The sequence below is a fragment of the Bidens hawaiensis genome, unplaced genomic scaffold (assembly GCF_021521415.1).
Source record: "Bidens hawaiensis isolate Kalapana, Puna unplaced genomic scaffold, B.hawaiensis_p1.1 tig00019661_1, whole genome shotgun sequence".
Classification (NCBI taxonomy): domain Eukaryota; kingdom Viridiplantae; phylum Streptophyta; class Magnoliopsida; order Asterales; family Asteraceae; genus Bidens; species Bidens hawaiensis.
This window is the reverse complement of record NW_027492983.1, coordinates 305332-376864: the sequence shown is the minus strand read 5'-3', so window position 1 is coordinate 376864 and position 71533 is coordinate 305332. Positions and strand designations below refer to the sequence as shown.

At 35.5% G+C, this 71533-nt stretch overlaps 6 protein-coding genes, 1 non-coding gene and 1 pseudogene across 7 annotated transcripts; 5 read left to right on the top strand and 3 right to left on the bottom strand.

Moving 5' to 3' along the window:
• Nucleotides 1–17292: 17292 nt before the first annotated feature.
• Nucleotides 17293–17391, bottom strand: LOC143558879 (small nucleolar RNA Z107/R87). Its single transcript, XR_013139824.1, has one exon. It is a non-coding gene; the product is annotated as a small nucleolar RNA Z107/R87 (small nucleolar RNA).
• Nucleotides 17392–18953: 1562 nt separating this feature from the next.
• On the bottom strand, nucleotides 18954–24159 carry LOC143558866 (uncharacterized). The gene is made up of 8 exons (XM_077047620.1): nucleotides 23854–24159; nucleotides 22475–22614; nucleotides 22231–22330; nucleotides 22046–22144; nucleotides 21085–21432; nucleotides 20341–20433; nucleotides 20061–20267; nucleotides 18954–19233 (listed from the first exon to the last, which is right to left on the bottom strand). The coding sequence occupies exons 1-8, from the start codon at nucleotides 24157–24159 to the stop codon at nucleotides 18973–18975; spliced, it is 1554 nt and encodes a 517-aa protein (XP_076903735.1). The 3' UTR covers nucleotides 18954–18972.
• A 7423-nt stretch (nucleotides 24160–31582) lies between these two features.
• On the top strand, nucleotides 31583–35907 carry LOC143558849 (polyadenylate-binding protein 1-like). Its single transcript, XM_077047606.1, has 6 exons — nucleotides 31583–31716; nucleotides 31838–31940; nucleotides 34353–34423; nucleotides 34571–34762; nucleotides 34857–34987; nucleotides 35646–35907. Exons 1-6 carry the CDS (start codon nucleotides 31600–31602, stop codon nucleotides 35689–35691), a joined length of 660 nt encoding a protein of 219 aa, XP_076903721.1. The 5' UTR covers nucleotides 31583–31599; the 3' UTR covers nucleotides 35692–35907.
• A 6326-nt stretch (nucleotides 35908–42233) lies between these two features.
• LOC143558848 (metacaspase-1-like) lies at nucleotides 42234–45376 on the top strand. Its single transcript, XM_077047605.1, has 5 exons — nucleotides 42234–42683; nucleotides 43611–43941; nucleotides 44019–44139; nucleotides 44926–45132; nucleotides 45271–45376. The coding sequence occupies exons 1-5, from the start codon at nucleotides 42299–42301 to the stop codon at nucleotides 45328–45330; spliced, it is 1104 nt and encodes a 367-aa protein (XP_076903720.1). The 5' UTR covers nucleotides 42234–42298; the 3' UTR covers nucleotides 45331–45376.
• A 1179-nt stretch (nucleotides 45377–46555) lies between these two features.
• LOC143558847 (F-box/FBD/LRR-repeat protein At4g26340-like) lies at nucleotides 46556–48029 on the bottom strand (annotated as a pseudogene).
• A 4692-nt stretch (nucleotides 48030–52721) lies between these two features.
• LOC143558846 (uncharacterized) lies at nucleotides 52722–58368 on the top strand. The gene is made up of 15 exons (XM_077047603.1): nucleotides 52722–52864; nucleotides 52943–53077; nucleotides 53853–53939; nucleotides 54361–54432; nucleotides 54599–54807; nucleotides 54961–55093; nucleotides 55184–55552; nucleotides 55634–55768; nucleotides 55844–55963; nucleotides 56064–56219; nucleotides 56633–56851; nucleotides 57101–57267; nucleotides 57370–57484; nucleotides 57551–57631; nucleotides 58183–58368. The coding sequence occupies exons 1-15, from the start codon at nucleotides 52730–52732 to the stop codon at nucleotides 58336–58338; spliced, it is 2289 nt and encodes a 762-aa protein (XP_076903718.1). The 5' UTR covers nucleotides 52722–52729; the 3' UTR covers nucleotides 58339–58368.
• Nucleotides 58369–59803: 1435 nt separating this feature from the next.
• Nucleotides 59804–62249, top strand: LOC143558865 (F-box/FBD/LRR-repeat protein At4g26340-like). Its single transcript, XM_077047619.1, has 4 exons — nucleotides 59804–59833; nucleotides 60279–61130; nucleotides 61212–61355; nucleotides 61941–62249. The coding sequence occupies exons 1-4, from the start codon at nucleotides 59804–59806 to the stop codon at nucleotides 62247–62249; spliced, it is 1335 nt and encodes a 444-aa protein (XP_076903734.1).
• Nucleotides 62250–63535: 1286 nt separating this feature from the next.
• Nucleotides 63536–66971, top strand: LOC143558845 (F-box/FBD/LRR-repeat protein At4g26340-like). Its single transcript, XM_077047602.1, has 4 exons — nucleotides 63536–63554; nucleotides 64309–65163; nucleotides 65240–65383; nucleotides 66559–66971. Exons 2-4 carry the CDS (start codon nucleotides 64351–64353, stop codon nucleotides 66865–66867), a joined length of 1266 nt encoding a protein of 421 aa, XP_076903717.1. The 5' UTR covers nucleotides 63536–63554; nucleotides 64309–64350; the 3' UTR covers nucleotides 66868–66971.
• The last annotated feature ends 4562 nt before the right edge of the window (nucleotides 66972–71533 follow it).

The window sequence follows — 71533 nt, the reverse complement described above, 5'->3', positions numbered from 1 at the left end:
ACTCACTCCTTTAAAAAAAACTCTTAAGGAAGCGACTTCACCACACGAAACTACTCAAATGATCGAACCTGCTCTATAACCACTTGTTACATAATCGTCCTACAAATGCTCGATGGTGTCCTTGAGTCCGTAAGGACCAACCATTCCATCACGCTTATGATTGACGTTCTCTGGTTTCATTATGTATTGGGCTCATTGGGAAGTGACTTCACTATCGATTAATAGGGAGTCGAGAAGTGTAAGCGGATATGTCAGAAAGATCTTTCTAATAAGAACACGTTTAAGCACTTCACCGACTATTTGGCACATCATTTTAAGCGTTTCCCAACAATAAACCAAATGACTCTTTATCATGCTTCAAGGGTTCGAATTACATTAGTGGTATAGTTTTTAAAATTAGTTATGATATTAATAAATTGATTAGATGAGTTTTTCTCTCTCGCATTCTTGCAAACATATACCAATTCTTGATCCCGAGCCGGACCAAATTTCACCGCCTTGAAATACATACTTGTATGGTTTTCAAAGCCGAATTTCACTTTCGAAATGAATGAATCACATTTCTTGCATCAAGTTCTTTTTTTACCCCTAAACATTTCATACAAATCGAGATGCTGGCAAATCACAACAACACAACCACCGTTAAGTTGGTTGACGAAGATCCAACACCAACAGAAGATTGTGATTGACCTTATACATAATATCATACATGTTCAAGCGTATATGTAAAATGTTACTTTAGATTTAATTAATAGAGTCATTATATTTCAAAACTAAGGTTTATGTTAAATAGCATTAAAAAGAACAAGACAAGTTAATTATAAAACTTTAAAATTACCTTAACACTTACACAATACAGTCTTAACTTAATATCAATTTATGATGATAAAACAAAGACTTAATACATATCTAACAAATATATAAAATCCCAAACACCCCTATAGTCTCAAGTGTAACAATTAGTAACATTAGGAAAATATTGTGTTCTATATATACTTGTATAATTTATGAAGAAAAAACTCTAGAAAAACAAACTTAAATATATAACATAACATAGGATGATGATCCTGCCTATATATATATTGACCATCATCAAATCACACATATAAGCATAATCACAAACACACTTACACACCATACTACATAGCATGACACACATAGGTTATTGCAAAGACACTCATACCTTGTTATGGAACCATCAATTTATTACAACTATAAAACCATACATAGATTTCTTTATAACAACTCCAACCACTTTACACATGGATTTCGGGTCCGTTCCCATCATGACTGCCACCGCCACTACCACCAAATCCGTGCCCGCCGCCATGAGCGCCACCACCACCAGACCCATACCCAAAACCAGACCCACTCCCACTCCCACCCCTAGTCCCAGAACCATAGCCAAACCCATAACCCTTACCAAAACCATATGGGGACCGGCCCGAGCCCAACCCATAACCCCACCCACTCCCAGGGCTCGAGCCGTATCCCCAGCTATAGTCCCAGTTCGGACCATGCGCTGCGCCAGTAGCCCCGGTTTGACTTGATGTAGACATTTGGTTCACAAGGGTCTTTCTATCACCTTTAGCAGTAGAAATAGAGAGAAATAATAATAATACAACAAGCACAACAATTTGGTAGGTTTTCAAATGCATTATGTTGGGATCTTGTTTGATTTGATCAAAGTACTTTCGTAGTCATTTTTAGTGGTTATTATGTTATATATATAGTAATGATGTTGGTCATGACTATGATGAATGAAGGGTGTTTATGTCATTTCACATGTGAAATCCATAAGTACCCGTGAATGGTGGTAATATCCCTAGTGTACACATGTTGAAATCTTGAAGGTTGATATGAGATATGGGTGGTCATTTGCCACTTTTGTGGTAATAAAGTAACTTCATTCGTTTGAAATGTTATTATTTTTGGTTTTCTCACGTTCGAAGCTGTGGAGCTACTTACCTGTGTTCAGCGGGTCATGCATAGTAATGTTATGACTCTAAGATCAGCAAATATAGTTTTTAAAATATTGGGTGTTGCGATTCAAAAAGAGGCAGCGACGCAGCTTGTTGCCCGCTTGCCTTCTGTTTTGATGTAATCTATTTGAATTTGAATAAAACAACTAAATCTTTTAGATGACTAGTTTTGTTAAAATGGTTGAAAAATGAGATTACATTACACGTATTGAATTCAAACCAATCGATTATTGTTAAGTTAATGGATGTAGAGATTTGATATTTTGGTTATTAAATTGACATCCATTATGAGGGTTGAGGCCATGCGCATATGGTCGGCTTATTGATGTTTAATTCCACTAGTAAGGTAAGTTACATATGCATTTTCTAATGTATATAAAGGTTTGACACATGTTTCAAAGATATATGTGATTCATGTATACATGCCTTGTAGCTTGTCTTTAGATTATTATTTAAATTAGATGAGAGCACGACCGATCCAGCGGGATGCACACACAAATCCAGCATCTAGCACATACCTCAAGTGTCAACACGTGCGAAACCTTGAAACGGTACATGCATAACCCAACGATGGTATGCACACAACGTGACAACGGGCGTGTACGGTATCGGTAAGTGCGTCACACAACGCTTTTGCACATGTAATATGGTGTTGGTGTGCATGTAACGTGTCATCATACGTGTAACAGATGCCGGTACACTGTTTTAACCTGAAACCTGTTCTGACCTGATTCGATCCGAACCCGTATTAACTTAAACCGAACAAAATTAACCATTTTTTGTATCAACCCGTTCCAAACCTAATATGGTCTGTCTCATGACCCAAGCTCGCCTGACCTACCCCGTTGCCCGTAGTTGACACGTAAATTTTTAAAATTTTATAAAGTATAGTAATAACATACTCATTTTAATCATTTTAATGAGGATAAGATGCTCGTTTTTTATGGTGTAATTATTTTGGAAAACTATAAACGTGTGAAAAACATTATGGTCGTTAAAAAGTCGTGGGGATAGTTGGTTTAGAATAAGTGTAACACCCCAACTCGGAACGGGCTGGCGTGTTACTATTATAGATATCAAATCAATGTCACAATCCAAAATACATCAAAAATCAATGCAACCTATGTCATATTATTAAACAAAAATGAATTAACTTTTAAAAAGCTTGAACTTCATTATTCTCTCTCATCACTGATCTCCCCGATTTCCCGAACTACCTGTTAGCAAATAAGACAGACACAAACAAGAAAATACGGCTGAGCCAAAAATTGCCCAGTAACGGAGAGAACAATAGTACAGGTAAAGGCATACATAAGACAAAACACATACTGAAATAAAACTGAAACTATTGCGGATATAAAACCACGTTTTAGACCGAACTAGAATTAGATGCGAAACATAATCCGATACACGATCGGGACGTAATCTGAATATACTCAAATTTAACCAAATGCGTATACACATATCAAAACGGACCAGAATACAGCGAAACAAAATATAATTACTAAAATACACGACGATGACGTTAAAATAAATAGGTCGTGTAATACGGAAGCACCCAGAGCCTAAACAGAGGGGCACACAGCTAGCTAGTCCATACACCAAGGAGACGGTGTGGGTGGCGTGCACACATTGTTCCATCTCAACAGAAGTCAGGAGTCGGAGCTAAGATCGATCTATACGCCTCTAAGTGGCCAAGGTACTACATGAGTACTTTCAGAGACGCCGTGAACTTTGATTACGCACTGTCACGATAAGTGCCATGTCGTTGACGCCCCAACGACAAGTCAGAAATGCTCGGGTAACAGAGTACTGAACTAAAGTCGTATAACTAAAAGATATTTAAACAGGAACATGCAATAATGAATTCAAAATATATATAACCTATTGCATGCTATAAAATTAATATAACCATATCATACGAATAAACCGAACTAGATAACAAAAATCCGCACTACGAAGTGACGGGCATCGAATATAAAATGGACTAGAACCAATACTATGAGTGAAGAAAAACAGAATCCGTACCTTAGTAGTCAATAAGTAAGCACGCAAAGTCGAGCCACGTTAAGTTGTACTAACACCTACATTTTTATAGTTTGAATTAAATTTACAAAACTTAATTTAATTTTGCTGGTATCTTTTGCTCCGGCGACATATGCGTTTAAAATCTTTACTTTGTCATGATGGTCGAAAGTTTCAAAATTTATTTCATCTTTACATTAAGTACCACTAATAAAGTACGTTGAGTTTATTTTATCAACTAATGTAAATATGATTTTATAATTTGATATCATATGGTTGGAAACCCAAAATACACAAGTGACACAACTCCATGTCTCCATCCACACACACAACCCAACACTTTTAAACACAATTCAATCACACACCATGCACACACAGTATACATGCACTCATGCAAACACACACGTCAGTCATCAGCATTCTCAATTCTAAAGCAAATGTCATACAACGCTTTGTTATCAAGAACCATACACTCACGCCATACACACACAATAAACAAATATGACATACACATGCTTCACACACCGCACCCATCTACAACACACATATTCTTCGCGGAACCAAAACTAAACGAACCGCGGTCGCCGGAACAAATCGAAACGATACCAAAATTTATATCTTTAAATTCAAATGAGACTAAGGTTTTGATTCGGTACCTCAATATATAGCCGAACACAAACTGAACGTATCAAAGAGCGAGAGCGGTGGAAGTACACGAGCGTGTGATGGTTATGAATCCGGTTATAACATAATGTTAGTTGCGCGGCGTCGGCGACGACTCTCTTCGTCACTTAATTACAACAGAAGGTGATGGTGGAGAATGCGGTAGAGATAAACAGAGGTTTGGGATGGGTGGCCAGAAAACACATAACCGAGATGAAGCTTTGGCGGCAACGCAACGGAACCGGAGAAGGATGGCGAGCAGTGACGTCGCATGGAAGCCCTAGAATGGTTATGTTTTAAGAGTTGAGGATTTGAGAGAATTTAAATTGACAAAAGGAAACTTGATCAACAAGAGATTCATTCCAAAGAATTTGTAGGTTGTTAGTTGTAGCTTACGTAAATAAGTTGGAAGGGATAAGGGTCATTCAAAATATATACATCTAGCAAAAATAGGATTAAGCTTGGTTCCAAGGATTTGGATAATTATTCATACATATATTTTTTTATTCATAAATCAAATATCACATTACGTTCAAATACTAGCTATTGACAATATGCACAAATTAAAATTTATTATTACTACTATTATATGAAAAATATATGTTCAGATTAACAAATTTTCAGTTACTCATCATTTATTAAGTTTTTTTTTTCTATTTGATCACTCCAAAATTCCGTATATTACAATTCTACCACCCTTAAAAAAATTTCGTCCTCGAAATTGCTAAGTGCAGGCAAAGCAGGAAAATTTATTATTATTATTATTATTATTATTATTATTATTATTATTATTTTGCTACGTGAGATTACCTTAAACTTCTCAAATAAGATATGTGAAACTTTAAACATGAAAAATACAAGTGTCTTGATATAAGAGATAGAAAGGAAAACTAATTTTTAGTGTTTCGGAAAATGACGTCTAACTCTAGACTATTAACTAATAGGCATATAACTATGCGATAAAACGTAACTTAAAAATATTACTTTATTATAGCCATAGTGATGTTGAATGAAACTAGTAACGCATTTGGTAAACTAAAACATGTAACTGATAAAACTTGGTCTTTTTACCTGAAAACATAAAATTTTATCTGAATACATAATCATATAATCGATGACTAGTAAATAAAAACGAAAATAACTGAAGACACCTGACAGAAACGTTTAGTTAATATTAGAAGCGAAAAATAAATAATTGATACATGTGACTTATAAATAACCAATCAGACACTTCAAAAATCCAAGACTTGAATGTATATATAAATTCAAATAACACATTTTAAATGTTACTATACATTTCTTAACTCGTGTATTATTATTTAAACAAATAACAAAAGACACATAACAATAGTATGGAATAGTGAAAACTTATGATGTCATATCTGAATATTAAAGAAACCTTAATATGCATAGTGGATTTTTTTTTAGTAGCACACATACGTACCTGTAAATTCACGATTACGTTCGCGACCATAATCGTCAATTTACCTTACGACTGTGTCCTAACTGTCCTTCCATTATGCACCTTAAAGACACGACTTAGCTTATAACAAAAAAAAAATGACGTGACGACAGGCTAATTAAGAAATGATGTTTATTCAAATGTATAATTATTTCGGAAAACGTCGAGAGGCGTGCATGGTAGCAAAGTCTGAATCGAGCATAGAGGGCTATGTCAAAGTCGTGATCCTTTTAGTTGTGTCAAACGTTGTCTTCAAAAGTCATTTCCATATTTGTATAGTGTAAGCATGAACAATTTATTCAACTAAATGAAATCCGGAAAGTCAGAGATTGACGTAGGTGCCTAGAAAGGACTCTAAAAATAGACCGAAAATCACAAAATGATCGGCACGAAGATTGATATGAAATATTAATCCTAACCCAACGTCTACCCATTATCTCACAAGTCTGATTTTAAGGTTTAAGTTTTCTACAGGAAAGAGCCTTAGCTCTGATACCATAACTGTAACACCCCAACTCGGAACGGGCTGGCGTGTTACTATTATAGATATCAAATCAATGTCACAATCCAAAATACAACAAAAATCAATGCAACCTATGTCATATTATTAAACAAAAATGAATTAACTTTTAAAAAGCTTGAACTTCATTATTCTCTCTCATCACTGATCTCCCCGATATCCCGAACTACCTGTTAGCAAATAAGACAGACACAAACAAGAAAATACGGCTGAGCCAAAAATTGCCCAGTAACGGAGAGAACAATAGTACAGGTAAAGGCATACATAAGACAAAACACATACTGAAATAAAACTGAAACTATTGCGGATATAAAACCACGTTTTAGACCGAACTATAATTAGATGCGAAACATAATCCGATACACGATCGGGACGTAATCTTAATATACTCAAATTTAACCAAATGCGTATACACATATCAAAACGGACCAGAATATAGCGAAACAAAATATAATTACTAAAATACACGACGATGACGTTAAAATAAATAGGTCGTGTAATACGGAAGCACCCAGAGCCTAAACAGAGGGGTACACAGCTAGCTAGTCCATGCACCAAGGAGACGGTGTGGGTGGCGTGCACACATTGTTCCATCTCAACAGAAGTCAGGAGTCAGGAGTCGGAGCTAAGATCGATCTATACGCCTCTAAGTGGCCAAGGTACTACATGAGTACTTTCAGAGACGCCGTGAACTTTGATTACGCACTGTCACGATAAGTGCCATGTCGTTGACGCCCCAACGACAAGTCAGAAATGCTCGGGTAACAGAGTACTGAGCTAAAGTCGTATAACTAAAAGATATTTAAACAGGAACATGCAATAATGAATTCAAAATATATATAACCTATTGCATGCTATAAAATTAATATAACCATATCATACGAATAAACCGAACTAGATAACAAAAATCCGCACTACGAAGTGACGGACATCGAATATAAAATGGACTAGAACCAATACTATGAGTGAAGAAAAACAGAATCCGTACCTTAGTAGTCAATAAGTAAGCACGCAAAGTCGAGCCACGTTAAGTTGTACTAACACCTACATTTTTATAGTTTGAATTAAATTTACAAAACTTAATTTAATTTTGCTGGTATCTTTTGCTCCGACGACATATGCGTTTAAAATCTTTACTTTGTCATGATGGTCGAAAGTTTCAAAATTTATTTCATCTTTACATTAAGTACCACTAATAAAGTATGTTGAGTTTATTTTATCAACTAATGTGAATATGATTTTATAATTTGATATCATATGGTTGGAAACCCAAAATACACAAGTGACACAACTCCATGTCTCCATCCACACACACAACCCAACACTTTTAAACACAATTCAATCACACACCATGCACACACAGTATACATGCACTCATGCAAACACACACGTCAGTCATCAGCATTCTCAATTCTAAAGCAAATGTCATACAACGCTTTGTTATCAAGAACCATACACTCACGCCATACACACACAATAAACAAATATGACATACACATGCTTCACACACCGCACCCATCTACAACACACATATTCTTCGCGGAACCAAAACTAAACGAACCGCGGTCGCCGGAACAAATCGAAACGATACCAAAATTTATATCTTTAAATTCAAATGAGACTAAGGTTTTGATTCGGTACCTCAATATATAGCCGAACACAAACTGAACGTATCAAAGAGCGAGAGCGGTGGAAGTACACGAGCGTGTGATGGTTATGAATCCGGTTATAACATAATGTTAGTTGCGCGGCGTCGGCGACGACTCTCTTCGTCACTTAATTACAACAGAAGGTGATGGTGGAGAATGCGGTAGAGATAAACAGAGGTTTGGGATGGGTGGCCAGAAAACACATAACCGAGATGAAGCTTTGGCGGCAACGCAACGGAACCGGAGAAGGATGGCGAGCAGTGACGTCGCATGGAAGCCCTAGAATGGTTATGTTTTAAGAGTTGAGGATTTGAGAGAATTTAAATTGACAAAAGGAAACTTGATCAACAAGAGATTCATTCCAAAGAATTTGTAGGTTGTTAGTTGTAGCTTACGTAAATAAGTTGGAAGGGATAAGGGTCATTCAAAATATATACATCTAGCAAAAATAGGATTAAGCTTGGTTCCAAGGATTTGGATAATTATTCATACATATATTTTTTTTATTCATAATCAAATATCACATTACGTTCAAATACTAGCTATTGACAATATGCACAAATTAAAATTTATTATTACTACTATTATATGAAAAATATATGTTCAGATTAACAAATTTTCAGTTACTCATTATTTATTAAGTTTTTTTTTTTTTTCTATTTGATCACTCCAAAATTCCGTATATTACAATAAGGGTTAAATGTGTAACTATTAATAAATTAACAAAACTAGATTTGAAGTTGAAGAACCATTATTGTAAGTATTTTTGAACGTATAATGTTTAACCATGCATGTGTGATTAAAAGACAATGTTACACCTATATTTTCAAATTATTATGCATTGTTGATTATACAGTATGCAACAATAATGATACATTTTAAAATTTAAGAGGTCTCTAACTCCTATATTTTATTTAGTATAGATTTATTTATTTTTAGTTCTTGATTACCTCGAAAAATCAATGTATTGTTTATCGTTCGAGTTGATTCGATAATTTTGTTTGCTAAATAGGTTGATTTGCGTTCAAACGGGTTAGCACCACCAGTACTTCATAACCCCGTATATAATGGGCCATAATCATATTAATACCTTAGAAAACGACATGTTTTGAGTGTTATGCATCCATTTTGCTAGGCTTAGTTCTCGTCTTATTTTGTGTTCTCGAAAACAAGTCCAAAAATTAAATAAGTGAACGATTATGAAGACGAAAACCTATTTAATGATTTAATATATATGTTCTGTAATGATACTCATTCTATAATATTTATATAACTTAATTGTTAATTGTGGTTGACATTTGACAACACTTGCCATTAGTCCATTGTCCATGGAGACAGACGTCCGTGAAGTCAATTGGCCTAGTACTCCTAGCATAATACAAAATCATGCATATATATAGCTGTTTAATTTTCTTCCTAGGTGGTCTCGACTATTTTGTCACTTTCATGATCTTCTCAAACGTCGTATGGACCAGGGGCAGACCCACATATGTTCGATCGGGATATATTAAAGGCGGTATATTAAATTTTGTAAGTATCATATAAAAATTAATACTTGGAGGTTGGAACCCATAGTATTAAAACTGAACTGATGTAGTGGAAACTCTCTTGTTTTACCTTTGTGAGGTTTTTTCAATAGATATAATGACAACATGGGTTTTGCATGTTCTTTTATTATTTATTTTGCTTATGCATATTATTATTAATTATTTCTCTGTGCTAAGAGTTAGTTTTTCAAGTGTTGGTCCTATATGTAAACTATATATATAGCTTACATTTAAGTTTTCTGGGTATATAAATAAAAATAAATTAAAAGGTCTATTAGTTTTTCATGTTTTGGTTCCGTAAGACTATATATATCGCTTACGTTTATGTTTTCCGGGTATGAATAAAATGAATTAAAAAGTCTATGTTTCTAGTTTATATTCTGGATTCTTTCTACTTTCTCGTTTCAAATGACAATGTAGTTATATGTTTTATCATATCTTCACCTTGACCCGACCCGAACAATGACCAATCCAAAAATTTTGAAAACCGAATAAATGGGATCCCATTGGCAAAATATCCTGGGTCCGCCACTGCATGGACCTACTATACGAAGGAACCCTTAAAAACAATTTGCTTTTAAAATGCTTGTGAGAAGTTTTTGGTTTTCGTCTTTATCTTTTGTCGAATAGCATTTTGTGAGACTCGTTCAAGGAGCACGCTATGACACATAGGGGTGTTAATCGGGTCAACCCGATCGGGTTTCGGGTTAATTGGGTTTTGAAAAAAAATAATCTAACCCGCAACCCGACCCTATTAAGGTTCGGGTTTGTCGGGTTCGGGTTATTCGGGTTTCGGGTTATTCGGGTCGGGTTAATCGGGTTGCTATATATTTTAAGTTGATTTTTGTGTTGGTAACCAGTGCACTACAATATTTATCTTATTAATGCATATAGGACTGTAGATGAACTAAACGATTAGGGATGTTCATGGTTCGATACTTCGGTTTGAAACTGTTCAAACCGATCATTTGTTTAGTTTCATGGTCGACTTTTTTATTAACTTTCAGTTGGTCGGTTTCAAAAATTTCAAACCGCAAAGAACGGTTTGGTTTACGGTTTTAAAATTTTCAAACCGTATAACTAGATAGGACCGTAAGATGAATATACTTTATTTTTTTTAAATATATATATATTATACTACATGTAGTTAATTATTTATATTTTGTGCTAGGCTTAATAAAAGTAAAACTTGGCTATGACTATTAACTTGCTTAAACTGTACTACTATAATAAGGTGTGTTTATCGTATTAAAATTTTCAATTCTATTTGTTATTTAATTTCAGATTAAGATTGAAGTTGATTTGTTGCATATCTATTATCAGTAGATCTTGTTGATTATTGTTAATTTTTAAGAACCTTACACATCTTCACCTTAGAGAGCACCTCAAAACTTGAGCAGATCCTTTGTAGCATAATGGTATGCAATAAAGGAATTTTTGTAACTAATATAATTTGTTTCGTACTTTTTTATATATACACCCAAATCATGAAACCAAACTGTTAGTAACGGTTCAGTTTGGTTCGGTTTTTTATCTTAACGGTTCAGTTTCTTTTTTTATTAACGGTTTGGCTCACGGTTTGTCCTAAAAACCGTTAAAACCGGACCATGAATACCCTTACAAACGATCACGTACAAGGCATGTTTGTCTTCGTTCATTTAACTTTAAACGAACACGAACACTTAGTCGAACAAATATTTGTGTTCATGTTCGTTCGTTTAAAAAATGAACATGTTCATATTCGTTTATATTCATTCAATCTAAATGAACAGTTCACGAACATAAACGGACGTAAATAAACATATATGTACATGAGTAAATGAACACAAACAAACATAAACGAACACAAATGAACACAAACAAACACCACTAATCGGGTTATTCGGCTTAACCCGAAACCCGATTTTTTTCTAAAAACGAACCCGAAACCCGACCCTATTAACAATTCGTGTTATTTGGGTCAACCCGAATAACCCGATTAATACTTTTTGACCATGTTTAACCCGACCCTAAAAAGCTTATTAGGGTTCGGGTCGGGTCGGGTTAATCGGGTTCGGGTATTTTGAACACCCCTAATGACACATATATTGAAGCATGCGTAAATGAGAGCTCAGCTAAACTCAAGCTCAGTTTGATTAACTTAAACAGGTTCGAGTATATTTGGTTAATTTATATACGTATATAATGATTTGTTTAGCATCTTATCATCTGGTATAAATATTGAAATACTTAAATATAAGTGAAGGGTTTATTTATATTGATCGAGTTATTTAAGTATGTTTATTGATTTAAAGGTTTTAGTAAATTAGTAACCATGTGTTAGCTTAACCCGTTGGGATTACAAATTGCCATATTGATGAGTAAACTTAGGTATATTTGCAATGTTTTCATAATCGGATCGGGCAGTATAACAAATCATAAAACAATCAAAAAGAAAAAGTAAAGAAATAAAATAATCAAAAGGAAAAGTGAAAAAATAAACAAGCAAAAGGAAGAATGAAGAAAAAAAAAGAAATAAAATTCCATCCTATGTCGATGGAGGAAAGAAAATTGAAGACTTCCATCATGGTATAAAAAAGATTTTGAATTCTTGTCCCACATCGTTATATTATAAAACATGTAAGCTCTTCATAAGGAAGAGAGCTCACATGATAACATTCTTATGTGTCAAATCACGCCCGGTGGTTCTAGCGAAGGGTGCGAAGCACCCAACTCGCACGGGCACGGGCCTAGGTGAAGTGCGATGGGCGCAATGTGACGCTTAGATGGTGCACTACGCGAAGCATTATTAGTTATCCAGGAACTCTTTTGTCATTCTGATTTGCTAAAAGTAGTTATATAAAAGCACGCTAATCTAGACACTAAGTAACAAATTCTAGACTCTTAAACTTAACTAAACTACTAACCGGCAAGTGAACCGGTCGACTCTAATACAACTAAGTAAGTCCGGATATCGAACCCACGAGACTCTTTTAATTACGCAAACTAGCTAAATTAGACTCAACTACAGACACGACTATTTATTTATTATTTGTTTAAGGGGGGTTTTACTAATAAACTAATTTAAACTAATTAAGGAAAGTAAAGACAACTAAACATAGTACTTGGACTTAATTCAGAACCACCTAGGCTAGAATCCCCTAAGTTTCAGTTATCAATTAACCTGGAGACTATTTATTTATGGATTGGGATCGTAAAATAGTCACGTAAGAGAAAACCCGAACAAGACCCCTGACCCTTCTCAAGAGACACCTATGGATTTCTAATAGGTTTTAACGCACACCAGTATTAAAAATCAAGTTTCCTTACGGTCACCTAATTAATTACAAACTAGTTCCTTTATACGAAATCCTACCTTATAGCGTGGAAATCAAAGGCAGTTTAATATATTCAATTGACTCAATAGACAAAGTTAACCAATCAAACCTAGACGGACTCCTTACGAATAACTAAATCTAGCAATCTTGTCAACAAAGACCTGTCAATAACCTAGCACCTTACAGCTATTTAGGTTAGCAGCACACTTAGGTTTATTTAATTAAATAATATTATTCCTATAATCTTATTCGAAATCAATCATAAAATAGTCAAAAACACAAAGTAGATTATCTAATAGCAACCTATCATAATGACAAACAATAATTAAGGCAACTATGGAATAATAAAACTCAACAAATAATCCTAAGTATCCATATGTATCAATTTAATATAATTAAACCTTTTACTAATTCATAAAACCATAACGATAAATAAATCCCAAGTCAAAATCAACCATCAACAAAGGTTCATCATAAGCCTAGGCAGTCTTTAAAGTTTAGCCTAGCATGGTAAAATAAAACAAAACAATAAAAAACGAAATCATGGTGGAAAACAAAAGAAACGAAAGATTAAAGGTGATAAAACCCGGGTTCTTCGTTCTTGATCGATAAGCACGCCACCGAATGATTCCAAGCCTCCAAAAGATGCACTCCTAGGCCTTGGAACTCCCTAAAATCGGATGTGGCTTTCAGGTTATTCGGGTTATGATTAAGGTTAAGTTTATTGGTGTTTATATAGATTTTCAAGGCCCATAAACTTAAAATTTGTAGAAGATTCTGGAAATCTGGGCCCATAAATTTAATACTTGTAGAAGATTCTAGAAATCTTAGCCTATAGACTTAATATTTGTAGAAGATTCTATAAAACTGAGCCCAAAGTGCCGCGCGACGGACCTTCTTCCATTTTACTTATTTTCGCCCTCTTTTCGACATGATTATAACTCAGAACCTAAAATATTCAAATGAATTAGTAATATACAAATTCTAATAAAAACCGAATGAAAACTAATAAAATATTATATTAAATATACAAGGGATTTATGTATATTTAGCCTTATATCACATTCGCGCAACGCGAAGAAGTCCTTCGTGCTACACGACGTAAGAGTCACGCAACGATGACACGTTGCCTGCCACGTAGCATAGATAGCGCTGATTCGACAACCCTGGTCTACTTCGCGCCGTGAACCAATTGTTTAGGTTTCGTTCGCGCTACGCGAACTAGCGCAATTTCAAGTATAAATAGGTTAGAGATCCAGACATTCATTTTTCGTCCCATAATTCAGCTTTCCGACTGGTCTTAACAGTACCTCTCCGATTGAAAGAAACTTGTATACGCGAATCAAAAAGCTCTACCTGAACAAGGTAAAACATTGTGCCATCGTGTAAAGTTTTTAGTCTCATAATTATCGTTGGTGTTTATACTAAGATATACTACATTGTGCTTAACCTAGGTGCTTAATAACAGAAGACTTGTTAATTATAAACTTTCAATATGAAACATTCGAGTTTTTTGCACAGCTCACATTTGCGTGAGCCAACTGATTTTCCAATACTGTCATGATGATTTTCTAAACCTTTAAACTCATGATAGATAGTCAAATGTTTTTAAATATATTTTCAAATGATTTTAATTACATTACAATGATTAAATCTTTGTAGATTTACGGGATGATTACTACAAGGGCTGAGCATGGTTGGGTTCGGTTATTAGGCGAAACCCAAACCGAAACCGAAGTAATCGTTATATTAAAATATGCAAACTGTTCGGTTTTTGGTTTTCTGGTTTTTTGGTTTTCGGTTTTTCGGTTTCGGTTCGGTTATTTTCATTTTTTTTTTCAATAATGTGTTGACATTTCAAAAAAAAAATTAAAAATGAAAATGCATATTTTAATATTGTATAAGAACGTGTTAGAGTATCACAGTCTACACATATTGGATTCAATAAATAAAAATAGGCACGTATTACGTGAAACTATACAAATACAAAATTACTAAATAAAGTTTAAAAATTGAAAAACATTAAAAGTTTTGTCTCAATCTTCATTCATCATCTTATTTATTTATCTTAAAAGTTTAGTCAATTCCTCATCATCTTAATAATCTTTATTATCATCAATCGGTTCGATTCAGTTTTTTAAAAATGAATACCCGAATTAAAACCGAAATTTCAATTTTTCAAAAAAACAAAAAATTAACCTTCGGTTAACGCTTCGGTTTTTTCGATGCCGTTTTTTTGGTTAATTCGGTTTCAATTCGCTTATTTCAGTTTTCTGCTCACCCATAATTACTACTGGCAGTATAGGGTTTTGTATACAAGGCTTACTTATTTAACTCATGTTACTTATTAAACAAGGGTTAGCCAATAAGTAATATGACCACAGTCACACGCCTCACGGATTTGTTTTTGGTTGCTCATGTGAAGACTTCCCAGGAGGTCACCCATCCTGATACTACTTCCACTAAAGCACACTTAACTGTGAAGTATGCTTTTGGTTGCTCAGGTGGCCCTGATTCCGATACCAACACAGATTTACTTTTGGTTGCCCAAATAAAAACTTCCCAGAAATCACGCATCTTGAAACTATTAAAAAATCTAATGGTTCTAATTATTTGTTTCATGTGTACAATGAGTCATAATTTGTATGCATGCAGATGCAAATGTTTTAACTATAAATGTGTCATTTACAAATGAATATACTAACCAGTATTTCCCACTAATTAAATATTTTTTAACCATATTTCAGATGACTTGTTAGAGACAAATGAATTATAACTACGGGCTTCCAGCTGATAAATGATTTATCACTAGAACAAAGAAACTTGTTTTGTAAATTAGGATTCATCCCAGTTTATAAAATAAGAATCAAGATGTATTATAACTCCGATCATTTTTCCTTACAATTTTTTTTGTAAAGACAAACAACGGTCCTAATGAAGAATTCGGCTACAAATTATTTTAATAACTACCGATACCACCACACAATGTTCATGGTTCCCCTCCTAAGGCATAAGGGTTGGGGGTTGTCACAAGCAGCGAACCGAAAGGCAACTGGTTCACCAATTCAATAGGTGACACCGGTCAAACAAGAATGGTAAAAGAATGATTGGTAGGGCTGGAAAAAAGAATAAAAAAAAGGGTTTTTATAGTAAACTAACTCAACCGGTCCATTCTACTAAACAAAACTACCAATTCTACCCAACCAGCATCCAAACAAACAAATGTAACTTTTAATTAAACAAAACAAAATGTTACAAAAAAACCAATCCCGGTTATAGCCAATTATGAACTTAACCAAAGTAATGACCCTAGCAATGCCGTTTATGCCCTTAACCAGACCGGTAAACATGACTTTAACCAAATAGACACCTCAAACTTACAAGCAAACAACAATTAATGTTTGAAACGAGCAGAAACCAAACCAAAGGTTCCAAACAATTAACCAGACCGGTTATGATCAACATGCAAAATGATAAGCATCGTTAATTATCAAGAACTAAGATTGTCTGCCAACAGCCTTCAAACCCAGAATTGATGTTAACTTCAAAGCAAAAGAAGTCAATCTGGTTAGGGGCGTCATTACAGGACTAAATAAAGTAATAACTAGCAATATCTTACGTCATAAGAGCGGTTAACCACTATGGATCATTAGAGCATTCCCATCCCACCCACCAAAAATTACACTAAAACTCACTTTATTTTCTCTCACCAACCTGGAATCACTATCTAAATTATAATATAAGGGGTTAGACGAGAATGCTCTTAGTGAGCCGGTGAGGTTTGATAAAAATGAGTTTTCATTTGGTTAAAAGCCGCATTAGTTTCCTTGAAAGCCAGGGAGCTTAGTTTTAAAAACCATAAACAAGATTCAGAAGCAGGGTGTACATCTAGTGAGAACAAATCTCTCAGTCCAAGTGTTGGAATATAAATATATCTTTAGCTTCATCATCATCATCATTATCTAATATAAATAACCAACATATAAAGAATGAAGGATTTTAATAATAATTAATATTTGGTGCCAGCAGAGTTTATTGCATCAGAAGAGGGAGCTTTGTATCCTCATCGCAATATCCTCCAAATATTGATAAATTATAAAAAACAAATTGATCTGTGAGAGAAGATAAATGGCTCAGTTCAGCGGGAATATCGACACGCAAACGATCTCTGAATATAAAGAGATGCCTGCATTCCGGTCTGTTGAGCTTGAATATTCCGAGCCATCATCTCTCACAAACAAAAACAAAATCAAAGCATACATAAAATAAACTGAAAGCACAAAACCAAATAAAGAGAAAGCTGCGATTGATTAATGATGGTACTTGAGTTTAGTGTGGGGTGTATACATAGGTTATGAAATTAGGGTTTCTTTCATTCTGGACGGCCCATTATGAAATTATTAAGTTTTTTTCTTCTTCTTTTTTTTTTATTTTTAGAAATGGGGGAATTTTTTAATCACAAGAGGGCTGATTTTTTTAACAAAAATTGTGCTACTTCCGCTATCAGTCGCCAAAACTTCAGAGTTTTCGGTGTGCAAGAGGACACTAGGAAATGTAAAATGTGTGTATCGGTACGAAATAGAATTTTCCACTAGTGGTGAAGAAAATGAGAAATTAAGTGAGAAGCTTGTGTGGCAGCTATTTTTGTCACCAGGTGTCTCGTACTAACACATATAACGTCCATTTACGCGCATGATAGATAAGTTGGTGTGTGAGACATCACACGCCATCTTAAAATTGGTAGATATAAATGTCATATATGTGCTTACGTAACTTCGTTTGATGCACGGCTAATTTTATGTTAACAATTGTGTCAACTATTAGTTATTATAGTTCAAATATCAATATTCGCAACTCTATATATGTACTTGTCAAGTTTTCTAATTTCAAAATTTAGTTTAGCTCATTTAGAGAAAAATGGATGCTTCAGTCATGTACCTTTACCAATTGCAGTGTTATGTTATTTGTACTCTTTACTACCCTAAACCATCTTAACCACAAGCAACACTCCTCTAAACTACATTACAGCCATTTTTCTTTTTTTCCTTTTATTCAACTACGCTAAGATTGAACCTCAAAATGTGTAGAGAATATGAGGAAAAGTCGATTACAAATCACGAATTAGTTGTCTTAACACTATTATTTATGGGTAAAACACTAATTATAACACTTTTATCACTGCCAAGTAGAAGTGCACAAATTGGGTGTTTTTTAAACCCGGAAACGAGTAAAAACGGTTCCGGGTATAGTCGGGTATTTGAAAAGGTTTTGGTTTCGGTTAGGGGTTGGGTTTTGACCGAGTATTTTCGGTTCCAACGGTGCCGGGCCGGGGTATGGCTCCGGGAAAAATCCTATCCATGGTCCTACCCGCGGGTCCGATACGGTAGGAACCGGTTCCGGATCAGTTCCACCAGGTGGGGTACGGAACCGGTTTTTCTGTGCACCTCTACTGCCGAGCAAATGGGTTAAAAGAGACAGATAATAACTAGCCATAACTGAAACTGAAAACAGATCAAACGGTTTGTAGATCATATGACTACTCAAGATGCATAAAACATGAACACATAAATTCAAAATTAGTTGCAACCATAGCATAAACTAAAACAAATTCAATATTTACAAAAAATGAACTTCATTCAGTCCATTGCACAAAGACCCCTACAAGAGTTAATCAAAATAGGCCACTAATTCAATTAGCACCAGAGTCCCATTTATGAGAACTCAATACATGCATAACATACAACAATCATCTCAATGTAATAAGTGTGAATAAATCATTAATTGTTCATACTCAAACGTGTGTTCAATCAGAGTCCCGGTATAGATTCAAGATTGTATTTTTCCGAAGATTGTGATTCGGGTTCTTGGTTTTGCAAATTCGGGTTTTTAACCGCGTCTAGGGTGTGTAAATAGTTGTAAGATGGATTTCTAGATGATGGTGGACCTGGGTTACTAATTTTGCTGGCGAGAAACCGGCGGATTAAGCTTCTTAGAAATGGAGACATGGTGTCGGGTTCGTGTTCTAAGTAGTACATCATTCCACCCATACATGCACAGAACAAAGCCACCTAAAATACAAACAATTGTCAGAGAGATAATAAAGAAATAAAAGTTAAAAAGGTATTAAATGGAGAATAATCAATAATTTAACATAATATGTGCCTAATGTCTAACTGGCCACATCAACTCAGAACACTGTACATGCAACTGGAATAACCGAGCCCAAACAAAAACCGACGGTTTGGTTTTACGTTTACGTAAAAACCAAACTTTCAGTTCAATTTCGGTTTTGTGTGTAATTAAAGCCCAAAAACTGAACCAAATTATTTTGAACATTAAGTAATTTATAAGAATTTAATAGATAGTGTAACCCAAATGTTTGAGACAAAATGTATAATTAATCAATTATATTATTATATAACAAAAAGATTTGGCCCAAAATCATTATTTTGGATCAATTTCTTTTTTAAGCAAATTGTTAAACCAAACTGAACACAAACTATAAACCAAAAGGCCAAAACCAAACAGCTTTCAAAAAGAAAAAAACCAAGCTTTTTGGTTTTTGGTTCGGTTTTAACCCAAACTATGAATGGGTGGATTCCATTCAGGTTTTTATCACAAACGGGTTGACCCGTTTACAAATTTACAATTTCATACACATTCAACCACTTCACCTGTTAAAAAAACAATAATAAAAATAAAAAAAATAATATAAAAAAACTTATAATGGTATTGTTTATGTAATCAAAATTAGCACATCAGAAATTTGTTAAAAACTTTTACAAAATATAGGCAAAAAGTTAAAAAAAATTAAAAAAAAATGTCCATGGATCAACCAAACGCGTACTAAGAAACAACCCCCGAAGTCATTTGACCAGTTAAAAAGAAGTAGTACCTCAGCATTCTTGATATCTGGAAGTATACGGCGGTTGACTAATATATACCACAAAGACTCGCTAGCACGTGGAAGAACATACAATCCAAGTTCTCCTCTTCTACCCTTTTTCTCCAAAAGTACAGATAATGCAGCTAATCCACCTGCAAACCAATACACAAGCTTGTTGTCTTGTGTTGCCACTTTTCGGTGCAAGCAAATTGCTCCCTGCATTACAAAATTAAATTTGTAAAATACATATATATTATGACTTTTAAATACTAATATGAGCATGAGTTACCTGAAAGATTCCTACAAAACAAGACAAAAACGCTGTTGTGCGAACAGCTCCCGTGACAGCATGCCAGCTGGTTTTAAATGGTGCGTCCATAAACTGAACAATTGAAATGAGAGAAGTGAAAACGACATCCTCAACTAGATTTAGTACAGGCTGAAATTAATTAACCTGCAAACTTTTTTGCCTCAATTTTATAACTAACATGAAAGTATGATTAGAAAATGAATATAATATTGCAGTACTGGTATTGAATAAATAGACTAAGGAGGTTGTATTGCATTTAAAATATACTTATTTGACCTATTCTTCTGTAGCTAACGTTTTTTATTTGATCCACAAACATTTTGCCCAATTTTAGAAATGACAAAAGAATTAGGATTAAAAAATAAATATATTATTACTACAATAATAAACGTTTTTTGAATAAAAATGATTTAATAGGTTGCATGCAATAAAAAGGGCTTATCTGATCTGTTCTTCTGTAGCTAAATTTTTTTATTTGACCAATTTAAAACAAAAAAAACAGTTAATTACTCCAATGGTCCCTTTTGTATGTCCACATTGCAATGTTGGTCCTTAACTTTGAGAAATTGCATCTATGGTCCCGACTACGTGAAATTGTAACAACACGAGCGGGCCTTGAAATGGATAGCGTTAGATTTCTAATTAAGTGCATATGAAATGACTAAACTACCCTTACTACTAGCAAGTAAACGGGCAAAAATATGAGTGGAAGGAAAATCTAACCTTTTGTAAACGTAGAACAACAAAAGGTACAAAAGTGAGTGAGAAGTAAAGCGGGAACGTTTTCTTAAACGTGTTTGATGTAGCATAGGCGTTGTGAGTTAAACACGATTTGGTGCCCGGGTGAATAATTGAACAAGGTATGACAGAAGGGAACTCTTGCAAAGCAACAACATCGGCACCCTTCACAGTTGATAAGTAAGAAGATAGTGATGCAACATCTACTGGAGAGCCTCTGCAGCACTCCCTGACCGCTTTGTATACAGGCTTAGCAACAGGCCCCGTTTTCTGAATAAAATCTTGATATGACTTTGGCAAACTCTCTGGTCGCATCACAAAAGCATACATGACCTGCAATTGTTGACCAAAACGTACTATACATGTAAATACATTTGTTAAAACTTCAATAGAGAAAGATGTAAACCTCAAGCACCAAGTTCAAAAGGAGGATTTGAATTGTAATAGTTACATAAGCATGAGGGTTTAGCTTTACTAGTTCAAAAGGAGGCCTTTAAACGAACCAAAGGAACACAAAAGGTGTATGTTTGTGTTAGTTCGTTTAACTTTACCCAACGAACAATCAAACATGAACATTTAAACAAACGGAGCTTTCATGTTCCTGTCCGTTGGTTAAAAAAATGAACATGTTTGTGTTCGTTTATGTGCGTGTTAACAATATGAACGAACAGTTCGCGAACGTAAACAAACAAACATAACTGAACGTAGATGAAAAACATAAGTGAGCTACAACTATATAAAGTTAAATGTGAAAAACAATGTGTTGGGCTGAAAAGTTATTTAAAGTAGACTAAATTGTAATGGTCTAAAAATTATTAACGAACGTAAACACTAGCGGATGTTCAAAAACATAAATGAGCGAACGAGACATATGTTTGTATTCGTTAGCATAACAAAAAAAAGTGTTCACGCTCGCTATTTTATAGGCCTAATGTCTTCCATGTACCTGAGCACATGATAAAGCAAAGAGTAGTGAATCCCCATGTCTCCATGAGCTTCCCCAAAGGTGGAACTTGTTCTTTGATTTTGCAGAATTATAAGCACACTGTAAAATAGCAAATAGATTAGATCATCATGAATTTGCTTCTTAAATAACTAAAAATAGGTTTTGTAGTGAGTTAGTTAACACACCTGAGCGAGTCTAGCAAGGAGATACAAAGCAAGTGTGCGCCTTCGGTTGGAATCATCTAATGCTAGAATAGACAAACTTGCAATCGAACCGGCTAAAATTCTGCTCCATCATAACCTTTATCAAAGTCATATATGTGAACTAGAAAGATACATTGTGATATTTCCAAACAAAGAACTACTTATCATTAAAACCAAACGGATCAATAAACAAGAATGTGATTACTTGATATACAAAGTAACTTACACATTGAAGGGTGTTTCTTTCTTTCTCCACTTTCTTAGAAGACATCTAAGAGCATGATATGACCCGGTAAAACCTCCAAAAAGTAAGCCCACCCGACAAGCCTCCTCTCTCACTATCAAGTCCTTCTCCGATACAAGTTGCTGCAAATAACTCAGCTACTTAATACAAAGAATAAGCTTCAAAGAAAGCTCTAAACAAATGAACTGATGAAAAATAATGTGTCCAAACAATATGGTAACCAAGGAAACAAAAGCAGTATAATCATTTCTCCTATAAAATTGCAACTTCTATCGCCTCGGACACAGCCCACACTCCCACAGTTGTTTTACAGTTATTGAGCTATAATCATATGTGTCTAGCCCATGTCTCACATAAACAAACTGACACATTATAGGGATTTCTGAAACTGGCAGATTTGCCAAATTTTCGAAATTACAGATTGACTGATAAAACTTGAAACCAAAACCATAAATACTTGTGTAAATTATGTTAATTAACTATTTGCACGTTTTAGGCTTAAAAAACAATAGTTTAAAATTGATGAAACCATCTTGATTGACGAAAATGACGCTTTAAATCCAGAAACTTGGGTCTAACAGCTAGACCAAATGACCTATGCTGATTTGCCACATGATCCGGCTCGTCGAGACCTTTCCGGCTGGTTTGTTATGACCCTTCTAACTCCAATAATAGCCCAAGTTATGCCCATAAGTTTGGGCTTCTCTACCATGTTTCCCTTTGTCTAACAGTCCAAATAAGAGTCTACCTCCTCTTGGATCCACTCCCCGTTACAAACTATAAAGACTATAATTCATATTCTTTTGGCTCAGGAAGAAGAATCTGTTCACAGGGAATCTAAATTTGAAATGCCAATGCGATGGTACAAATGCTAATTTATGTTTAAAAAATATACATTCAGTATTATGCTTCCTTCTTTAAAACACCACTCATTATTCATGTCCCCTCACGCTTACTACAATCAAGTGGCGTGTTACCGTAAAAACTCGATGACTTATTCATTCATTAAACAACTATCAATAAATGAATCCTGATAATACAATTCAAGTTCTATGAAAAAAATTAGACTTCAATCAAGTAATTTTCCTAACACACAATCACGCCCTAAGAGACACTAAATGCAATATACAACAATTCATATTAAACACAACAAAAGTAATCTATAGAAATTACATAATCATAAATAATAATATAATTAATAAATAATAATATAATTAATAATAATAATAATAGCACACAGACTCAAAACCACAAACCATGCCCTAGCAAATACTAAATGCAATAATATACAACAATTCATTTCAAACACAACAACATTAATCTACATAATCACCTAATCAGAAATAATAATAATAATGAACCTTGAGATCTAGAAGCGACGAATAGGATTTCCTGCGAGCAAGCTTAAAGGCACGGAGCAATATTCCAATGCCAACACGTACACCGTACGACAACAAAAAGCTTTGACAGAGATTACCGATAGCGTTCGCTATACACGACTCGTCCGCGTGATCGCACGGAGGATGTAGCTGCATCTTAGCGCGCCGTTGGCGGCGTTGTAATTCCTCAATTGCTTCGCGCAGACGATCCTCGGCTTCTCGGAGACGGTGTTCGGCGGCGGCGGCGTCGTCGGAGGACGGAGGCGGAGAGACGGCGGAGAGAGGCATTTTGGAGGCAAGGGTTTCTGCATCTGCAGATGGGATTTGATATGATATGATATGATGGTGAGGTGGTTTATTATTTATTATTAATTATTAATATTAATTATTGTTATTATACTGCTAGCATCGAGAAAGAAGAAAGTGGTACGATTAAACAACTTCCGGATTGATTATCTCAGAGCATTCTCATCCTATTCTCTATAAATGTGTGAGGGAAGTTTATAAATTATAGGGTGGGGTGATGAATGATTGTGAGTGTAAATTATAGGGTAGGGAGAGAAATGTAGTAATTTTTTGTAAATTTGAGAAAACATTGTTTTCCCTATTTATTTTTTAATATTTGTTGGATTGGTTGTGAGTAGAGGAGAGAGAAAACTGTAATGATAAATGTATAAAAAATACTATTTAATTAAGCATGAGAGAGAAATGTAGTGTTTTTTAGTGTAATTATAGGGATAGAGATGTGGAACGGATCGAGAATGCTCTTATATCTTCGTTAGCAAATGATATCAATATATAAATGTGACAAAAATAAAAAGGATTTGTGACAAAAGAAAAAAAAAACATTCAAAGAAAAATGAAAAAGTAAAAAATCATAACTCAAATTTTTATAAAAGAACGAAAAATGTAAAAACATAAAAATGTTTTCATCGTTTTTCTAGTTCTAAAAAAAACATGAAAAGGACATAATGCTGAGAAAAAAAATCACTATGTCTTTTTGTTTACCATTGTATTTTGTGTTTATTTTTGTCATTGATTACGTCTTTTTTTTTTTGCATTGTGTCTTTTTTTCTTGATATTGTGATATATTACTCAACATTGTGTCATATTTTGTTTGTCATTGTATTATATTTTGCGATCTATTATTTTTTTTATTTATCATTGCGTTGTTTGTTCATTTTCGGCATTGTGTCTTTTTTCTCGACGTTGTGTCCTTTCTTCGTTTTTTTTCCTTTTTTGGAACGGGAATGACGGAGTAAAAATTTTGGCTTTTTATTTTTTTTTTATATATTGAGTTATGATTTTTTTATGAGTTTTTTGTGTAGCCACAAATCCTTTTAACATTTCTCATTTTTTGTCTCTCTTTGCATTTTAACTTGGTCCTGCCAACTAATCAGGTACTGTTAATATTAATTCAGTATCGATTGTCTGGGGTATCAATATAGGTATGGTACTTACGGTACTGGTTTTTTACCAAAATTTTAGTCTTCGGAGTCGGTACCGTACTAAACAAGTATTTTCGGTACCGGTACCAAGCTCATCACTAGTTTAGATGTTTTTTATTACATAAAATAATAAAAATATAAGTTGTCTTAAATAGTTTTTTTTCTCTCAATAAAAAAAACAAGAAGAGTATAGTACAGTTTCCTATGGTAATAAGATAATCAACTTTTAATCCTATTTTTAAAATTTAACCATTTGATGGGGGTGTTTCAATAAATCATTCTTAAATCCCTAATCAAAATGTTTTGTATTACTTGCTCGCTTAAAATTAAATCACCAACTAATTTAATGGTAAAAAAGGCTGGTATGTGAATAAACAGTTTTGTCGTATTTAAAGAATTGAGGTTTACTGTGAAATCGGTAACTCCATTTTGTTGAGCATAGTGATTCATTTAATTTTTAATGTCATATGTATCAAATGCTACTTTATAGAAAATTTAAGAATATCGAAATGTAGTACCTCAACCGTTTATTTTTCAAACGTGATTACTCTTAAATATTTGACAAAATAGCAAAAGACGTCATTTACGTTTGATCGTTTTTTCAGTAGATGTCCTTTAGCCCTAACCCAGTTAACTTTTCTCATTAAATCCTATCATGTGCCTTGCACATGAGGGTATTTTTGTAAATTTCTACATTTATTTAATAATTAAAAATAAAAACACAAATATAACTAAAAAACCATTTTAACAAATAAATTAAAAAAGAATTATATATATATATATATATATAGGGTAAGGTTAAAATGAAAACCCATTTGAGTTGTGAAAACCCGCGAAAACCCTATCTAACATCGTTTTTTTTTTTTGTTACATGTAATATATGTTGTAACATTTAATACAAAACATCGAAACATAAAAAAAATGTTTTGCTATTTTTTAACATTTTTTTACTAATTTTTATATATGTTTTCAGGAGAGAAAAAAAGTTATATTTATATTTACATTTTTTATGCACTTTAATTGTGGACCACAAGATTTAAACATTAATTAAAAACATGTGGTTGACAATGGGTTTCTAGAGTTTTAACAACTCAGGTAGGTTTTCATTTTATACTTAACCTATATATATATAAACCTATATATATATAGTATATTCTCTGCCTCTCTCTTCTTTTCGCTCTCTACACCACCACCACAACCATGTTTGATCTAATACCGACCTAACAGATCATAATAGTTCTTCTCTTAATCTTGTACTTTGTTCTTGAGTAACCAACCCCAAACCCGAACTCGACCCGAGTCCCAACCTCAACCCGGTTGATTGCCCTATGTCATACATCGTCATCGGAACCGGCGCCGGCACCAGCGATGAAACCCTCATCTTTGTAAGCGTCCATCTCGAGTCAATCAAACGAAACCTTCATCGGAACCGGCGCCGGTGCGTTGATTGCCCTATGTCGACCCACTGATCTGTAAGCGTTTCAACGCCTCATCTTTGTTTCCGTCCATCTCGAATCAATCAGTATACAAATCTAAACGATAATTAGTGGCATAATCTAGAACGAATCGATGAAACCCTGAATTGGGACTAAAGACATGAATTGGGGGAACTGGGATGTTTCGGTTCGAATTGAATGGGGGGTTTTGATCGATGGATGTTTAAGAGAGAGAGGCAGACACAACTAAACCGCACGACTAAACATGATTTATTCAGATTCGTTTTTCATCGGTAAATGTTGGTGAGGACGACGATGGTGTGGTATGCAGGTGCGATGATGGTGGTGGGTCTGACTCTAGGTCGCCTGAACAAGAGTCTTGAGTTTCTCAAATAAGTAGAAGTGGATGGGAGAGAGAGAGGGGGCAGAGGAGAGAGAGGGTATTTATTTATGTTTTTATTTTTAAATATTAAATAAATGTGGTAATTTACAAAAATATCCACATATACAAGGATTTAATGAGAAAAATTAACTGGGTTAGAACTAAAGGATGTAATGTGATAGAGATTTTAAACGCAAAGGATGTTTTCTGCTATTACTTTTGCTAAAGGGCGTCTATTGAAAAAACGATCAAACGTAAAGGACGTATTTTGCTATTTTGTCTAAATATTTTATGAAAGAATGGTTTAGCATAATTATTTGTATATAATTGTAATTAAAATTTAAAAGCTACTTTCTTTACTCTATACTTTGTACATGTATGCAGGTAAGGAGAAATAAATATTGCAAATGTTTTCAAGATATGTAAGCCCACGTCATTGTCATTTGTCAATTCTAGAAAATGACTCCTCTTCACATTTTTTTTATTGAGAAGATAAGTTATCACCATTATATTATTCATGTCAAACAAAATTTAAATGCTACTTGCTTTTTAGTTGTACTCTTTTCTAAAGTTTAAATATATGAGAAAAATAAGGCTCCAACTTTTAAATTTACTATACACCCTTTTATTGGAAGACTTTTGAGTTAAATGTAAAAAGATTATATAGGATTATATACAACTTTAATTCACATTATACATGTGTCGGATGTATATGATTCAGTAATAATATATGACTATACTTTCAGTGGAACTTGATTTTAAATGGTCACACAACGGACAATGTGTTTAAAGAAGTTTTACACATTGACGCATCAAGGTCGTGTGTATAGCTACGCAGAGAGAGATTTATCACAAATAATTTCATAGTAAGTATTATTTGTGACCATTTAAGGTGGTGGTGTTTTTTTTCAAACTACGCGGGAGCTCTTTTGTCTGTGCCACGCAAACCAGGCGCACACATAAACTTCTGCAACTTTCTGTTCGGAAAGAAAAAATTGCTACCTATAGGATCCCTAAAATAAAGTTTGAACTTTTGAAGTTTTCCAAAAAAGAAAACAAAAAAAAAACAAAAACAAAAACAAAAGAACACTTAATGTCCAACTAAGAAGCAATGGTAAGTTTTTGAGCTTTCAAAAATTTAGGAGTTGTTTGGTAGCCTCTTAACATTTATTAAGATGCTATCTCTTAATGGCTCATAACCTCTTAATGGTTAAGAGGCAGCCTTAAATATAAATGGTTAAAAGGAGTTTAACTGTTATACAAGACTTTGACACAACATCTATGCAATTGGGTTGTTTGCAATGTAGAATGTTTGAAAGGTAAATTTCTCATATTATCAAATGGACCACTAGAACATAGGTGATGCAAGAAAAGCATCCAATAAGGTGCTGTTTGTTTTTGCAGACATAAACTGTCTGCAAGCTGATTTCATCTGTTTTCATGTCTGCAACTGAAGATGTGGTCTGAAGATCTGCAAGCTGAAAATATAAGACTGTTTGTTTTTATAAGCTGATACTGTCTGCATAACTGTCAAACTTATCTCACAAGATAGAAGTCATTTATTCAAGTTACATCTAGTTTTTAGTCTTTGCTTGCCATGCCGATTTGGTTTTGGTGGGTGGTGGAAGGTGGTGGTGGTGGATGGTGGTAGTGGCGGCGGACGGTGGGTAGTGGCGGTGGATGGTGGTGGTGGACAATGGGTGGTGGTGATGGATGGTTTTGGTTGGTGGTGGACGGTGGTGGTGATGGATGGTGGTGGTGGTGGGTGATGGATGGTGGTGGTGGCGGTGATGGATGGTGGTGGTGGTGATGGATGGTGGTGGTGATGGATGGTGGGTGGTGGACGGTGGTGGTGATGGATGGTGGTGGTGGTGGCGGACGGTGGTGGTGATGGATGGTGGGTGGTGGACGGTGGTGGTGATGGATGGTGGGTGGTGGACGGTGGTGGTGGCGGTGATGGATGGTGGTGGTGGTGGCGGTGATGGATGGTGGTGGTGGTGGGTGATGGATGGTGGTGGTGGCGGTGATGGATGGTGGTGGTGGTGGCGGACGGTGGTGGTGATGGATGGTGGGTGGTGGACGGTGGTGGTGATGGATGGTGGGTGGTGGACGGTGGTGGTGGTGGTGGCGGTGGATGGTGGTGGACGGTGGCGGCGGGGTACGGGGGTGGTGGTGGCGGCGTACGGTGGGTGGTGGTGTTGGCGGACGGTGGTAGGAGCAGTGGATGAGAGGGTGGCTGCAAAGGGAGAAGAGTAGGGTTTTTTTGTGAAGATGTTTTAAGCAAGATTTCCTTGCTTTTCTTTTAAGATGAAAGAAGATAACTTCAGATCTGTTTTAAGAAAAAAAACAAACAGTCTTCAAGGGTAATGTCTGCGCGCCTGCAGACATTAGCTCCTTGAAGATGTTTGAAGAAAAAACAAACACCCCCTAATGTTTGACGCTCATCCTCAACTTAACCATGATAGCTCGGTTATTTAAGCCACAAGCGTCTAACTTCAGCCAATCAAGTGTGTGGTCAACCTATCCAAATATTTCGTATTTCTTTAGTCGCCCACTTTACATGCTATATTTACATTAATTGTCTTGTATTGTAACATCGTTCAATTTTTTAATTTAACCCCACATTTATCTACTTATATTATTTAACTACGCGTGATAGTTTTGAACTCTCGTTCCGCACAAACTGTTATCATTTGTTGTGATCACTATTCGTCAAACCCATACCCCAATACCAACAACTGGTGCGGTGCCAAAGCAAGTTGGATGAGTCAACTTCCATATATGCTCCATTGCTAAGTTTTATAAAACAAAGCTTTAATTTATAGAGAGTAAACTGCTTTTTTCGTCCATTTAATTTGTTCAAATCCGCGGTTTTAGTCCAATAATTTTAAATTTGCAAATTTCGCCCTTGTGGTATCCTTTCACTTGCAATTAAACCGGAATTTATTAACTTGTTAAGTCTGGTCGTTAAACCCATCAGCGTGCCCCTCACGAGAGGATAGTTTTGTCATTTAACAATCGTCAGCATGCCCTCACGCATACGCATTCGTTCGGTCGAGTTACAACAAAACAAAGCGTGATATACACCATGAAGGCACGCTAGTAGGAAATCTAAGTTTCCAATTGGCATTTAACAATTAGGTATATTGAACATAACACATGAACAAAATTTCGCCACGTCAACACACTGGTTTGATTTAAGCAATGTTAGAACTATAAAATTCAATCAACAACCCTTTAAACATTAGTACAAGGTTATTTTTGCATTTGGGTCGGTTAGCACTCCATATGGTTGTTTTGTTGATTTTCCTTCACTCATTCATCAATAAGGGGTTGTTTGATGACCTTTTAATGACTCCATTGAAATGCTACATCTAAATCGGTCAGAGGTAGAGCGTGTTTGGTTACAGCTCTTGATGGCTTATTGAGCCTCTTAATGGTGTTTCAAAGACATACTGAATGATTCAGAGGCTACCCCTTAACCAATCAGACATTTTATTGATTCAACATTAAATTTTCCAACAACCTCTGAAACTGTTTTCAAACTTAAAATCTAATGCTAAAGCCCAATTCTAGATTGTAATTCTTTAATTTGGTTAAATAAAGTTAAACCAAATGAATTTGAGTCTTAACCGATCCATAAATAACAAATTAATCAAAATGAATGGTAATAAAACCCTAGGGGCGTGTATGGAATCGAAAAATCAAACAAAGAATTTGGTTTCATGCTTTTGTAAAAACTGAATTTTCGATTTTGTGTGTAACTAAACTTAAAAAAAAATCGATCAAAACTTATAGATCCTTTTATGTTAAATAATTTATAATAGTTAAATACAAAGTTTAACACAAGCGCTTTAGCCAATAAGTATAATAATCAATTAATTATTAACTAACAAAAAAAATCAGGCTCAAATTAATTAATTTGGCCAGCCTTTCTTTCAACCAAAAACTGGTTAGACCCAAATTGTAAACCAAATAAACCAAAACCCATAATAACACCAAATAGCTTTCAAAAATCAACATTTTGGTTTTAACACCAAAACCCCTAAGTAGGTGCACAAATTGGATATTTTCAGAAACTGAAACTGGGTTTGGTCGGTTATTTAATCAGGGTTGTCAGGTTTTTATCAGGGTTCGAGCTGGGTCGGGTTTTGACTGGGTATAGATGAAACTGGTTCCGGGTATGATTTTTCTTAAAAACCGAAACCCGATTCGTACTCACAGGTCAGGTCATGTAGTAATCAGTTCCAGATCAACCGGCTCAGGTCCGGAACCGGGTTTAACTTTTAAGAGTCAAATAACCAAAATTTTCGTTTCCGGCCCGATTAAAGCCCAAACCGACCCACCGCATAAAATTTGAATCCGCTTCATCCATCGTTAGCAGACAGACAATAAAACCCTAATTTCACTCGCTCATTAGTCCCAAATTACTTCGTGCGATTCGAACAACACCAATCAATCAATGGCGGATCAAGAGCACGAAGTTTACGGCGGCGAGATTCCGGACGAAGCTGAGATGGATGCCGATTTCGACGTACCACCGGAAGACGTTGAAACTAATAATAATAACAACTCCAAGGTCTAATTCACGTTTCTGTTATCTGTTTGTTCAATTGATCGGTGATTAGTTATCTGTTGCGTGTGAATCGAAGTTTAATTCTTTTAATGGCGATATTATTAATTGTTAATTGTTAATTTAGGATTTGGAGGATATGAAGAAGAGATTGAAGGAGATTGAAGAGGAAGCAGGTGCTCTTAGGGAAATGCAGGCTAAAGTTGAGAAGGAGATGGGATCAGTTCAAGGTATTAGGTTTAAGTTATTGTTTATGAATGTGTTTATTTTGTTATATGGGAATAATATGTGTGGTTAAGTGCTAGAGCTAGGATTTAGGTGTATTTAAGTGATGTTGAATGCTATTAGAGGGTGATAGGTTTATTGAATCGTGTTACGTTGTTGTGTTTAGGGCTTGGATTAAAAAGGCGTTACTCGTGTAGAAGTTATGGTTAAATTTGGTAAAAGTTAGGGTTTGTTTGAGGTATATATGTGATAACAGTTTTGGTTGTAGAAATTATGAAGAAATTATGAAACTTTTGGTTGTAATTTGACGCATGCGTCTGCTTTTTGAACCAGAATGTCTCATAGTGCTTCACGCCTTTTTAACCAAATAGGGTGTGTAGGTTAATTTATTGTTTTGAATATGTTTGCTTTGTTTTATGGAGATAATGTGTGTGGTTAAGTTAACTGCTAGAGCTAGGGTTTAGGTGTATTTAAGTGGTGTTATACGATGTTATTAGAGGGTGATAGGTTTATCGAATCATATTACATTATTGTATATAGGGCCTGGTTTAAGGTTTGTATTATGTAATAACAATTATAAAATGAAGAATTTATGAAAGTTGTACTTGATCAAGGTTACGGGTATAATATATGAGACAGATGCAAGTTTGGTTGTAAATAAAGCTTATGGTTTTATATAGACGCGTTTGTTTTTTTTATGGAAATAATATGTGTGTGGTTAACTGCTGGAGCTAGGGTTTAGGTGTATTTAAGTGATGTTATATAATGTTATTAGAGGGTGATAGGTTTGTCGAATTATATTACGTTGTTGTATTTATGGCTTGGTTTAAAAATGTGTGCTTCGTGTAGTTAGGGTTCGTATGAGGTATATATGTAATAACAGTTTTAAGGAATGAAGAAATTATGAAAGGTTTACTTGATAAATAGTGTTGATATGTATGACAGATTAGAGATGTGAAACTTTTGGTTGTAAATGAAGTTCAGTTGGTTGTGCACAGACGCGTGAAAGTTGAAACGGCTTTTTGGACTAAAAAGCTCGTAGCGTTTCATGCTTTTTTTACCCATATGGGGCATTTAGGTTAATGTATTGTTTTTCAGTACGAGTATGTTTTATTTGTTTTATGGAATAGTATGTGTTTAAGCGCTAGAGCTGGGATGATGTTTAATGGCTAGGTTTTGGTGTATCCAAGTGCTGTTATATGTTCCGAGTGTGATACATGCCATACACTCATCGAATTGTGTTGCATTGTTGTATATAGGGCTTTGTTTAAAAAGGTGTGCCTTGTGTAGTTATGGTCAAATTTGGTAAGTTTAGGGTTTGTATGAGGTTTATATGTAATAATAATTTAAGAAACAAAGAAATTATGAAAGTTTTATCTTACGAATAGGTTTTGATGTATAACGTATGAGGGATATGCAACTTTTGGTTGTAAATTAAGCCTATCTGGTTGTACATAGACGGTCCTGGTGTTTTGGGACAAAAATGCCTTGGAGCGTCTCATGTTTGTTAAGCATATTTGTCTTTTTGCGAATGAATTAATGGTTGATTGGAGTCGATATTACATATGAACGCCTTTATTCACAATCTTTGTTGGTTGCGGTTATACTAATCATAGAATCATGACTAACATGTGGTTGTAATTTTAGCTGGTATTATTAATGCTACATTGAATTACTTTCATCGGAGCACCCGATTTATCTTTAATCAAAGGAAAGATAAAAGAATATGACAAAATGATATAAATGGGGCGTTTTTATTTATTTTATTTTTTGTTTTAGGGGGTGGGGTCAAGTAGTCAACAAAGTTAATATTGTTGAAACTGTGTGTGAAAAGAGGTATACCACCCTACAACTAGATTACATTTTACAAGTATACCGATTCATCTTCAAAATTTCAGATTTATTCTACCCGCGTATGTGTATACACGCTTCCTAGTCGTGTATTACTCTTTTTTTAGAAGATTGACATTCATTGATTGGTAAATTGAAAAGCCAGACTTGAAATGACAAGGGAAAAAAGGAAACAAATTTAATGATTTATAGTAAGAGTACGTATATATTGTTAGTTTGTGACTTACTTTTTGAGCAATGTATAGACATTTTCTTTTGTATTTTTTCTGTTTGTAGCTAAATAGCTTTTAGTGATCAAGGTTATCAAGGACCTTGCTTTTCTCTATTGCTTTGTTGCATCTACTTCTGTTTAAATAGTGTTTTTGTCTTCTTTACCTTCAAGTACCACGCATAGCTTTTGTTATTCACTTTATATAATCTTTTTATAGACATTTTAATCTTCAACCATTTCTGGTGTTCTGTGTTTGCAATATTATACCACCTTTACTTTTACTATATTAGTAGTTCATCAGTTACATATATTTCATTCAATTGACATTGTTTTCATTCGTATTTGGAATTGTCAGAAGATCCTACTGCCTCTGCTACACTGGCTGAGAAGGAAGAAGCTGATGCTCGTTCGATATATGTTGGCAATGTGAGAATTATGATCTTTTAACTTACTTTTTGTTTTTCTTAAACGTGATATAATGTGCTAAAACAAGATCTTATTGTATTTCGTACATTTATTACTACGTGTTATGAGCTTCTAGTTCTTTAATCTTGTTTTACTTGTGAACTTCAGGTAGACTATGCGTGTACACCTGAAGAAGTTCAACAACATTTTCAGTCATGTGGAACTGTAAACAGGGTGACAATATTAACCGACAAATTTTGTCAACCAAAAGGTTTTGCGTATGTGGAATTTGTGGAGCCTGAATCTGTTCAGAATTCTTTGCTTCTGAACGAGTCAGAATTGCATGGACGCCAACTCAAGGTCCTAATTCCTAATTATGTGTGTTATTTCCAGTTTTGCGTGTTCAAACATTTGGGATTCAAATTCTCATGAGTTTAACCTTGATGTTGTTCAGGTTGCAGCTAAACGGACCAATATTCCCGGTATGAAGCAGTTCAGAGGAAGGCGTCCAAACCCGTATGTTGGGTTTCACCCACGAAGGGGTTACATGCCGGGTCCACCAATCTATTCTCCGTATGGCTATGGGTATGTATTAGATATTCAAGTGATCTTTCCATTGTAGTAATTATGTGCTAGACATGTAGGGTGGTTTTTTATTAAGGGAAAGGGTGTCATACCTTGGTTGATAGGTAACGATTTCAAAATTAAGCATGGAACCGAACAAGTGTAAAGTGTAAATGAGCCAGGCCGCTTGTTAATTTAAGATCCACTTGCAAAAGTTTGTTAAGGGTCATTTGTGAGAAAAACAGAGCATGTCACCGTGTTGGTTTCTCATGGTATTAAGTAAAATAATTAAATATTTTATGAATAATAAACAAGCCGAGCTCAAGCCACACCAAGCTTGAGCATGGGATTTATTAATCAGGCATGCTTTAGCTTTAAAAATACATCTAAAACGAGTTGCATGTGAGCGTCCAGGAACCTGGGCTCGGCTTGTTTATATTACACCCCTAACTAAACGTTATCTAAATAAGTTATCGAGCTTTTGAGAGTTGAGGCGATCATACTTTTCTTGTACCACCTACACTTGGATGGTGTACGTTCACTTAACTCGTTCAGTTAATTTTCTTTTAAATTTTTTATATGGTTGATTTGACCCATTATTATAGATAAAACACAACCCAAACCAACCCATTTATGCTGCCTTTAGGAAAGCTAACATGCATATGTTTTAATATTGCAGAAGGATTCCAAGGGCCAGGAGGGCAATGTGGTACATGCCGTATTAATGACAACTGAGGGTGGAATCGTGGGTCTTAAGTTATACAATTTTGTTTTGTTGCGTACTATTTGGCCTGCGTGCCCTAGCGTTCCTGTTACCCCATATACCGATCAATATTTTACATTTCGGGATAGATTAAAAGACTTGTTTAGCCTTTAGTCGTGGGGTGTTTATTATAGTTGGAAAATTGAGAGATATTTGCCCAACTTAGGATTGATTTATAACATATACCTTTTATCTTTTATTTTCTGTTATGTTACAAGTCTTTTAGGATTGTGGAGTGTAGTATGTGTTGCTTATAAAAATGGTTATTGAAACGAGTTGTGCGAGAGTTTTGTATGGTTCGTTTTAACTCACGACCAAAAAAAATGTTTTTTTTTTTCTTTTTCTACTTTTATGCTCAGTGAGCTAGTCGGTTCTTGGCATACATTGCTTTACTCGTAGATGGTTCTTTGACTCTCGTAAGAACACTTGGAGTCGTCGTCTTATGAAAGGAGAATAAGAGCATTTTAGAAAGAGATGGAATGATATTTGCTCTTTGCTAGCTTTTGACATGAAATGCACAGATGAATTGATGTATTTTGCGAATTCAGCTTGTTGTGGATGTGAGCCTGGTTCGTTTTCGCTTAAGAAAGTGAGGTTTTTGAAGAAACATATCAATTGACACACACAAACATAACGCAACTACTACATGTGATTAAACTCCATGTACTACCTTGAAGTTATTAGTGTAGTCTTTCTTTACTTAAAAATGATTTTGTATTGAACCAGAATCACGATTGCGGCGGTTTAAGACGGTGACAAGTGGCGAGCGAACCCCATCCCCACTGTCTGCCATAACACCAACCATGTAAACAATGACCAACAAGCGTCGTAACCAACACCACCATCCCCCAATACGACACCACCACCAAGAGTCCGAAATTGAACCAGACAACAGTGACAACCACAAGGAAGACGAAGGTGGTGTGAAAACGGTGGAAAGGCAATCACGGTGGTGGCGAGAGGCAGTGGAAACATGACGGAGTTTTGTGAATGAGACAAAAAATCGGTGCTAAATTGCTAATGGAAACAAAAGTTGGAGAGAAAGAGAGAGAGAGATTTATAGTGGAAAGTTTGGTCCAATAAGAAAATAGTATAAATCTGACTGCATAATACACAGCTTATTATACATAACTTTAGATTAAATTGTTAATATATAAATATCACACATAAAATAGTATAATGCTATTTGATTAAAAGCCACTCAAATTAATGCAAGTCGGTCAGTTTGAGATCCCAACGATTCAATTTATTTTCGATGATTTGACGGTTTCAACGGGTTAGTCCGGTTTGGAAATCGGCACCGACCATATAACATTTATAACGTCTCTCTATATATTTTTGAAACATGTAGTTACGTGTATGCATCATCCTTATAATCTTAAAGGTTCTAATACAAACTAGTGATAAAAAAACCAGTTTAAACCGGTTAAACCGAACCGTCAAAAGTCAAAACAGAAGAGTTAAAAATATCCTAATCGAACCCGGCAACTCTACTCTTTCGTCTTTTGTCTTGCGTTGACGAAGTGAAATTCGTAAGAAGGTTCGTTGACCCGAGGTTCACGCGCTTGTTATTAGGCTGAGGGGTGTGGGGGGCTTTAATGGGGGCTCCAACCAATAATATTATGACGTGTGGCAGAGAGAGAAACTGGATAAGGGGGGTGTTGGAGCCCTCGTTGGAGCCCCTGGCCATGGTGTGGAGGGGCTCCAGCAGGGGCTCCAGCGAATTTTTTTTTATTTTTTTATAAATATATTCAAATAATGTATTATTAAAAAAACTCATAAATTATTAAAAAAAACACACATTAATAAAAAAAACACATTAATATCTAAAAATAAAATAAAAATTAAAGTACTAAAAAAACATTCTTCTTATTCTTCGGCTTGGTCTTATTCGATCAACCTCTTTCGGATACGTTCCTTTTGCTTTTCCATTAGCATTTGATCGACCGGATTTAGGTTACTGAAGTCTCTAGGAGACGGTTGTGTGTTGGATGGTTGAAAGCCGGATGATTCTTGCGGCTCCGAATAAAACATCGGTTGGTGCGGTGACGACCATAAATCGTCGTCAAGATAATCTGAATCAAGGTTTGGGAACCAATTTCCAGTCATTTTTTTTTTTAAAAAGTTGAGAAGATGAATTGATTTTGGGTGAAGGTTTGAAGTTTTGGTATAAAAATTGGTGAAATGGAGTATAATTATATAGGAAAATATTTTTTTTAATATTTAAGAGCCCAACTGCTCTTTTCTAAACCCAATGCTAGATTCTCTCTCTCTTCAGCCGCTAACCAGCTCACGCCTCTCTTTTTTTTTCCGTTAGCGCCCCCGTTAGCGCCCCGGTGATGTGGTGTTAGCGCCTGGGGGCGCGAGCGGAGGGGCTCTAGCACCCCCGTTGAAGCCCCACGCCCCTCAGCCTTAGAGTCAACCAAAGGCCACTTAAACACAAAATACGAGGTCTGCCATTCAAGGTTGTAACTTGTGAGTTATCATTGTTTGTCAATAAAGCCCTCATAGGTTCAAGTATAAACAAATTACCCCTCATGTTTACATGCTTCATAAATAGATAGGTTTTTCAAGAATACAAAATATAGTTATAAGAAAATGCTAAGTATGTCAAGAGTTAACCATATATCATATATCGATTAATGGGGTGGTGGTCCATTGACAAAGTCAAAGCTTTTTAAACACATGGCTTTGAGAGGAGAAGGTCTTGGTTTCAAGTAGAAGTGCACAAACCGGTTTAAAAATAAAAAACGGGTTTGGGTTGAAACCGGTTCGGTTTGCTTAACAAAAGTCAAAACCGGTTTATGATCGGTTTCGGTTCGGGTTGAAACCAAACATCTTTACCAGGTTACGATCGGTTTCGGTTCGGGTTTTGATCGGTCTCGGTTCAGTTTTGACCGGTTTTTGCCGGTTCTGGTTCGTTTAACAGGTTTGAAACCGGTTTTGGTGGAGAAAATTACAAACCAATTCCAAACCTACGGTTTAAATCGGTTCCAAACTGGTTTTTACATAATCGGTTTCAAACCAATTTGGTTTTGGTTCAATTTTTGATTCGATTCGGTTCGGTTAACCGGTTTATTTGTCCACCTCTACGTTCAAGTCTCAGTATCTCATAGACAGCAAATATTAAAAGAAATTCACCCTTTAAAAACAAGAAAAAAAAAAGTTAACCGTGTACGTCTAAGTTGTTCATCTAACATTGTTATTTTTTTACTACATTACATAAAAAAATGTCTGAATTTGCTTGTATATTAGTTAAACTTAAATTAAATCAATCAAAAACCAAACTATTTCACTTTTTTACCAATCAAAATCATTCATACCAAATCAATCATTGTCTCATTTAAGATATTTGGTTAATGTTTGATAGCAATTTCTCTAATTAAAAGATACTTTCAAGTTTGTTAGTTGCATATATGGAATAAAGCATTAATTGTTTTCTTTAGAGTTCTCATTAAAACTAAATGACTAAATCTTCAATATTTTTCTACTGCCCTAAATGATGATATATTGGTTGAAACGTATATAAATAAAAACTCTATATAAAGTTAAAATAGTATAACTCAAGATTTTAGTCAGTCAGCCAAACTCTAAACAAAGAACTAAGAATTTTGACATGACACATACACAAAAGTTGTTTTTGTGTGTACGGGTACCGCATGCTCAAGAGTTCTTCTTGCTGTCTTGATAGATGGGTTAGGCCAACATATGTTGTCGGTGGAGTATCGTACTATCCTTAAGCAATGCTTCATGATTAATCTATTTTCAGTTGATGAGATACGTCATGTTTGTCGCAATGCTTGTTTGGACATGGGGAGCACGCGGTACATTGTAGAGAGCTCTTAGGATTCAAGTACCGACACAATTTGGTTAGGAATGTGCTCTTTGACATATTTAAGCGTGCTGAGATTCTGTTAAGAACAAAGCACATGTGAATTTTTTATTGGTCTGTTGGATGGAAGGTCAACTCTTAGACCAACTGATATTTTGGTCTTTGGATGGATATGAGAGAAACACGCATGTGTACATCTGATAGTGGCTTCCGCTTATGTGGGCTTGACCAGTAGTGTTTTCACAGTGGGTTAGAATGTATTAAAAGCTGCATCATGTAAGGTGGCAAACACGAGGAAACGCGTGTTGACAACCAACAAATGTTTATATCATTCGGATTTGATACTATTGGTTTCCTAGTTCTTGAGGTAGTAGAACTACCACTGGTCATGAATAGTAATTTCACAACCTCACGATTTACGAATGTTATTTTAAACGACTTAGTTTGCTAATTAAAAAGGGTCAGTGACGCAACTTGTTGCCTAGTTGCCTTCGGTATCGAAATAAACACAACTTTTAATGAAATATATGCTATTACAAAGGCAAATTAGATTTAAATAAACCCACATTTTTTAAGTTGGTTGATAATAATCTTATCTCAGTAAATAGCTGTAACCAGTCCCACATTGACATTAATTTTTTTTTTCCAAATTTTAAACCGATATTTTATGTTTTTGATCGGAATAATGATACGAGTCAATTGATGCAAAACTTACCTTAAAAAGTGCTATAAACGACGAAACGGTACTTCAATTCGGGTGTTAAATTCCCAATTAACAAAAAAAAGCTGTTTTGAGCACCGTTTAAAGGTAAGTTTTACATCAATCGTCTCGTATCCTCATTTTGATCAAAAGTCCTAAAACAACGGTTTGAAATTTGAAAAATACATTTTTAACGGAGGTCCATGGAAAAACAATTAGTGTGAAAGGTGGCACCGATAAAAACGTTTTTTGAAATGAGATTATTATTGGCAAACTACAAAAAGATGTAACTATTTAAATCCAATTTGCCTATTAGAAAAGTTAGAAGCAATTTTGCAAGCATTTCAAAGCATAAGGGATCAGACTGCAACTTAAAGCAATAATAAGAAATTATTGGTCAAATTCTCAAATGGCAGCCTTCATATTAGAGGTGTTCAAAAAAACCGGTTCTATGTCGGTTTAACCGAAAACCGGTTAATAGAAAAACCGGTTATTAAAAAACCGGTTAGACCGGTTATTGAACCGCCGGTTAGTACTTCGGTTACTCATTCGTGGACAAAAACCGGTTATTGAACCGGTTAGTAAAAAAACCGGTTAAATTTAAAAACCGGTTATTAAAAAACCGGTTAACCTAAAAACCGGTTAACGGTCAAAAACCGGTTAACCTAAAAACCGGTTAACCGGTTTTTAGGTTAACCGGTTTTTGACCGTTATAAAACGGCCATATGACCGTTTGGGTCCTTTTTTGCCCGTTTTTTCTTGATTTCTAGCCGTTTTTTTTAACATTTTACCCCCACAAACAACTATATATAGTTTAGGTTGGGTAGGTTAGCTCACACTCGATTATACAACTCTACTAGCTCTAAACGTTTATTTCATGCGCGATTATTTTGTTATCTCACACTCAATTACCACATTACCACTCCATACGCTCTTATTTCGTAGTCGTTTATTTCATACTCGTACTCGTTTATTTCATACTCGATTATACGCTCTTATTATCATGGCCTCCCAAAGTGCTGCTTCATCCGTCAACATGGGTGCCTCGAACACAGACATAACGGTCGTTCGGATCATCCCCACGAAACGAAACCAAAATGTGTGGCAACATTTCGACCTATGCGAACTGTCTAACGGTCGCCAAAAAGCTCGATGCAAGCACTGTTTGAAGTTCTATGCCAAAGATGCAAACTCCACTTTAAAAGCGCATATACAACAGCGCTTTTGCAAGGCCTTGAAGGACGAAGCGGGAAGTAGTTCGCAGCCGGAGATGACGAATCAAGGAGGGGTGTTTACGTACGACGTTGAAGCGGTACGTCAACAGTTTTCAAACTTTGTGATTCAACAAACACTTCCTTTCAACCACTTCGACAACCCTCAATTCACGGAGATGATGCAAAACTATGTTCAACCACGCTACCAACACGTAAGTCGTTCGACCCTTAGAAGAGATTGTCTTAAAGCATGGAAAAACGCTAAATCCGAACTAATTTCATACTTTTCAAACTTACAAACTGGTGTAAACTTAACAACGGATGTTTGGTCGGTACCTCATGGTTCGCCCGACTCATACATTTGTGTGACGGCTCATTGGGTTGACCCCGAGTCGTGGCAAATGATGAAACGAACCGTTGCGTTTCAATTGTTTGATTACCCGCACACGGGTAGAAATATTTTTCAAATCTTGGATAAAGTCATTCAACAATACAAAATTGAAGATAAAATCTTTTCAATTTCGTTTGATAACGCGTCCAACAATACGGCCGCGGTTGGCCATTTAAAATTAAAGTATAAACCTATTTGTGATGGAGCGTTTTTTCATAGCCGATGCATTGCACATATTATCAACTTGGCCGTGCAAGATGGGTTAAACGTGATCGAAACGCAAAGAAACAGTTTTAAAAGAATGTTACGAGATGTTTTTAGCAACAATAAAACATTTTCCCCTGTTAAGTCACCACCAACTCAACTCCCACCACTTTTCAACTTCCTCTTAACAATAATAATAATATTAACAAACTCCGATCAACGAACAAAATGTTGATGCTCGTCGACTGTTCCAACTGCCGTACACCACTCCAACTGCCACCAGGAGCCAGGTCCATCCGCTGCGCCATCTGTCAAGCCATTACACGTGTCGCCGATCCACGCAACCTCCCGCCGGCGCCGCCAACTCATCCCTACGCCACTTCGTCTTCTAACTACAACTACGCTCCTCCGCCGGCTCCGTCTCCGTACGATCGAGTGCCGTCGTTTGGTCAAACGCCGTCGGTCAACGGACGGAAGAGAGCCGTGATCTGTGGGATATCGTATAGGAGAACGAAGCATGAGTTGAAAGGTTGCATTAATGATGCCAAGTGTATGAAGTATTTGTTGATTAATAAGTTTAAGTTTCCGGAGTCATCTATTCTCATGCTTACTGGTAATGTTTTCTTTTTCTTTTTATCTTCATTTTTTATTGGATTAATATTATTTATGTAACATGTAAGTAAAACGTGCCAGGATGTTGTCCGCTTTGCCCCGGTGGATTGCCCATCCAGGAACTCACGGTTTTGTTTTCACCTGACGAATTGCTCGCCTTGGCAAAACGCGTCTTGGTAGAGAAGGTTTCAGCTCTCCACTCGTTATACGGACGTATAATGGGGGTGAAAGCCTTCTTTACAAAGACGCGTCTTGCCTGGCCGAGCAATTCGTCGGATGAAAACAAAACCAAGAGTTTCTGGATGAGCAACCCACCGGGGCATAGCGGATAATATCTTGGCATGGTTTACTTGAGCTGTACTTGGCACAGTTTATCTATGATCAAAATATAATTTGACATTGACCTTTTGGTTTTCTTGAAATTATAGAGAATGATTGTATTTTGATCTTTGTGACGATTCGTTTGACAAAACAAAGAGTGGCCAGTTTTTGATATCATCTTAATAAAAAACTACATGTTACATGTAGCTACAATTCTAGGAATAATGACAATGTTAATGTGTTACAACTTTTTTCCTGATAAAATTTCAAATGACTGTACAAATGTTTTGTTTATGTCATCTTCATCGGGCTAATTTTCCTGAAACTTTGTTGAGGAAGTTGAACCCCTTAAGTAACAACTTTGAATTCGAGTTCGAAAAGATTTACTCTTTTGTCAGTGATTTTGGGGAAACTGAGACTTGATGGATCATAAAGAGTTGCATAAATGTCAAAAAAGTATTTATTCTTAATAAAAGAGATCATGAATATAACATAAAGTAGAATAACACAATCAACATATTGTCATACTTTTGACTCTTTTATGTTCATGATGGACAATCATATCCTATTAACTATCAAGTTAACATCCTTTTAATTGATATTTCAGAAGAGGAAACTGATCCTTACCGGATTCCAACAAAACATAACTTCAGAATGGCAATGTATTGGCTGGTACAAGGTTGCCAGCCTGGCGATTCCTTAGTGTTCCATTTCTCCGGTCACGGTTCTCAACAGAGAAACTACACTGGTGATGAAATTGATGGTTATGACGAGACATTATGCCCATTGGACTTTGAAACTCAAGGAATGATTGTTGATGATGAAATAAATGCAACAATTGTTAAGCCAATACCTCATGGTGTCAAACTACATGCGATTATTGATGCGTGTCATAGTGGCACCATGCTTGATTTACCATTTCTTTGTAGAATGGACAGGTATATATGCTACTGTTTTGTCAGCCCGCTTGAGTTTTCATACATTTATTAAAGTAAATGTTGTGTTATTAATGTAGGAATGGGAGGTATGTGTGGGAGGATCATAGCCCTCAATCGGGAGTGTTTAAAGGAACTAACGGAGGGGAAGTTATCTCGTTTAGTGGTTGTGATGATGATCAATCTTCTGCAGATACATTGGTAATTTCAAATGCTTTTTCATTATTAATCTTCTTGCTTAATTCACGAAATTGTAAATACTTATGTCCCTTGAATCGCGCTCATTTGATGGTTGACTTATAGTCAACTGCCATGATATCTTAGTTGTTATTGATAAGTTAGTCATTTAACGAGCCAGTCATCTTTTTTTCTTAGAGAAAACCGTTAGACTTGCAGAAACTTTAGGTTACTAGGTTGAAATGATGACATGGCAGCTGATGTGTCAGCATTTGACCATGTTGGCTTTTCTTGCTGACATGGAGCCGTTGAAGGGGTTGCTGTTGACAAAGTAGATGATTACTTTAGATTGAAACATTTGAAAATTTGAGTTTTGTTTTGAGGCAAAGTGGCAAACAAAGTCGGGTGTCTTTTTATGCAATTTTCCGTTTGATGAATGTTGCGATATGTTACTAAACCTATGCCTATTAAACGGTCGTGTTCGTGAGTTGGCGAGTCAAACCCGACACAAACCCGAAAACCGTGTCAGACCCGTCAACCTGGACACGACTTAGTTTTTACAGGTTGACACGAACAACTCGATTATGCTGGACTTTTATATATTTTTTTACTCGAAAGTGACAATCTTTTAACGCAGACCTGCCAAATCGACCCGAATATGACTCGTTTACCTAAACATGCTGGTGGGTCAATCGCCCATTTAGACTAAACCTAAACCTAAATTTGCGAAATCTACACACCTAGCTCAACTTATGTTCTTCTTTAGATATTGTCATATTTCTAATATGATGAATTAATGAATATGGGCAGTCTCTATCGAAAGTGACATCAACGGGGGCAATGACATTTTCATTCATACAAGCAATTGAACGGGGACATGCAACGACATATGGTGACATGTTGACTTCAATGAGGACCACCATACGGAAAAACGAAAGTGATGCAGGTGGCGGTGCTGTCACATCTCTCCTTGGTATGCTGTTGACCGGAGGAAGTCTTGGTGGCGGTATAAGACAGGTATCTAAATATTTTTACTTCATTACTGTTCGGGCCAAAACATAAATGACCCGAACGTTTTATCAAGAAAACAAATACCTCTATTAATAGAAAATTTAGTGAAGTTTTATGGGCATTAATATCAATTTTTTACTGCAGGAACCACAACTCACAGCCAGTGAACCGTTTGATGTTTACACCAAGCGATTCTCCCTCTAGCAAGTAATCGCCCGTTCTTGTATCGAGTTTATTCCTTCGGTCTGTACAGCTTGTCAGTTTCAAAATTTTCCAGGATATTCATGCATGATTGTGGGTGGATTTATTAACATTATGTGCCAAATAAACAAATTTCTTTCTATTGTTATTAAAAAAATATATAATTATATAATTGATGTCTTGTTGACTGACACAGGACGAGTGTTTTGAAAACCAGAATGGACCGGCCGGTTGGTTTTAATGGCCAAAATGAGATAATCTTATTTTTAAGAAACAAAATTGAGCTTGTTAAATAAACTTTTTCATTCTTTGAAAGCATTTCAGATTGCATCAGGACGACAGGACGATTCTAAATTTCATATTGTCTAAACCACTGCATCTGGGCCGTCACATCCGAAATTCCGAACCACTACGCCTGGACCATCACATCAAGGCCACTAGGCATAAGTACCGGACCACCACTACATTCATAACAATGGGCCCCAATGACTCTAGTAGTATCTAACTATGTACTACCACGGGTCCACGACACCCTAATAACCAGGTAAAAGGATATTGCAAATAGAAGTACAAAATCTCGCAGATCAAACAACCGTTGGCACAACTAGGGAAAAGAAAGCGACATTTAACAGACGTTCCCTTTGCTGAGTTGCTCCACACAAAATTCAACTAGCAAACCAACGTTATGAGTTCGTGGACTCTTCGATCAAAGATTATTTATAGCTACACATATCTTCTTGAACAAACCATGATTACATATTTACAATTTCACTAAACATCACATAAAATTTATGTTTAAAAGGATACAAAGATCATACAACATTATTTTTACTACAGGATTGGAATTGTTCACGCTTGATTGTGGATTATCTAGTAATAGAATATACAATTCTTATGCTTGTCAATTATTCACAAGACTACCTATTTTGTGATTGATATTGAATCGAACGCGACTGGTGATATAGCATTAATGTAGGCTATATGATTCGCTCCAACAGATGTGGACGTTATAGGCAAAAATCTGGTAGCAAACAAACACCACCTTATGATCATTAGTTCATTACTCAATAAACCTAAGAATAATTCCAGCATCCAAAAGCATAAACAGTTCCTACAGCAGTTTATATATGAAAAAGAAAATGTTGAATCTTTCAAGTGGTAAAAATCAAAGCAATCTAGCAGTAGAAACTTCTACGACATGCAGCAACACTTGTACGTGAGTGAGAGTTTATAGTATGGCCAAATTGACACCTGGAGGCAACAGTGGATGATCTGACGCTTGGCAGACGATCGAGCAGCTGGCTCTTTCTTCAAACAGTCCTGTTTACTTAAATTTCCCCCATAAGCATGACAGACAGGATCAACGATGATTTTTTTGAGTGCAGCAGCATTGTCTATTGCATACACAGCAAGCTCAAGGTCACTGATTCGACCATAATATCCAATGATCTCAAGATGCTTCAGGTGTTTATGACCTTCAGGAAGTACAACTCGTCCTACTTTCCTCCTTGTTTTCAATGGAGATACCCAATGTAGCTGCAAAAACAAAATAACCACTTTACGGTCTAGTTATAGTGCCTTTAATTTAATTTATAAATATATAATGGCATATATAGCACAAGTACTTACCGATATTGAAAAAGTCTCCAACTTTGGACATGCCTGAGCTATTGAAGTGAACTCTAGTAGACAATCATCTTCTTCAGCTCCCATTACCAGCACTAGTTTCTTGACATTTGGAAATTTGGGAATGGCATTAACATCTAAACGTTTCTGAAAAAGCATGAAAACATTCACGGTACTTTAGTTTATTGAAGATTATAAACAAAAACATAGACTTACTAACCTGCGGACACCACATGTCCAAGATAAGAACCTGAAGGTAAGGAGCACAAGATGAGATCTGCCTGAACACATTGGTCTCTAATCCTACACTGACTTCACCAATATCAAGTTCTTTAATCTTTGGAAGATCAGTGAGATAGAATTCTACCTCATGACCACAATGTACGAATTTTTCAAGGTCAAAACCATATAAAGAGATAGATTCGATCCCAGAACAACCCACTATTTTTAGTTGTTTCAAGTTAATGTCCCGCTCCCGCCCGCCAACATGAATATGTGGGAACAAACCCGAGCTAGTCATGAATAAGATATTAAGATGTGGAGAATTGTTCAAGATTTCGTTTAGGGTTGGTTCGTTTAAGTTGACACTAACCAAGACCAGCTTTTTAAGAGTAAGACACGCAGCATTTGATGATGGTAACGTGAAATCATAGTTTTTGGCTCGATCACGAGTGTGGTGACCTTTATCCAGGAAATTCAGTTCAAGCCTCTCAACTTTCTTGTCTAGAGCAAACCGAATCCATTCAGTTATATTTCCAGAGTAATTGCAATCCAAATCGAAGCGAATCCGAAAACGTTGGACCGTTGGGTAGTTATGACTGCTGATGGCATTATTCACATGCATGATGAACTTAAGCCTCTCTAAAATACAAAGCATCTTATCATTGCCCATTTTATCTAAAGTTTTAGTACCATCAAAGTTCAGTTGGAACAAATTATGCCATAAGTGTTTCCATCTTGTTGAGAGACTGCCTGTGACCACAGCATCTTTTGCAATCAAACGAGATAGGATCATAACAAGAACATCATCTGGCATTTTGCTGATGTAATCAATCATATTTGGTGGTTCACGAGCGCCCTTCACAAATGCAAGTCATCGAGTAACAGTTAATAATACTCGCATACACAAATGAAGCAGCAAAGCCTAATATGCAACTGACTCACATCAGTGAAACCCTAGATCAATAAATAATGTGCAAAGTCCATTCCAGTGTTGAAATCACTTGATAATTAAGTTATGGTCATACGAACAGTGTATTTGTGCGCCTAACAGATTTCCATCGGTGAAGGTAAACAATGGTGACTAGTGGTTACAATATACACAAATGAAGCAGTAAACTTAATGCATGAATCAAGCAGCATTCACATAACTAAAACCCTAAGAACAATAATATGCCAAATTCAGCTATCGTTGCGCCTTACAGATTACAATCAGTGAGTAATCCATAGGTAAACAACGGTGATTAGTGATTACAATGCATGATACACAAATCAAATGAAGCAGTAAACATACCTAATGTACGGATTGTGTGTTCAGCATTCGCATCAGTTAAATCCTAAGAAAGAATTAAGTGTTGTAAAAGTCGGATTCTAAGGCCGACTTGTCGGTCCTCGGACCCCTACCTTGGAGACTTTTTCCAATTCGGCCTGGATTAGTCGGAGGCGGTCAAAGTCGGTCAAAAGTCGGCTAGGCATTTCTAAAAGTCGGACAAAAAGTTGGGCTAGGTGGTCAAAAGTCGGGTTAGGCGGGCTAGGGTTCTCAAAAAGTCATTCAAAAGTTGCCGAGTCAGCTAGAGTACCCTTTTGACGTGAATTATGCTTATTTTGACAAATATATAATGTCCAAAATTAATTTACTTTATATTTACCATGTCCGAGTACTTCGAGTACTCCCAACTCCTCAGTCGGCCGCCTAGGGTCCGCCTAGCGACTTTTGCAACCTTGCTGTAATAATATGCAAAATCCAGTGTTGAAATTACTTGATAATTAAGCTATGGTCATATGAACAGTGTATTCGTGTGCCTTACAGATTTCAATCAGTGAATCCGCAGGCAAATGATTACACGATACGGTAATGTACAAATCTAGCAACATTCACATAACTCAAACCCTAAGAAGATCAATATGCAAATTAAATTCAGTGTAAAATTAGTTAATAATTCAGCTAGTACATATTACAATCAATCAGTGAATAATAATCCATAGGTAAACAATGGTGATTACTGATTACAATACATAAACTAATCAAATGAAGCACTAGTCTACTCTAATGTGCGGACAGTAAGTGAAACCCTAGAATATAATAATATACATTAAAAATAGACAATCATTGCAGAATTCAGTTATTAAATCCATTGAATAACGATGAAGAAGAGGCAAAATTAGGTTACATTACGAATAAACAAAACAGGTATCGTAATATATGAACAATCTGTGGTGATTATACAGTAAACGAAATAAATCAATTGAAACTAAAATGAATAATAATAACAATAATAATAACCTTCTTCTTTTGAGCCGATCGAAGCCTCATTGTTGGCGCCTGAAGATGAAGAAGAAGACGAAGAGTTTGAAAATAAGAGCGGGAACGGTTACTTTGTGATCCTTTTATATCTCGTCTTAATATGGCTTACTCGGGTATTAGAGTGGTTACAAAGTTAAAAAATGGTATTCAAATTACAACAATAAAACAGACCTAAAAGCGCTGAAACGCGTACGTGCCTTAACTCAGGCTTGGTAGCGTGTGCTATCATCGTTTGTTTTTTTTTTTTCGAACTACTAATTTGGATCATTCACAAACCACTAGAGTTCCATTGTGCCACTAGTGGTATCACGCGATCATATCCACCACCAAGTCACCAATTCAGGAGGAAATTCAATATTTGAGAAAAACCCCTCTTGTGAGATTCGAACCCAGGACATTATTGTCACTAATTCTCATCCCACCACCAAGATACCATTGGATTAGAAGTCCTTTGGTAGTCATCGTTTGTTGATGATTATATGTTTTGAGTTGTTAAAAAATAATTATTTTTCTAATTTTCTTTTTAGAGATTACTATGTAGAATAGTAACTTCATATTATGAATTTCATGTAATTTATAATTCATATTTATTATTGAAAATATGAATTTCATGTAATTTATAACTCATGTTTAAGAATTTATTGTTATGATTTTTATGTTTGATGTTTACAATGTTACGGACCAGATCATATACTCTTTTTCATGTATTTTATTATCAATTTTTGTCATATCAAAGTCCATGGATTTAATTATTTAAACTTGTCAAAAATCAAACTTTTTTCCTTTTGACTGTTTTTTAAGATATTTCATGAACCTAGGCATGTCTCCATCATCATTTAATCATTTGACTCATTTATTTGTGTCAATTACATGATTTTTCTCCATAAGACTTGCAACTTGACTATCTCTATAAATTAACTCTCTATTCATTGTAATTAACGACATTGTGGCTATAAAAATGAGGTCTCTACCTCTACCCATTCATTGCCACAATCCCTCACTCACTTAATTTCACTCTAACTCTCCAATATGGTGCATTAGTTCCATTTTACTCTTGAAGCCAAACCTAGGAAAGAGAGAAAATGTTATACAATAAAGCTAAATTTGGGGTTTCACTGTTAACAAATGTTAATATTTTATAAAAGTGGTTGAAAGTGAAAGAGAGAAAAATGATAACGATAAAAGTATAAAAGTGTATTATTTAATTGAAAAAACCTATAATTAGTGTAATTATATGATATATAATAGGGAACTAACGCTGTATTCCCGAGTCTTATTTAACAAGGGGAGGGGAAGGAAAATAGAGGAAAATATTAAAAAAGCATGTCCAATGATTTTTTAAGAAGTGATGTGAAGAGGAAAGGAGGGAAAATGTTGAAAAATTTGTTAAGAGCATATTATCGTCATCCCAAATTAAATAAATTATGAGAGAAAAAATTTTTGTTCGTAATAATAACTTCATATCGATTCCTAAATTACCTTCATATCTAATTCCATAATATAGTTTACTTAAAGGGTATAATATGAAAATTATACCTTTTTTTTCCTTTCCTCTTAACTCGGGAACATCTAAAATGTTTAATTTCCTTTGTCTTCCTTTCATTTTCATTAAACTCGGGAACACGAAATAAAGTCACACATTTTTTCTTCCCCTACCTTTCTTTCCTATCCCAATTCTCCTTCCTTTCTCTCCCCTCGTTAAATGAGACTCGGAACACAATGTAAATGTAAAGGGAAAATTCCCAAAATAGCCCTTTTTAGAGAGATGATTCCCCAAATAGCCCTTTTTTCCTCAAAATTATTTAAGATTTGGACTGTCAAGACGCATTGGAAAAAAATAAAAATAACGAGGGAGCAGTCCAAATTTTGAAGGAAAGTCAGGTATGAGACGGGATTTGAGGAAATAATGAAGGGAAAGTCCAAATTATTTTAAAATATTGGAGTAAAAGTTCATATTTTTCCTTAACTTTTTTTCTCAAAAATCGTCTTGAAATACTGTTTTTTTATGTTTCCTACCTTTTCCGTCCATATTTCAAATTATAGGAAAAATAGATTTTCAAATCTCGTATTGAGAGACGAGATTCTACCACCACCATCACCGCCCACCGTTCGCCTTCTACCACCACCATCCACCACCACCACCTACCGTTCGCCACCACCACCATCCACCTACCACCCGCCACCATCCGAATCTTTGACCATCTCCACCCACCGCCATGGTCGGAGCCGATCTCAACCCCACCGCCACCGCCGCCGTCGGAGTTCATATCAACCAGGCTGTCAAGAGTAGTAGTGTTAAGCTTGCCGGAATGAGATCTGTTGGATGTTTTGCCGAGACCCAGATCGAGTTCTTTGAAATTAGGCTTGTTCTGGTCAAGAAAAGAAGCTTCGTGTCTCACAGGCATTTCGTCGAACACCTTGTGGGCATGCTCCATTTCTGAAAATTGAAGCAATTGGTTGAATTGAAGAAGTGGGTTTGTGTCTATGATGTTGGAATTGAAGTAATGTGTGAATTTAAGGGGATGGATTTACAGAGTGAGAAAAGGGGAAGAAGAAAAAGAAGAAGATGAAGATGGGGATCTCGTGATCTAACGTCGGATGGGTGGTAGATGGTGGTGGTGGACGGTGGGTGGATGGTGGTGGTGGCGAACGGTGAGTGGTGGTGGTGGTGGATGATGGCGATAGTGGTGATGGTAGAAGACGAACGGTGGGCGGTGATGGTGGTGGTAGAATCCCGTATCTCAAGACGAGATTTGAAAATCTCTTTTTCCTAGAGTTTGAAAATATGGACGGAAAAGGTAGGAAACATAAAAAAACAGTCAAGACGGATTTTGAGAAAAAAAGGTTTAGAAAAAATATGAACTTTTAATTCAAGATTTCAAAATAATTTGGACTTTCACTTCATTATTTCCCCAAATCCTGTCTCCTACCTGTCTTTCCTTCAAAATTTGGACTGCTCCCTCGTTATTTTTATTTTTTCCTAATGCGTCATGCAGTCCAAATCTTAAATAATTTTGAGGAAGAAAAGGCTATTATAGAAATCATCTCTCTAAAAAGGGTCATTTTGGGAATTTTCCCAAATGTAAATGCTCTGTTTAGTTGTAAGTTGAGTCATCTCAAATACTAAACGACTATTATGTCATTAACACAAAATAGGAGGCAAAATTAAAATATAAAACCCCCAATAAAAGCTTAATAAAACCATACTGGGTTTTCAGTTTTTAATTTATTCATCACGTCCAAATTTCAATCATGTTAATGGAGAAACTGAAATCATCAATCCCACAAACCCTAATTCTCTCAATCTCACAATCCAATCTTCAAACTCTTCCCAACACCTGCTATTCTCTCCACCATTTCTTCAATCAATTGCCTCTGTTTCAACAAGTAACCGCCTTCTTTTTTTTTTCTTTTTTTTTGTGTAACAATTTTGATTGATAATATATTATGATTCTAATTGACCAGACGATTGAAGATTATGCGCACACGAACACGTCGCTGTGTCTCAAGGACGAAGAATCTGCTTTGGAGTTCAAACTCAAGGGGAATAACTGCTTCTGTGATGGAGATTATTCGAATGCGTTGCGGTTCTATACGCAGGTTCGGTTTAAATCGAACCGAAAACCGGAACTTCAGTTTTTGAATTTTTGAAAACCGTTGGCGCTTTTGCTTTCGGTTTTGTCATTTGAGCTTGAGGATTTTGTTAATTAATAACTAAATGATTATTAATTTATTATACCTAAAATATTTGAGTTACATATTTGTTAAATTATTTAAAAAATATAAAAATAAAAAAGAAAAACTATAAATTAGGTTCGTTTTTTTTTTGGTATTTGTTTCATGCAAAAACGGAAACCGAACCTTAAGATTGGTTTTTACAAAAACACAAAGCCAGACCGTCGGTTTTTGTTTCGGTTCGGGTTGGGTTAAAACCGAACCAAAAACTGAAACTTCAGTTTTTGAACTTTTGAAACCGTTCGCTTTCGGTTTTTGTGCTGAATTTCTTATTTAACCTAAAATAATGTATTTGTATTTGAGGCTAAATCATTTTGTTAATTAATAACTAAATCACTAAATGATTATTATACATTTGAGCTAAAAGTATTTGAGTTTCATATTTATTAAATTATGATAAATTATTTAAATAAAAATGAAATTCTATAAATTCGGTTCTGTTTTTTCGGTTTTTGTTTCATGCAAAACCAAAACCGAACTATAAGTTCGGTTTTTACAAAATCATAAAACCAAACCGTCGGTTTTTTTGTCAGTTCGGTTCGGTTTGGGTTTTTCGGATTTTTCGGTTTCGGATCGATTTCATGCATGGCTACTTGCTTGAATTTGATTTAATACGAATGGCAATATAACATTAATGCAGGCACTACGAGTTGCTCCTAGAGATGTGGATGTTATGGGCAAAGATCTGGTGGCAACACTTTATGTGAATCGTGCAGCTGTATTGCAGGTTCATTTGAATTATTTGTTTCTGCTTATCTACAGCATGCAATCATGCTATGTATGAGTTATTGATTGATAAGCTGTAAAAACTTGTTTGCACCGTATTATATAATACTCCTTCCGTCCATGAAAACTGCAACACTTGCAGGATGTTTCTAAGGCTAAAACTACATGTTGTGTGATTGTAATCCATGGAATTATCTGTTTTTTGTTGGCTACTGAAGCCTGAAGGCTATTTAGATTTTATTGAACATGTGTTGAGAAACATTAAACATCACATTTTTCATATGGAGGGAGTTTTTTTTTTTGTATGGGATATAGCATTGTAACATTGGTTAATATTTTGGTAGTAATAATAATTAATGTATGTGTTGAATGTTTGAGTGTGTGAGTATGACTAACTGTGCTATGTTTTAACTATGATACAGAAAATGGGTCTTTTTCTGGAGTCTGTACGGGATTGCGATCGGGCTCTTGCAATTAGTAGAAGTTACTCAAAGGTGAGATACTTTCTCACCTATTTATGGGCTTATGTATGCTTAATTTTCTATCTTGTTATCATCATGGTATGTCAGGAATCACAATAACAGGCCTTTTTTTTTTGCTTGATGTAAAGTATAATAAAAACTGTCAACACTATTGTTTATCTTTCTACTATTGACATAGGCATGGTATAGAAGAGGCAAGGCAAACACTTCTATGGGAAATTATAATGCAGTTTGTGACTTGAAAGTTTCACTATGCATGGAACGTTCTTTAAATGGAAAGCGACAAATAGAAGACGAGCTTAAGCTTATATTGGCTCAAAATAACAAGAAAGACTTTCCACCGGATGATATTAAACGCAAGGAGTCTGACATCCATGGTAATACTAGGTAAACACACTAATTCTTTTACCTGACTATCATTTAATTCAATCTTGATATCTTTATAAAATCTATTAAAATGTTTGGGAACTGACATACTTGTTACTTTGTGAAATTTTATACTGGCTCTTGATATGATTTTCTATGATTCTTATCATGCAGGTCCTCTGTATCAGATCAACTACAAGATATACAATTGCAGTGTGTAGAAACAGAAACGAAAGGAAGGGGGATGGTGTCTTTGACTGACGTACCTCAATCCACTTTGCTTCATGCAGAAGAACCGTATGCTGCGGTACAACTAATATTCATTTGCTAGTGTTGGTGAATACTGTACTGCTTTTGCATATAAATTGTATAAAGTAATCAACTTTTATACCTGCAGATAATTCAAAAGAATTATAGAGAATCTCATTGCCATTATTGCTTCAATGAACTACCAGCAGATATTGTACCATGTTCATCATGTTCAATGGCTTTATATTGCTCACAACTGTGCCAAATACATGCCAGAGGACAAAACCAACAGTTTCACACAAAGAATCATGATATTTGTTTTGATTTGTCTAGTGATCTTGAGAATCATGTTTCAAATGTCACTAAAGCAAGTGATGATGGTGTGAATATCAATCAAGACGGTGAACATAAGCATGAATGTGGAGTAAATTGGCCTACTGCATTACCAGCTGTATTTGTTTTAGCAGGTCGAGTTATAATAAAGTCCGTAAAGCAGAATGGGCGTTTTGTAAGTTTGGTATGTTATGCACCCTCTTATGGTCATCTTGTACCATTGACCTAAAAAAGACTCACATAGCGGATATTTGTTACTTTTCAGGAGCTTTTTAATAATTATATACATCTTCATCCCGAAGCTAAACTGGAGTTACTCATATCTTCCATAGTTCTTATGAAGTGTCTTCACCATTGTTATGGCTCTGATGTTTCAGTAAATGGGGAGACTATTTCACAGGTCATTTATTTAACAGAAGTGTAGGTCCTTTGTTTAAATCACTTACTGTTAATAATTTTCTTTCTCTCAATGCAGTGTGTCTTGCTTTTCTGCCAAATCCATGTGAATTCTATGGCGATTGTTCGTATGAGATCTGCTGATTTTGTTGGCCCACCAAACTCAACTGCCAATCATACAACTAGCACTGTGGAACAGGTTAACCAGATTGTTTTTTGAATTATTATATGCCATTTAGATACATATTTGTTTATTAGTGTTTGATGGGTTATGATGTTTCTGATTGTGTTACTACCAGGTAAGAGTTGGTAAAGCTATTTATTTGGCTGGAAGCTTATACAACCATTCTTGCAAGCCAAATATCCACACATATTTTGTTTCACGAACTCTATACATACGAGCAATAGATTTTGTGGCTGCAGGTCATCCGCTTGAGCTCTCGTACGGACCCCAGGTATGCTTACTCCTCGTAACGATGCTCGTGAATTCTTTTATGTTCGGTAGTTTACGTTTGTTAATATATTCATTAAAATTTTTTTTTTGGCTCATTACAATTTAGTACAGTTTTTAGTAACTTTTTAGACCCAACACATCGTTCACATTTACCTTGAATTGGTTTTAGCTCAGTTTTGTTCGTTTGTTTACACTCGTGAAACATTCGTTTATACTATCAACCCACGGGCAATTCATTTTCTTAGCAAACGACCACGAACAAGAAAACTCAGTTTTTTTAATGCTTGTGTTCGATCGTTTGTTCGGTTAAACCGCTAAGTTAAATGAACAAACACGAACATGCTTTTTGGTGTGGTTCGCACTTTACGCCACACGGATCGGTATATTAAAATAGGTTGACTTTTTTTTTTTCAGGTTGGCGAGTGGAGTTGTGACAAACGTCAATCGTCTTTGAAAGATCAATATGCGTTTGTATGTTCATGTACCGCCTGCTCACAGTTAAACCTACCCGATCTTGTCATAAATTCTTATCAGTGTTCGAAAAAAAAATGTTCGGGTGTAGTCTTGGATAGGTTTGTGGCCAATTATGAACAACAGAAAGTCAACCCCTTTCTTTCTGGGTCACCTCTGCAGGTACTTTTTTTTTTTTTTTTTTTTTTTTTTTTTTGAACATTCAAGCTTTCCTCCTACTATTTACATTATACCGCCAATGCCAGGAATCGAACCCTGGACCTCTCACCAAAAGGCCAAAGCCTTTACCATCCCACCAAAGTGGTGATGGCAACCTCTGCAGGTACTGTCTTTGAATTCTTACTGTGTTCAAATGGTATTATGCTATTATTATTGCTGCTGTTGCTGCTGCTAATAAATGGATTTGAAAAGGTTGATAGGGTCGAATATGACGAGGTCAAGAAAGTGGCACGCTTGTTGTGTGAAGACACCGGTTCGACCCATGGGGTTAAACCCAAGTTTTGTTTTAGCTGTGGTGCGTATATCGACCTGGATGCTTTAATTGCGGTAGTAAAAAGGGTGGAGATTTTTCTTGAAAGGTATGGCCAACTTTTTTTTATTAAATAAGGTTTACAACTATAGTCTTAAATTTTTTATTCTCTATTATGTTTACGTGTTTTTTTTCTTTTTTTATTCTCTAGGTTGGACGATTTTCTAGACTCCGGTGAATGTTTTGACACCATATATACAGATAATTTAAGACATTTAGATTTACTTAAATCAACACTCCATCCATACAACAAGAAAGCTGCTGAGGTCCGTTCTACACTTCTTTTTATCTGTCCGATATTTCATATGATGTCACAATGTTTTTTTTGGCAGGCGGAGGATTACATTGCGCAGTTGTTTTGTTCATTGGGAGAATTACAGAGGTCACGTGACCATTGTGAAGCGTCGATTAAGGTAAGTTATTTTGCCAAGTTATATAGTGCAAATGAGCCGAGCTGCTCGCGAGCTACTCGAGATTGGCTTGTTAAAAAGCTCGATCGAGCCGAGCTTCATCGAGCCCGAGCTCGAGCCTAAAAATAAGCTCGTTTAATAAACGAGCCCGAGCCCAAGCTTCACTTATCGAGCTCGAGTCGGCTCACGAGCCTAAACGAGCCTGTCATTTATATATATATTTTTAACTATATATATAATAATTATTAATTAATATATATAATGGTATGAAAAAATAATAAAAATAACTAAATAATATATATTATTTTATACATAAAATTATAATAGAAAAAATATATAAAAATAATTTATAATTATATAAAAAACAATTGACAATTAGTAAATGAGTCGAGCCCGAGCCGAGCTCGAGCTTCAAAAATCTGCTCACGAGCCGAGCTTTGAAAATAGAGCTCGAAACGAACCGAGCTCGAGCCTAGTTGAGCTCGGGGTCGGCTTGGCTCGTTTGCACCCCTATGAATGCAGCAGGGGGGTTCATGTTTGTGGGTTTGGTGTAGATATTAGAGAAGCTTTATCGTGATGAGCACATTGTGATTGGAAATGAACTGGTGAAACTAGCATCTATTCAACTGTCTTTGGTGAAGAACACGCTGTTAAAGAAAGTAGAGAACGAATCAACCGGATATTTTCGCTCCATTATGGGTCACATGTAGATGCCGTATTCCCTCATATGCGAATCCTACGAGGGGCCGTTTAAATTGCCCAAAAGAAGTTGAAACTTAGGGGCCCTTTGGTTTGTGCTTTTTATATCGTTTGTGAAGGAATTGGAATGTTTTTATGGAATTCGACTGTTTTCCATCATTTTATATCATGTTTGGTTGGTAAATTTGAAAACGAATTTAAAAAAATATATATATTAAATTACACAGTTACCCTTCAAACGATAACCTTAGTCACCGCCATCCACTTGGTTATTTATAGCAATGTTGTAAAAGTAGCTCTAGAAGGCCGAGTGAACATCAATTCTCCCTTAGCAAGGTTGGCGAATAACAATGTGAACATTGAAAAGAAGCTTTACCTCATTCTCCCTCAACAAGCGCCTATGGCTTATAAACTTATAAATATCGCAAAATATTAATGATCCTCTTGTCATTACGTAATAGAATATAATAATACTAATTAATAATAACGATAATAGAAGAAATGAATCCATCCATGTCATACCTTTAACAGGATTTACTGACATCCCTAGTCTAATTTCTTATTATAAAACCATGTTTGATACCCGTTGGGTTCGCCGGTGTCCCTACCGTATATCTATACCCATTTATACGGTCTTTAAGGTAAAGAATCATTCTTTATGATGCTCATTTACCAACCAATCTTAAACTTGTCTCAAAAACCGACTTAGAACATCAAAACCTCTAACACTAAAACATTGTAGTGTAAATATTAGCGATCTTATTAAAGCTAACCTTAGACTTTAGCCACTTACACTTGTGATCTTTTCCGACCTTTACAAAAATTAGTATAACCATTCATGGATAATTTATTTATTTCACTATAGCTGCAAATCGGAACCGATTAACAAAACCAAAACTGAAACCGGTTAATAAACAATACGTTGTTTTCAAGCCAGGAATCGATTACAAATCAGTTAACCGGAACAAATTTTTTAAAAATAGTTTATTAACCTTCTTAGGCCTATAAACGAACCGAACGTTTGACGAAGAGTTCGTTCATTTAATAACGAAATGAACAAAAAATTTGTGTTCGCTTAATTAAACGAACGAATATGAACACATGTTTCGTTCGTTCATTTATGTTCGTGAACGTTCATTTACTTATGTGCGTTTATTGATGTTTGTTTTTGTTATTTTATGTTCATTTACGTATTAATAGAAAATAAATAAATATTATCTTCGATAGTCATCTACTTAATACTTTATATTTCTTCATTTCTGTTTATTTAAATGTGTTAATATATATTTCTTCGTGTTCATCTACATTTCTTCACATATGTTCGTAAACTATTCGTTTAAAATTTAAACGAAAAAACATAAATGAATACGAAATGTTCATTTTTTAAATAAACCAACACATCGTGTTGGGAAAGTATAAAACCGTCCCCGCTCTTATTTTCAAACCCTTCGTCTTCTTCACCTTCAGGCGCCAACAATGAGGCTTCGATCTGCTCAAAAGAAGAAGGTTATTATTATTATTATTTTTATTATTAGTTTCAATTGATTCATTTCGTTCACTGTATAATCACCACCGATTGTTCATATGACGATACCTGCTTTGTTTATTCGTAATTTGACCTAATTTTGCATGCACTAGTGGCTGCCTATTTTTAATGTGTATTATAATGTTCTAGGGTTTCAGTGATGTGAATATTGCATAATGTTCTAGGGTTTCAGTGATGTGAATATTGCACAGTCCGTACATTAGGTTTACTGCTTACTTCATTTGTGTATGTATTGTAATCACTAATCACCATTGTTTACATAAGGTTTATTCACTGATTGAAATCCGTAAGACGCATGAATACAATGTAAAAATTTCACTGTTAGTATATTAATATTACGATTCCTAGTTCATTTGTGTATGCGAGTTATTCTTAACTGTTAATTGATGACTTGCATTTGTGAAGGGGCGTCGTGGACCAACAGATACGATTGATTACATCAGTCAAATGCCAGATGATGTGCTTGTTATGATCTTATCTCGTTTGCTTGTAAAAGATGCTGTGGTCACAGGCAGTCTCTCCCCAAGATGGAAGCAGTTGTGGCATAGTTTGACCCAGCTGAACTTTGATGGTACCGAAGCGTTAAACAAGATGAGCGGTAATGAGATTATTTGTGTTATAGAGAGGGTTAAGTTCATCTATCAGGTGAATAATGTCATCACCAGTCACAACCGCCCGACGGTCCAACTTTTGCGGATTCGCTTCGATTTGGATTGCAGTTGCTCTCACGGTATCGATGAATGGATTAAGTTTGCTGTGGACAAGAAAGTTGAGACACTGGAACTGAATTTACTGGATGTATCCCACACTCGTGATCCAGATGAAAACTATAATGTCATGTTACCGTCATTAACTGCTATGTCTCTTAGTCTTAAAAAGCTGGTCTTGAATGGTGTCAACTTAAACGAACCAACCCTAAACGAAATCTTGAAGAACTCTCCACATCTTAAAACCCTATCCATGTTTGAGTCGGGTTTGTTCCCTCATGTTCGTTTTGGTGGACGGGACATTAAGTTGAAAAAATTTAAACTAGTGGCTTGTTTTGGGGTCGAAACCATCTCTTTGTATGGTTTTGACCTTGAATCATTCCAACATTGTGGTTGTTATAAAATGGAATACCGTCTCACTGATCTTCCAAAGCTTAAAAAACTTGATATTGGTCAAGTTAGTGTAGGATTGGAGGATAATGTGTTCAGGCAGATCTCGTCTTGTGCTCTTTACCTTCAGGTTCTTATACTGGAAATGTGGTGTCCACAGGTTAGTAATTCTTCTCTCTTTTATTTTTGTTTATAATCTTTAATAAATTAATAAACCATGAATATTTTCATGTTTCTTCAGAAAAGTGTGGATGTTAATGCCATTGTGAAACTTCCAAATGTGAAGAAATTAATGCTGATAATGGGAGCTGAAGAAGATGAAAGTCTACTAGAGTTCACTTCAATAGCCCGGACCTGTCCAAGATTGGAGACTTTTTCAATATCTGTAAGTATTTGTGCTGTATATGTTTTTAATTTATTTAAGGGAAAATTTACAAAACAAGCCTGTTGACCCAAAATATATCTAAAATAGGCATTCACTTTTCAAAACTAGTCAATGAAGAAAATACGCCAATTACATTAAGACACATAAGATGGTTAGGCTTCACTACTCACTAGACACCATTGGGGCCGAACCTGAAGACAATAGAAAGCTGGCGTTTTTTAACCTTTTTTAGACACGTGTCTCAAACAAGCTGCATAGGATTGAACCAAGACGCTAATACTTAGGCACCTTAGGAGCCTAAGCACACTGCCCTATTAAAGCTAAAAAAATGCACTTGGCACCATATGAGCTTATACGTTGATACTTAGCCACCTCTGAAGCCTAAGCACTCTGTCGGGCCCAGATGATGTCTAATGGAGCTAACCGGCTTATGTGTCGTAATGTGATTTGCCTATTTTCTTCATTGATTAACTTTGAAATGTAAATTTTCTGTTCCTATTTTGGATAACTGTTTGTTAAAAATTTCTATTTGTAAAATTTTCTCTGACATTTAAATTAAAGGCACGATAACTATTGCTTTTGCAGCTACATTGGTTTTCACCCATGAAAAGCAGGAGGAAAATCAGACATGTTGTAGCTCCTGAAGGTCATAAACACCTGAAGCATGTTGAGATTATTGGATATTATGGTCGAATCAGTGACATTGAGCTTGCGGTGTATGTCATAGACAATGCAGCTACACTAAAAAAAATAGTCATAGATCCAAGTTGCCAAGCTTATGGGGATGATTTAACTGCATGGGACTGTTTGAAGAGACAACGAGCTGCTCGATCTTCTGCCAAGCGCCACCTCACACCGCTGTTGCCTCCAGGCGTTGATTTGGCCATACTGTAATTTATCACTTGTGAAGTGTTACTGCATGACATTCAAGTTACTGTTGAATGATGTACATTTTCTACTGCATGTTTTGCTTTTGGATGCATTGAGAATAATTTAAACGGGTGATCTCATATTGATAATTATCTCTAAACCACATGTTTTAACAACAGCCTATTTGATCATAGCTCGGCTTAACCTGCACCCAATTGCTACTTTTTTTAAAGCGATTCGTTCAAAGTTGTTTTGCAGATCTATTTTTTCACAATCTAATGGAAAACAGGAAATAAATGTGTATATGATAATCCAGTAAGGCTGAGACGGAAGACTTCATGATCTTGATGATGATCGAGTTTCTGTTTATGGTGTATGGTTAGGATGGCTAATGAGTAATGACTAATGTGAGTATAGTCTCTCATGAATTTTAAAGAGTTGGAGAGAGAGGGACGCGAACTTGCGTTAGTGCTGATTCGTTTTTTCTCTGATGATCTCTCTGTAAACACACACCCAATAGAAACCTTAAGACCATTTCCGTTCACAAACCAACTCAACTTAATCTTTATTATAAAATTAATTTCTCTATCTTTCACCTACCCAACCAAACCAAACTTTCCACACTCATTAGCCACCCAAATTTCAGTGTTTTTTTATTAGATAAATATAATTTATAATTGTTTTTTTTAATTAAAAGTGTTTAGAAATATGAAGATTTGTATTTGAAGAATCCATAGTAGACCGTATGAATTGAAAGAAATTACATATAAAGAAAGGTAGAAGATATGAAATTGTCTAATATGATACTATATTTATAGGGAAAAAATTAAATTATATAACCAGATAATGCTAGATTTTTTAGATAATAAGTTTTGTCCAAAAAATCTTATGAACCAATACGAAGTTGACAAGTGTTGGATAATATAAATTGATAACAATTTTTTCAAAAAATCTTATGAACCAATACGAAGTTGACAAGTGTCGGATAATATAAATATAAATTGATAATGATTAATAATTATTTTATGTTAAAAGTATATTAAAAAGAGAATCACTCATATGCGACATTGAAAAAGCGGAAGAATTGTTTGCAAACCAGTTTGGTTGCACGAGGTTCGTCTATATGCTTTTTTATTTGTACGGTACAGAACGAGTACCGATGCCAAATAGCTAAGTTGGTACGAGTATTTGTACGGTACCGTCGTTTAATAAACTAAAATACCTAAACCGTAACCGCTTGACGCCTTGAATCGGTTAACAACATTAAAACCTTCACATATTCACGGGTACCGAGTACTGAAATAGGCACTTGGATCTGCTCAAACGACGGTGATTTCTTCTTAATTTGAATTATTTAGTTTCAGTTGATGCTGATTCATTTCGATTATCCCTAACCTAAATAACCACTGATTGATTGTTCAAATAACCATACCTGTTAATTAGTGGATTTAACAACTGAATGTCTATTCTTAATGTATATTATTATCATTCTAGGGTTTCACTTTTGTCAAAATTGCACCGTCCGTACATTAGGTTTACCAGTGCTTCATTTCTGATTTGTGTATGTGACCGTATATGGTAATCACTAATCACGGATGTAGAATATTTCACGGTACCGAGGCCCGGTTACACGTTTAGTCTGTTAATGCGTTTCGCGTGGTTTGGTTATTTAAGTTGGGCTTTTAAGTTTTGATAATTAAATAGTAGGCTTTAATCTAATCATCTTGGGCTTTTAATAAAACTTTGAAATGTGAAGTGTCGGTCTTTTAAAAATTATTTAGGGGTAGTGTAATGTAATTTTAGGAGTAACGCAATATGTAAAACATAAAACAAAAATAAAAATTTCACTCGAGCGGAAAGCTTGAACTGCCCCTGCTAATCACCATTGTTTATCTAAGGATTCTCTGATTGAAATCTGTAAGGCGCACGAATAAACTGAATTATCAAGCGATTTAAACACTGAATTTTTGCATATTATTGTTCTAGGATTTCACTGATGTGAATCAGTTGCATATTAGGTTTACTGGTTCATTTGTGTATGCAAGTATTATTAACTGTTAGTTGATGACTTGCATTTGTGAAGGGGGGTAATGGACCGTTAAATTCGAATGATTACATCAGCAAAATGCCAGATGATGTTCTTGTTATGACCCTTTCTCGTTTGCTTGTAAAAGATGCCGTGGCCACAGGCAGTCTCTCAAAAAGATGGAAACACTTGTGGCCTAATATGTTTAAGTTGAACTTTGATGGTACTGAAAATTTAGACAAGGCGGCCAGTGATGAGATGCTTCGGGATTTAGAGACGGGTAAGTTCATCACCCAGGTGAATAATGTTATCAGCAGTCACAACCGCCCGACAGTCCAACTTTTTCGGATTTGCTTCGATTTGGATTGCAGTCACTCTAAACATATTGATGAATGGCTTCGATTTGCTGTGGACAAGAAAGCTGAGTGGCTGGAACTGAATTTACTGGATATAGGTCCCGGCACTCGTGATCCAGATGAAAACTGTAATGTCATGTTACCGTCATTAACTGCTATGTCTCTTAGTCTTAATAAGCTAGTCTTGAATGGTGTCAACTTAGACGAACCAACCCTAAACGAAATACTGAAGAATTCTCCACATCTAAAAACCCTATCCATGTTTGGCTCGGGTTTGTTCCCTCATATTCATGTTGGTGGGCGGGGCATTAACTTGAAAAAAATTAAACTGGTGGCTTGTTTTGGGATCGAAACCATCTCTTTATATGGCTTTGACCTTGAATCATTCCAACTTTGTGTTTGTGATGAAATCGAATACCATCTCACTGATCTTCCAAAACTTAAAAAACTTGATATTGGTCAAGTTAGTGTAGGATCGGAGAATAATGTGTTCAGGCAGATCTCATCTTGTGCCCCCTATCTTGAGGTTCTTAGTTTGGAAATGTGGAGTCCACAGGTTAGCGTTTCTTCTCTATTTTTGTTTATAATCTTCAATAAATTAAAATACCATGAATATTTTCATGTTTTTTCAGAATGGTTTGGATGTTACTGCCATTGCCAAACTTCCAAATGTGAAGAAATTAATGCTGGTAATGGGAGCTGTAGAAGATGATTGTCTACTAAAGTTTACTGCAATAGCTCGGGCCTGTCCAAGATTGGAGACCTTTTCAATATCTGTAAGTAGTCGTGCTATGCCTTAAATATATTTAAAGACCAAATTATAGAAAATGTCCTTTACGTTTGTCTCAGCTTTCATGTTTCATTCTTAATGCTTTAAAATCATTCTGATTATCCTTTACATTTCATTTTTGTTTCACTTTTCATCCTATATGGCTAACTCAGTTTTTTAAGTTAAGTCATGACATTTGCTATTCATTTGAGGGTAAACTAGTCTTTTTACCCTTATTACATACTAAATATACCTCTTTTTCTTTCTTCTTGAAGTGATGATAAATATAATCTAATATTCTAATATGTGGCTTTTACTCAATCAATTTAATATGTAACAAAAAAAAAAAAGCCAGGGAAAACAAAAATACCTGAACCTGCCATGAAAACCCGAGACATGTGGGACATGTATTCGAATATGTGACAGGATATGAGATTATTTTAGAACTTATTTCGAGTTTGGGACAAGTACGAGTTTAGGTGATACCCATCTGATTACTCTTAACTTGTTTACCCCGAATTTATTAATTTATCATTTAATTTTTAAAAATACAAAAAAGTAGTGTGGTTGTTTAAAAACACTTAAAATGGTTATAATTACCGAATAGTTAAAATTTTAGTTGATAATTTGATAGTTCAAGCTGGTTTTTAGCCAACTTTAAGAATGACTTTTGGGTAATGGGCATCTCAACATGTAGTTTCTAATTACATAAATAGGTAAAAGGGTATACCCATAAACTCGTTTGATATTGAGTTACGGATATTTGTTAAGGGGAAATAATTTTCTAACAGGTAATTGTGATATTATGGATACCTATTATGGGACACAATTTTTTAACGAGTATAAGATTGTAATTATCAACACACAATCCCTTGTCATTCTGAATGAGAATAATAATAGTTATGCAATTGTGATAAGATAATTCGCAAAACTAAGATTTAAGCATTAAGAAAATAAAACCTATCTTACAAGAACAAATATAGCTAAAGTGGCAGCCTGCTGTTTTTTTTCCCTTAATATATAATTGTTTATGTTTTATAGTAGATAAATGTGAAATGTAAAGGGGTGCAGAGTGATTTTAAACGTTAAGGATGAAACCTAAAAGCTGAGACAAATGTAAATGATATTTTCTATAATTTTGTAATATTTAGATGAAAAGCACTATAAGTATTGTTTCTGCAGCTACTTTGGTATTCACCGATGCAAAGCAGGAGGAAAGTATTACGTATTGTAGCTCCTGAAGGCCATAAACACATGAAGCTTCTTGAGATTAATGGATATTATGGCCGAATAAGTGACCTTGAGCTCGCTGTGTATGTCATAGACAATGCTGCTGCACTCAAGAAAATTGTCATAGATCCTTGCTGCCAGGCTTACGGGGAAGATTTAACTCCACAGGACTGTGTGAAGAGACACCCAGTTGCTCGATCATCTGCCAAGCGACAACTCACACCGCTAGTTCCTCCAGGTGTGGATTTAACCGTACTATAATTTGGCTCTTATGTGTAAGTGTTACTGCGAGTCGTACATGTTACTGTTGAATGATGTACATCTTCTACTGCATGTTAGTGCTTTTGGATGCTTTGAGAATTATGAAAATGTTCTCATTAACTTTAGTTTTATTGGGTGATGATGATATTAAGGTGGGTTTAGTTCAAAGAAGGTTTTAAATAAATGGAAATAATTCTGGTTATAAAATGCAAACTAGCAATGGAAAAAAAACCCACTTTACAACCCTTCGTCGTCACACCTGAAACCCGTACCAATCCTCTCAAGACCATCTGAGCCTATGCGATCTATTCTTGATCAAAAGGAAGCCAAGCGTGCTGACTTCACCAAACTTAAGACATGAATTGATGTCCCGCTATGAACCAAGGTGTTCCTCTTCTTCCATAGGCACCATATCGCAACTAAACAAATGGCATGAAACACATTCGCCTTCTCCTTTCAAGATGAAGAAAACTTATGCAACTCCACCAAACCTCAAAACACAAAAAATAATGAAATCGAACATCTTACACCGTTGGGAAATCAGACTCCACAAAGTTTGTGCAAGGCCACACGTAACACACGCTCGACCATTTCCTCAACCTCTCCATAAATCGGGCATAAAGTCAAACTAACCGGAATATTCCTTTCCTCAAGGCGTTGAAAGTCGGCAGTGGACCTAGTACCACGTACATGCCACAGACCTGGCTTTATTTAGAACTAAAATGTTCCAATTCAAAACATAACCAGGCCGAGAGTAAGAGTTTTCCTCTAGATGACCCCTCAAACTACGAACTGTAAACTCAACAGACGAGTGATGAAAAGCCCTCTTATTTATTTTTTGGTCTTTTAAGCCCTTTTATTCCCATGTTGAAAGTTAAACAACCGAATGACTCTTCACCATATTTAAGAAAAATCAAAAACAGAATTCTACAAAAGTATAATGGAATACAATAAAGTCCATTTATGTCTAGTGATATGAAAATCATTGACCGGATTTGATAAATTAAATACATAGATGATAACGGTTTCCTTGAGTATCTCCTTATTAACAATCACCTTATTATTCCTTAACTGATCCCCGGTCTCTTTCTTTCTTTACATACATGCATGTGTGCATATATCTCCGATTTTGTAGGCTCTTTTATTTGTTTATGAAAAATACCTATATATGAAAAATAGTATGTATACACATATAAGCACATACGATTTACATGTGTATCATGTGAAGCCTAATACAGTTTTTAATTCCATGTGAAGATAAGTAAGAGCCTTGTTCTCAAAAGTTTTGGGGCAACATTTAAAAAAATACATATAATGAACATTATTATGTAATTTGATTATTTGATCAATTAAGTTGTTATTTATTACAAGTATTCCACAATGTGGCCCTCTTGATCTTGGTTCGAATCTTTGCGTTGCGCTTATTAACTTTCCGTATATTTTAGCATTCATTTTGGTGTCAACAGGCCGTGTAGGCCCAATATGTTAACCAATTTTCTTTAGTGGCCCATAACATGAACTATTAAATATCACACCACGCTCCACCAGAAATCATTAACCTAATTCAACATTCGTTAATTCAATAACTTTAAGTCGCCGCCGACGTCTACAACCCTAAATGGTAATGATTCATTGATAATGTTAGAGGAAAAGAAGCATCATCACAAGGTAAGCATTCTTTAGTTCTTGTTCTTGTTCTTGCCTTTGTATTTTCTATCTTCTTTGGGGCTATTATTGTTGGAGAAATATGTTTTGATTATAATTTAAGCTTTTGATTCTTTCACGAAAATAGCATCCTTAGTTGTTATCGGTTTCGTGTTGTAGGACACTGAAGAACACAAAATACATTACAACATGTTGATTGTTCATAGAAGGAAGAATGCATATGGTAATATTAATATTTACAATTATGAGATTTTAATTCAACTCCCTATTAGTATATATGTGGGTTTTATCGGGTTTTGGGTTTATCGTGTTGGGTTCTTCTGATTTTCAATGGTGGAAATCTAACCTGATAACCAACCCTTTTAGATTTGTCTTTTTTTGGTTCTAGGGTTTATTGAGTCGAGTTTGATTTAAATCGGGTTTTGGGTTAAGTAACAATTCACGAAATGGATGCAATTTGGTGAGCTTTTATGTCTCTAAAGTGCTGAAACAAGCTTCAATTGGCTTTATTTTATTTGGCCCACAAATGAGTAGAGAAAAAATAATGATTATAAGTCCACTCCACCGCTTATCTTATTTACCAATCAAGGCATCAAGCTATTAAGTATAATAATACTCTAGAGAAAAAAAAGTTAAAAACTATGAAACATTAAGAGTTAATAATTAAATAATATAAAACAAAACCACCATCCACTAGATTCATCCTGTAATATTGTGTTACGCAATGTTGATCGGACGGTGATTGTACACTCGTTGAAGCCCCTGTTGAAGCCACCAGAGGCTATTGTGGTTCAAGTGAACAGGGGCTTCAACGAATTTTCTGTTTTTTTTATTCAAAAATTTAAACAATAAAAGATATTTTTAATAAAAAAAATTAAATATCTTAAAAAATTTAAGAAAAACATAAAAAAATACAAATTAAAAAAAAATACAAATTTATTCCCTTACTCCGCCTTTTCATCTTTGTCTTTGTCTTTGTCTTTGATCTTTTTTGATTTCCTTTAGAAGAAGCGTCTGCTCTTTTTCAAATACCTTTTGGTGACTCGGATCTGGATTGCTAAGTCCTTGGTAAGAAAGTCTAAGTTCCTCAACCTTTGTTCGCCGCAATACTACTCGATATTTTACGGACGTCTTCGCTAAATTCTAAATCAACATCAGTACTTGTTCTCTTTCCGCGGTCCTTTCCGATTGGTCGACGTAGGCTTGTGGTTGATCTTCTTGCCCAGGCACGTTTAGGTCGATCTCTACATGAGCATCCGAGCTAACTCGACCCATTTCGAGCACGGCTTGAGTATTCTCCACAAGTAGTCCTTGTCCCACGTTTTTACCGTCCTTGTAGACTTGAAGATCATCACTTCCGCTCGCTCGGATTCGACGACTGTTTCCGTTATGTAAATTCGTAAATAGTCTGGCAAATTTGCGAGTTACGAACCACCTTCCTGATATCATATTGTCAGCACGTTCTTCACTTCCCACCAACGTGTAGAACAACTCCCGCACTTTGGTATATTTTACGCCTTTGATAGTCTGCTACAATAAATAAAAGTTAACAAATGCTAAAAATAATTTTTTTAAATTTTTTTATGAAACCAAAAAAAGTTGAATAGAAAACCGCCCTTCTTGATCTTGGGATATATCAACTCAAGCACGACAAAAAGCCGTTTCTCCTTTGGCATCCAAGGAGTTGCTCTTCTTTTTGTAACGAACTCCTGGACTGCTCCGCCCGAGCCTCCCGCTCCTCCTTAGCTCTTCTTTTTGTGCGCTCATTTACCTTGTAGCCTTCTTTAGGAGGTTCTTGCGTCTCTGGAATAACCGTCAAGAATGAAGGCTCGATAGAAGAATGTGTTCGTGCATAGATGAGAGCTGTTGAGTTTGAATTTTGCAGTGATTGTCTATTCTTCTCGTTGTAGGGTTTCACTATTTGCGCAGTCCGTACATACTGAACACACAATCCGTACATTAGGCTTACTGCTTCATTTGTGTATGCGAGTATTATTAACTGTTAACTGATGACTTGCATTTGTGAAGGGGGGGTCATGGCAGCCATCAAGAAGCCCCACAATGGCGGAATCCGAATCCGGGCATATGCCCGGTATGCGGTAGCAACTTTTACCATGAAAAAGCCCTTTACGGGCATATGAGATGGCATACCCCAGAGGAAAGACTTGCGCGGGCTATGGGATCGCAGCCGCGACAGCACCGACGAGGAGATACCAGACGCCTGATTTGAACCTGCCACCGCCAGAAAGTGATGATGAAGGCAAGGCTACAATTGAATGCCATAGCCTGTGGGATGAATGCATGCTTGTGTTTTATTATAAAGGCCCATGTTTATCATAAAAAGTTGGGGGCTATTTTATGGTATGTAGTATAGTGCTTTGACAGACTATAGTGTTAAACGAGACATTTGGACCCTATAAGACTTATATTTATTTCTGCATGGATATTTAATAATCTGGTGTTAGAGCTAAGTTCGACACTAAAAAAAACCAAGTCGCTCGATCTTCTGCTGTAGTTGAATTAGTGATTTTGAACTTGCTGCATATTTGGTTGCACTCAAGAAAATTGTGAATGATCCACGTATTCGGATGTGAATCTAATGGCACCTCAAAAGGACTTGTTGAAGATGAAGAAAGTCGCTCGATCTTCTGCTGTGCGCCAACTGAAAAGAATCGTCCCAATGAAGCCATCAGGAATTAAGCTGGTCATACTTTCATTCAAATTTCAATGGACAATGACTAAAATTGAATGAAAAATTTTCAAAGCTTAACTGGATGTCTATTTTCTTTTGGTTTTGGCCCGTGTTGATGGTTGTACATATTCTGTACTTTTACTTACCAAAGAATTAATGGAGTGTTGGACATGGTTTCCTATATGTTTAAGAATTGATACGATACATACCTTTGAGAAAGGTAGGTAAAGTGGCAAGATATTGGTCGTTTGCCAACTTGTAAATATCGGCGTCACTCACTGATACCATTGCAATATCCAAAAATTTTAA

Bases quoted from the DNA above. Each gene is read 5' to 3' on its own strand.
- LOC143558866 (XM_077047620.1), bottom strand. From the start codon at position 24,159: ATGCCTCTCTCCGCCGTCTCTCCGCCTCCGTCCTCCGACGACGCCGCC. The intron at 21,433-22,045 runs GTACATGGAAGA...CAACAATTGCAG, and splicing joins TTGCTTTATCATGTGCTCAG to GTCATGTATGCTTTTGTGAT. The intron at 20,268-20,340 runs GTAACTCATGCT...TTTGTAATGCAG, and splicing joins GTTTTGTAGGAATCTTTCAG to GGAGCAATTTGCTTGCACCG.
- LOC143558849 (XM_077047606.1), top strand. From the start codon at position 31,600: ATGGCGGATCAAGAGCACGAAGTTTACGGCGGCGAGATTCCGGACGAA. The intron at 34,763-34,856 runs GTCCTAATTCCT...GATGTTGTTCAG, and splicing joins TGCATGGACGCCAACTCAAG to GTTGCAGCTAAACGGACCAA. The intron at 34,988-35,645 runs GTATGTATTAGA...TTAATATTGCAG, and splicing joins TATTCTCCGTATGGCTATGG to AAGGATTCCAAGGGCCAGGA.
- LOC143558848 (XM_077047605.1), top strand. From the start codon at position 42,299: ATGTTGATGCTCGTCGACTGTTCCAACTGCCGTACACCACTCCAACTG. The intron at 44,140-44,925 runs GTAATTTCAAAT...GAATATGGGCAG, and splicing joins AATCTTCTGCAGATACATTG to TCTCTATCGAAAGTGACATC. The intron at 45,133-45,270 runs GTATCTAAATAT...TTTTTACTGCAG, and splicing joins TTGGTGGCGGTATAAGACAG to GAACCACAACTCACAGCCAG.
- LOC143558846 (XM_077047603.1), top strand. From the start codon at position 52,730: ATGTTAATGGAGAAACTGAAATCATCAATCCCACAAACCCTAATTCTC. The intron at 55,964-56,063 runs GTTAACCAGATT...TGTTACTACCAG, and splicing joins CAACTAGCACTGTGGAACAG to GTAAGAGTTGGTAAAGCTAT. The intron at 56,852-57,100 runs GTACTTTTTTTT...GGATTTGAAAAG, and splicing joins TTTCTGGGTCACCTCTGCAG to GTTGATAGGGTCGAATATGA.
- LOC143558865 (XM_077047619.1), top strand. From the start codon at position 59,804: ATGAGGCTTCGATCTGCTCAAAAGAAGAAG. The intron at 59,834-60,278 runs GTTATTATTATT...GCATTTGTGAAG, and splicing joins GATCTGCTCAAAAGAAGAAG to GGGCGTCGTGGACCAACAGA. The intron at 61,131-61,211 runs GTTAGTAATTCT...ATGTTTCTTCAG, and splicing joins TGGAAATGTGGTGTCCACAG to AAAAGTGTGGATGTTAATGC.
- LOC143558845 (XM_077047602.1), top strand. From the start codon at position 64,351: ATGCCAGATGATGTTCTTGTTATGACCCTTTCTCGTTTGCTTGTAAAA. The intron at 65,164-65,239 runs GTTAGCGTTTCT...ATGTTTTTTCAG, and splicing joins TGGAAATGTGGAGTCCACAG to AATGGTTTGGATGTTACTGC. The intron at 65,384-66,558 runs GTAAGTAGTCGT...TTGTTTCTGCAG, and splicing joins TGGAGACCTTTTCAATATCT to CTACTTTGGTATTCACCGAT.